Below are 70,486 nucleotides of genomic sequence, written 5' to 3' on the forward strand. Positions count from 1 at the left end.
GGACAGAGAGAGACAGAGCATGAATGGGCGAGGGGCAGAGAGAGAGGGAGACACAGAATCGGAAGCAGGCTCCAGGCTCCGAGCCATCAGCCCAGAGCCCGACGCGGGGCTCGAACTCACGGACCGCGAGATCGTGACCTGGCTGAAGTCGGACGCTTAACCGACTGCGCCACCCAGGCGCCCCTGACTTCGTTTTTGAAAGATTGTTTTGCTTTGCTTCTTTTTTAAAGTTTATTTATTTATTTTGAGAGAGGACGAGAGATTGTGAGCTGGGGAGCGGCAGAGAGAGAGGGAGAGGGAGAGAGAGAATCCCAAGCAGGGCATTCAGGGCTTGATCCCACGACCGTGAGATCATGACCTGAGCTGGTATCGAGAGTCGGACCTTTAACTGATTGAACCACCCAGGCACCCCTCTCTTTCTGTTTAAAGGTGTTATGATATGTGTGTGTGTGTGTGTGTGTGTATATATATTAGTATTTTAAAGATGTCTTTCTGTTGTGTTTTGGCCTGCATGATTTCTTCTTTTTTAGAAATAATGTCAAACTTACACAAATTTACAAACACAGTAGTGTTTTCATATGCCCTTCACCCAGCTTCCATGTGTTGCATAACCAGAGCACAATGATCAAAGCCAGGAAAGTACAGCGGCACAATGTTTCATTACGGTCAATCCCAGTTTGTCACCTGCCCCACTACAGAAGAGCCTGGAGAAGACTGGGGGGCCCTCCCCCTGCCCAGAGCGTGTCTGTGGGGTCCCTGAGCGCAGAGTCAGCCGGTGCTGGGACTCCCCGGGGGACGCCCCGTTAGGTCGGATTCATAACCCTGCCCAGGAAAAGGCTGCTCCACGTGAAGTGGTCGAAGATCATGACAATGAAGGGCCGGTTGATGTGGACGGCAAGGGGCTTGGTCGCCGCGTTGGGCATGAGCCCGGAGGGGGCAGCTGCCTCCAGGCCGCTCTCACTCAGCTGCAGCATAGCCTTGTGGACCACCTGTCGGGGAGGGGGGGCGGAAGTGGGGGTTGAGCACCTGCTGTGTGTTGGGGGCTTTCCATACCTCGCTTTGAGCGCTCCCACCCTCGGTTTGTGGTGGCAAAGCTGAGGCTCAGAGAGGGTCGCTTGCTGGCTCCCTAAGTGGCGGCTCCAGGATTAGGGCCAACGTCTGTCCACCTCCGGAACCCAGGTGGCACCTAGGCTTCTTTCCTAGAGAGTGGGCAGGTGGAGCCGGCCGCGGGGAGTTTAGGGGGCTCATGGTACTAACTGGACTTCGGTGTCCACATCAGGCACTCCTTCCGGGGTCCTGGGCGAAGGGGGACCTCCCTCCTCCACCCCACTAGTCACATACTAGGGTCCAATTTATGCAAAGTGCTTGGGCCTGCCCAGGGTGGAAAAGGGACCGTTGAACGGTCTCTCGTTGTGATCAAAATTAGGGAGAATTTCTGAAATCAGCAAAATGCCGGAGTGGCTCGCGTCAGGAGCCTTGGGTGGGTCAGAACTGGCTAATAAACAACATCCGAGGGGACGGTGCCTCTCAGCGGCTGGACAGCGAGGAACCGGAGGCTCTGAGAAGCTCCGTAAATAGGCACACGTAGCTAGGAGGAAGCCGAGCGGGGCCAGGGAAGCCCTGGGGTTTGTCCTGGGAAATGAGGTTTCGAGTGGAAGAGACCCAGGGCCAAATGTCACGCCGTTATCCACGAGCTCTGTGGCCGTAGGGGGGGGGCAGGGGTCATCTACCTTTCTCAAGACAGAGAGGCTCCTCCCCTGAGAGATTGGCTCAGGTCAGGGCTGGCTGACTCAATCCTTCACGGGATGCGTTTTATCCAGCACATACTGCGTGCTGGAGGGAGGGGCTGCTGCCTCTGGAACTCTGTCCTGTCCCCTGTCTGGTTTTGTCACCCACAGGACTGTGAGGTCCCGTGGGGGAAGGGCCCCATCAGAATAGCGCAGGCATACCCAGTATCTAGAAGTTTGGGGCACAGAGTGGGTGTTCGATACTTATTAGGTTCTGGAGTGACCAGCAGAACACAGAGCTGACGGATGAAGGGTCATGAGTGTGACGGGTAGACGGGCCGATGTGATTTCACTCAGACGTTTCCCATTTCCCTGGTCCCTTCTTGGTACCGGCCGCCCCCAGTCCTGCCATGATGGCTTGGTTTCCCACCCTGTCCCCCTCTGTGTGGCCCGGCGGAAGGGGCACGTGCCTGGGCTGCGACCCTCCCTTGTCACTAGCTTCCGCGTAACCTTAGAGACATAGCATTTCCCTGCGGAGCCTCCGTTTGCCCTGTTGTAAATAAACGTAGGGGCGTGGACAAGACCCGGGGCTCTCAACCTGGGGCTCAGAGACCCGCTCGTGAATGGGCTCCGTGTTGCTTATTATTATTTGTACCGTGAATTTGGGGGGCTCTAGGGAGACCGGCTCTAGGGACATTTACCTTCGATGCCTTCAGCTGGGCCTCTCGGGTGATGCCGGAGAAATCCGCCCCGTTGTTGACCCAGTCTGCAATGCCCATGCCCCTCAGGATGGCCCTGAGGTCGTAGTCTCCAGAGATGGACACCTTTGGGACGTGTAGGTCCACCTGGCTGCTCGGGGGGCAGGGGGTAAGCAGATGGGGTTAGACTTCCCCTGCCAGGCGACTTCCGTTTCCTCTGTGACCCCTCCGGACCCTGCCTCCCAGCCGGACCCACTTTTGGGAAAAAAGAGAAGGGACAGAACAAGAGGCAGGCTTTGTCTCTTTCGCCATCACACGCGTGAGCTTCCTCTCTGGGCCTCTGAATCGCTCGATCTTTTCTTCTCGGCTCTTTCTCTGAGCGGATTCTACCTGTGGTACAGCTGGGCATTGAAGAAGAGGGTCCCTGAAGAAGTCCTTGTGGTCCCCCAGGCACCCCCTGCAGAAAGGGAGGGGTGGGGGGGAGCACCCTGGGAGCACGGTCCTGGCCCCAGCATTGCCACTAATGCTGTGCAGCTTTAGCCAAGTCCTTGCTTGTCCTCATTTAAAGAGCGAGACAGCGCAGGGACAGGGCCGTGAGGGCACTTCTCTCCGAGAGGGGAATCAACCTGGTGGATGTCTCCTAGCTTCTGTATTCGCATCCAATGCCTGTGTGTGTGTGTGTGTGTGTGTGTGTGTGTGTATGTGCACACACACACACACACACTCACTCATGCAACCTCAAGGAGTTGGAGCCAACATCTTCAGTTTCCAGATGGAGAGAACTGAACTCAAGAGAAGCTGAAGAATTTCCCCAAAGTCACACCACTGGGAAGCAGCAGAATTGTGAAGAGGTCAGGACTAGTTGCCTCAAAGCCCCATTGCCTCATGGGAAGAGAGAGAGGGAAGGAGGGGGAGAGAGAGAGAGAGAGAGGAGGAGGGCAGAGGAAGGGGGAAGGGGGGTGGGAGGAAGGAGGGGCAGGGAGGGAGGGAGAGAAAGAGACAGGGAGGGAGGAGGGCAGAGGACAGAGGGAGGGGGGAGGGAGGAAGGGGAGGGAGGAGGGAGAGGGAAGGAGGGACAAGGAAGAGAGATGGAGAGAGGGCTCTCACGGGCTGTGTGTGGGGGCAATGAGCCTTCCCTAGGAGGTAGGAGACAGCGGGACCCTGAGGGGTGCTGCTCCAGGGAGGGGGGAGGTGATCATGGGAGGGGTGAGGTGGGAGAGTGGGTGACACAAGCCTGGAGGTGAGGACCCCTAGGGTCTGACTTCTAGGACTAGCAGAGCGTCATGTGGATGGAGTAGAGAATTCCTGCCCAATCAAAATTCTGCCTTGGATGTTTGTTTAAAAAAGAAAAATCTAGAAGAAAATCGTATGTGTTTTTGATGAATGTTTTTTAAGCTGAAGTGTTTTAGTGAAGAGCTTATTTTTGGCGTAAAGAGAAAGATTATCCTTCTCATTTTCAACAGAAAAGGAGCCAGAATTTGCTTGATCCACGGTGCACAACCACCCCCTGGGGCCGCGGTTCCTGAATTCCGGGCTCCCTTGGAAGGGTGGGGGTGGGGCAAGAGAAAGGGCGAGGAGGCAGCGAGGGATCCCTCACGTTGCCCAAGCACAGGCTCACGGTCGCACATACCCACCCCACTCCCCCCCCCCCCCCCCCCGTGGCCATGCGAAAGGTCAGGTGCGAGGGGTCCAGGACTAAGGACACCTCTGGGGCCCCGCGTAGCGCCAGGGCATCTCCGGGAACCACGGAGCTGACCACACGGCTCTTCCCGGCTGGAGTGAGGTCAGACCCCAGGCGTCCGCGTCCACTCGCAGAATAGGACTAAACTCTCCAGAAGCCCCGGCCCTGAGCAGCTCTCTGAGGCTACGACTCGAAATAAAAATAACTTGAAACCACAAAACCCAAACCCCGCGCATGTATTAACGTAGCAGACCTTCCTTCTGGATTTTCTGCCGGCGAAGCTCTTGGATTACAAATTTCATTCAACTAGAATTTGTCTCAGTTTTTGCTGCTGTTGCTGCCTGGCCCTGTGGGTGCCCCGGGACACGGCCTCCTGGCCGGGGTTTGTGCCACTTCCTGTCCCACGCACGCTCTGGGTGGCCCTTCCGCTGGCTGAACTTGCCCTCGGGCTTAACACACAGTTCAAGTGGAAACCAATTCCCTCCGCAGCCCTTTCTGTGGTCGGTCCCCTGGGGCAGCCAAGCAATCCTCCCTTCCCTCAGCGTCGAACATTTACCTAGCTCCTTTCTGGTCCCGCGAGGGCAGAACTGACGTCATTGTACCATATTAATTCCAGCAGAATCTGTGTTTCTGCTCTCAAATGCATGTCTTTGAAGTCCATCTTTTGTCCTATCCACCTTCTCTCCTTTCTGCTTAGCCTAGTACATGGTCTAAGCTGCTGCTTCCATTCGTGTGGATTGATAGAGGGGCGCCTGGGTGGCTCAGTGGGTTAAGCGAGCGACTTCGGCTCAGGTCATGATCCCACGGTTCAGTTCGTGAGTTCGAGCCCCGCATCGGGCTCTGTGCTGACCGCTCAGAGCCTGGAGCCTGCTTCAAATTCTGTCTTCCGCTCTCGGCCCCTCCCCTGCGCACATTCTGTCTGTCTCTCTCTCTCAAAAAAATAAACATTAAAAAAATTTTTTAAAAAGGTATGTGTATTGAAAGAGAGAAAGAAAAGAAAGAAATGGCAAGAAGGAAGAAAGAGAAAGAAAGAAAAAATGGAAGGAAAGAAAGGAGAAAGAAAGGAAGGAAGGAAACAAGAAAGAAAGAAGAAAGAAATAAAGAAAGAAGAAAGAAAGGAGAAACGAAGGAAGGAAGAGAAAGAAAGAAAGAAAAGGAAAGGAAAGGAAAGAAATGGCATCTGTTCTGGAAGCCTTCCTGACTACTCCAGACCCCAGTGTTCCCTTCCTCCCCGCGTCCCCTTTGCCCTTACGGTCTGCACCGCCCCACGCACCGCCAGGGCCCACGCTGATGGTGCTGCTCGGATTGCTTGCACACAGACACAACTGAAATCTCACGAGAGTGAGGATCACGTTCAAGAACATCTATCCCCTCCTCCAAGGTAACCGTAATTTTGATTGCCGTCTAACTCAGAGGTGCCTGGGGGACGGGGGGGGGGAATGTGTTTGCTCGTTCATTCATCATGCATCACTCATTCCCAGCTCCCATGCTCAGTCAACCCCCCCTGAGTGTGCACCCCTTGCGTGGGCCTCGGGTTGGGCACGCGTTGGCTGGTTGTCCCTCCCCCCTCCCCACTGGCCCGTGGGCATATACCCCCCTCACCCCTTTTCCCTTACTCCTTTATTACCTACCTAGGTCCTTACTTTCTTTTTTTTAAAATCTTTTAAATATTTGTTGATTTTTTGAGAGAGATTGAGAGAGAGAGAGAGAGAGAGAGCCAGAGAGCTGGGGAGGGGCAGAGAGAGAGAGAGGGAGACACGGAATCCGAAGCAGGTTCCAGGCCCCAAGCTGTCAGCACAGAGCCCGATGTGGGGCTCGAACTCACGAACTGAGATCATGACCTGAGCTGAAGTCGGACACTTCACCGACTGAGCCACGTGTTGGCTCCGGGATGAAGGAAACGGTCATTTTGGTGTATTTTTTTTTTACCATTTTTTTTTTCAACGTTTTTTTTATTTATTTTTGGGACAGAGAGAGACAGAGCATGAACGGGGGAGGGGCAGAGAGAGGGGGAGACACAGAATCGGAAACAGGCTCCAGGCTCTGAGCCATCAGCCCAGAGCCCGACGCGGGGCTCGAACTCACGGACCGCGAGATCGTGACCTGGCTGAAGTCGGACGCTTAACCGACTGCGCCACCCAGGCGCCCCATTTTGGTGTATTTTTTATGGGGTCTCTCAGGAGTGGTAACCGTGCTTGATTTCAGGGAAGCAAGATAATAATAATGGGTAAGCGAGCGCCCGGGGGCAGTTGGTGAACACAGTTTAAGCCAACAAATCAAAAACGTGATCACGCAGAAGGTAGCTGTTAGCCTCCCGGGGACGGGGCACCTCGCTCTGTGGACCGCCCCAACGTATCTCAGTGTCAACCGACAGGTGGACGAACAGGTGTGACCTCTCGGTCAGAGAACCTCAGGCCGTTGGGGACCCAGCGGACCGGAAAGCGATGAGCCCCGGGGGGCGGGTCCAGGGGGAGGGCAAGGGCTCACCTGATGGTCAGCGACTCAGACCACCTCTGAATGGTGTCCCTGCTCAGCGCGGCGATGACTGTGTCCATCTTCCCCTCGTCTGGGAGGATGAAGAAGACGGTCCCGTTGCCCGTGTAGTCCAGCTGTACCAGCTGGCAGGGGAGCACCCGGTCTTTCAGGTACTTGATGGGGCTCGACTGGAACATCGTGGGCATGGTCACCACGGTGCTCTCGTTCACATAGAAGTTCTCCTCCCTGGTGCTTTCCGGGTCGAAGGGCTGTGCCCACGTGCCTGGGAGAGGAGGGAGGGGGAGGGCAGGAGACAGGCCCGTGAGAGTGGGTGGCAGGAGAGCTCTAGGCCGGGTGGCGGCCCCCACCAGGGAGGCGGGAGGTTCCCGGTAAGGTACGAAATCCCCGGCACTTTTGAGCCCGTTGTATTCTCCACCTCTTGGCACAGACTGAGGGTTCACTCTGTTCCTGAGCTGCTAAAAACAGGAGGAGGGAGACAGAGGAGAATGCTGGCCCTTGGATTTGGGGGTCGGATTCAGGAAACCAGATTTTGCCTCCCACCCGAGCCCGGAGTGGATCCCGGATTGGAGGGCTCTGAGATCGTGTCGAAGGGAACTCGGGCTGTGAATTCGAGGTCAGGAGTGGGGGAGGTTTGGAGCAACGGACCGCCCGTCCCGTCCCCGCGCCTTGACGTCAGCCACAGAAGCCTGGTAGGCACCCTGGCCCCCCGTGGACCGTGCCCACTCCCCCGAGGGCCACACCCCATTTCCTGCGGGCAAAGTCAGGATAAGATGCCCTTGAGGTCACAGGCTCACACCAGCGGCTGGACTCGAAGCCCTCCGACATGTTCCGCGATGGCATCCCGTAGCCTCTCTGCCTGCCTCGTGATGGGGAGCTCACTACCTTCACGGACCAGACTCTCCACCACTGGTCAGCTCTTAACGGGAAGAAAATTGCCCCGAGAGCCAAAGCCCGCCCGATCGTGAGGCCTTCCTGCTGAGCCCCTTCGACCCTTCTGGGCTCATTCCAGGCAACCGTGAGTCCTCTTGCAGGTGACAGAACTCTGGGTATTTAAAGACGTGGGCAGATCTCGCCAGGGCCTCTGGTGACTTAGGTTAAGACTCTCCAGGCCTAGAGATGACTGGGGACCCTGCATCCTGGGGGTCCCCAGTGTCTTGGATGCCTTCGGCCTGAAAGCCCCGGCGCCCTTGTGAGGTCTCTGTGTCCCAACTGAGGCTGCCTGGAGGTGGTGGCCAGAGCAGAGGTCCAGGCAGGCCTCTCTCCATCCCGCCACCTGCAGGATCTGCGGACCACAAGGCCAGAACTCTTGTTCTGTTCAGCCTCAATCTCCGTGAAGGGCTCCTAAGGGAGGCAGTAGGGAGAGGTGGGCGGAGGCGGGGAAAGGGCCGGGTGGATGCGGGGCCTGGATGCCCCGCCCCCTCCCTGGTGCCTGAGTGTGACGTCACAGCCTGGCTGTCTCACCGCAAGCGGGATCATTTGAGGGCTTTCAAACCATCCTCCAGAGGAGGCCTGGGATCCTCTGGACTGAAGGCAGTGGTTCACTTACTAAGTGGTGGTTTACCTGTCCGATTTCCAGAAAAAAAAAAAAAAGTGAATTTTTTCAGGGTTAGGTTTTTCCTTGGGCACAAAACAAAATACAGAATGGGGCCCGACGTCTACTTTAGGGGATTTTTTTTTTCCTTGAAAATTCTCGGGCCGTGAGCACTCGGGGTCGGGAAACTTAAGAATTTATGGGGGCGAACTGGGGAGAGCAAGGATGATTCCTGCGGAAAACCTTCTAACGATATTTTTAATGTTCTCACAAAAAAGAAAAAAAGCTGTCGAGAGAGTCCACCAAGTAAGGAACATGCCAGGGACACTTTGCCTGCCCTAAGTTTAGTGACGATAGCTGTGCCATTGCTCATTGCCACTTATTATGCCGGCCTTCTGGAAACATATTAGGGTAGCCCCAGCTTAAACAGGGGCTTGCCACTTAGTTTGGCTGTGTTCCGGAAAATCTGTGTACAACAAAGCAGCACACGCCCCTGTCGGCTCTCGCACTCAGATTTCTATTTCCAAAGCCGTTCGGATTTTATCACCAGGAACTACTCTTTTCCATCAGCTCAGTCCCACTGTGGTCGTGAGAACATTGAGAAACTGCCAGATGACGTCACCAAATGACGTCACCAAATGACGGCTGTCCCACAAGCCCCCTCGCGGGCCCCGGAGCACCCCTTTCCCCGTACCTGGGTTTACTACACTCTGCTTCCAAGGAAGTGCTGCCAGAATCTCTATGCGACCACTGTTGAGCTCCTGCCATGTGCCAAGCACTGTGCAAAGGCACTGGGGCCTCCAAAGAGACAAGGATACCAGGCAGGAGCACACAGTCTGTGGGAGAGATGGCCTGTGGAGTTTGGGGGAGCACTCGGAAACCTTTCTGGGCAAACATTCCCAGAGTCCTTGACCCTCCCGCGATTGAGTGCAAAGAACACGAATGGAAACACCAAAGACCCTGAAGGGCCAACTAATATTTGACAAGGGAGCCAAGATAACTCAATGGAAAAAGATAGTCTCTTCAATACCTGGTGCCAGGAAAACTGGGTATTCATGCAAAAGAATGAAGCTGGACCCACATCCTACACCACATGCAAAAGTTAACTCAAAGTGAATTAAAGATCGGAAACCATAGGGCGCCTGGATGGCTCAGTCAGTTAAGCATCCGACTCTTGACTTCGGCTCAGGTTATGATCGCACAGTTCGTGAGTTTGAGCCCCGCATCAGGCTCCGTGCTGCCGGTGCAGAGCCTGCTTGGGATTCTCTCTCTCTCCTCTCTCTGCCCCCTCCGTCTCTAAATACATAAATAAACGTTAAAAAAAAAAAATCTGAAACCATAAGGCTAGAAAACGTAGGGAAAAAGAAGCTCCCTGACATTGATTTGGGTGCTGACTTTTTGGATATGACTCCAGAATCGCAAACAACAAAAGGAGAAATAAACAAGCAGGACAAACTAAAAAGCTTCTGCACAGCCAAAGATACAATCAACACTACGAGAGGCGGCCTACAGAATGGAAGAAAACATTTGCAGACTGCATATTGGATAAGGGGCTACTATCCCCAATATATAAGGAGCTCATATACTTTGATAGCAGAAAGCAAATAATTCAACTCAAAAATGAGCGGAGGCCTTGAATAGGTATTTTCCCACAGGAGACGTACGAATGGCCAACAGGTACGTGGAAAGGGGCCCAACGTCCCTCATCGCCAGGGAAATCCAATCAAAGCCACATGAGCTATCACCTCCCACCTGTGCGTGTGGCCAGTGGCAGAAAGACAAGAGAGAACCAGGGTTGGTGAGGATGGGGAGAAGAAGGAGCCCTCGTGCCCTGCGGGCGGGAACGCAGATCGGTGCAGCCGATTTTACGTGGAAAACGGTAGGGAGGTTCCTCAAAAAGTTAAAAACGGAAATTCCGTATGAGCCAACAATCCCACCCCTGGGAATACATCAGAAGGAAATTCACTCACCGTCTCAAAGAGATAAAGACATTATCTGTACTCCTATGTCCGTTGCAGCATTATTGACAATAACCAAGATGCGGAAGCAACTTAGGTGTCCACTGATGGATGGATGGATGGGTAAAGAAAACGCGTGCGCGCACACACACACACACACACAGGGATATTATTCAGCTACAGAAAAAAGGAGGAAAACCTGCCATTTGTGATCCTATGGATGAATCTCGAAGGCATTCTCCTAAGTGAAATGAGTCGGACACAGGAAGACAAATACTGTGTGATCTCACATGTGTGTAGAGTCTAAAAACCTAGAACCCTACCACGTGAGGGGATGTGGGTGTCAGCTCGCCTTATCTTGGGGGTCACTTTGCGGTTTGCGTGTATATCAAGTCATCACGCTGTAGGTCTTGAACGCAGGCAATGTTATAAACTAATTATGTCTCAGTAAAAGTGGAGGGAAAAAATTGCTGTCTTGGCCGGGTCAGCCTCACACCCTCCCGGGAGGGACACCGCTGCCAGGTGGGCCTCCAGGCCGGTGCAGAGGACGGAAGACGGAAGGAGGGGGGCTTGACATGACGGTAAGTCTGTCCAGGTAGCATAGAGCTGGGGGGGGGGTGCGGTTGGCTAACGGGGGGCACTGAGTAGGAGTTGGAGAGAAGAGAAAAAGGCAAGTGAGGATTCTTTCTGGAGACTATGATCTGGATGAGCTTTGAGGTTGTTGAGAGATACATATTAAATGTGGTTATTACCTTTTCCCCCCCGTTTCACTTGCATTTCTTCAAACATGACTGGTTAACTGAGACCGAACCACCTGAGCGCAGGCTTATAAGGTCTAACAAGATGTTTGTTAAAAATGAGGTGTGGAGGGGCGCCTGGGTGGCGCAGTCGGTTAAGCGTCCGACTTCAGCCAGGTCACGATCTCGCGGTCCGTGAGTTCGAGCCCCGCGTCGGGCTCTGGGCTGATGGCTCAGAGCCTGGAGCCTGTTTCCGATTCTGTGTCTCCCTCTCTCTCTGCCCCTCCCCCGTTCATGCTCTGTCTCTCTCTGTCCCAAAAATAAATAAACGTTGAAAAAAAATTTTTTTTAAAAAATAAAAATGAGGTGTGGGAAGACTGTAGGGGGTGCTCACGAGAAGCAAGGATTTGCCTGAGGGAATCAGGGAAGGCTTCATGGAGGAGGTAACTTTTGAGCCAAGATTTGATGAGTGGGAAGAAGTTTCTGGCGCAGGCAGGTTGGGGGGCGGCTCAGGGGACAGAAAGAGTATGGGTTTTGCGGCAGGCAGAATGGCCACCCAAATATGCCCACATCCTAATTCATGGAACCCGTGAATCTGTTATGTTACATGGCAAGAGGACATTAAGGTTGCCAATCCGGCGATCTAGAGAGGAGGAGATCATTCTGGATTATCCAGGTGGGCCCAGTATCGTCACAAGGGTTTGCTTAAGAGTGGAAGAGGATGGTGGGAGGGGCAGGGGCAGAGGAGAGGTCATGGTCATGTGCTAACGGGCTTTAAGAGCAAACGAAGGGCCCAGCAGCCAAGGAACGCAGGTGGCTTCTAGAAGCTGGAAGGGCAAGGAACCGATTCTTCCTTGGAGCCTCCGGAAGGAACGTAGCCTTTCCAACACTTTTACTTTAACCGCCGCGTGACCCATTTTGGACTGCTGACCTCCAGCATTGTTTAGATAATAAATCCACGTTGTTTTATGCCACCGTGTTTGTGGTGGTTTGTTAGAGCAGCCATAGGGAACTAATTCAGGCTTCCATGAGGACAGGCGTGCTCCCGGACCGGAAGGAACTCGGTGTGGTTGGACACCGTGCACGTGTGCATGTGGGCGTGGGCGTGCTGTGTGCTGTGTGTGTTAAGGTGTGCCTGCACGTGTAATTGCTCTGTGTGCATACGTGTGTGCGTACAGGTGTGTGCGCGTGCGCTCACGTGCACGCTGTGTGTGTGTGTGTGTGTGTGTGTGTGTGTGAGCGTGCTGTGTGTTGGGAAGTCGGAAGAGGGAAAACGTTGAGATGTGAGGCTGGAGAGGACAGAGAAGCAGAGGTCTCTAGGCCAGGGTCCTCAGCCTTGGGATGATAGCCACTCTGGGGCAGATATCATTGTGGGGGCTGTCCTGTGCATTGTAGGAGGCTTAGCGGCCTCTCTGGCCTCTACTTACTAGATGCCAGGAGCACACCCCACTGTACCCGCAGTTGTGACAACCCAAAATGTCTCCAGACACTGCCAAGCGTCCCTGAGGGTGGAAGGAGGAGGCGGAGATTACCCTGGGTTAAGAACCACTGCCGTAGACTAAGGATTGTAGATTTTATTCTCAAGGATAAGGTATCCCCTGGGGCGCCTGGGCGGCTCAGTCGGTTAAGGGTCTGACTTCGGCTCAGGTCATGATCTCGCAGTTCACGAGTTCGAGCCCCGCGTCAGGCTCTGTGCTGACGGCTCAGAGACGGGAGCCTGCTTCAGGTTCTGTGTCTCCCTCTCTCTCTGCCCTTCCCCCACTCACACACACTCTCTCTGTCTCTCTCCCTCTCTCCCTCTCTCTCTCTCTCAAAAATAAATAAACATTAAAAAAAATTAAAAAAGAATAATGTATCCCCAAATTATCTGATCATAAATACGATTGGGGGAGGGGGCCTTGTTAAAAATGCAAACTTCTGGGACTTTCTTCCAGCAGTTTTGCTTCAGTACGTCTAGCATGGGCTCTGGAATCTATAATTTTAACAAGTCCCCATGGTGACTTCTATGAACAAGAACTTTGGAACACTCTGCTCCAAACTGGGGAGGAAGGGCTGGAGTTTGGTGGAGATGGCACTTGGTCAGAGCTGGTTGTGAATTCTGGGGGTGTGTGTAGCCTGGGGGCCATCTGGGGGGAGTTTCTGGGGGTCAAGGGCTGTGTCTGGCTGGGCTTCCAGCCCCTGGCCCGGTGCCCGACTCCCGGCCAGCACTCAGACAACATACGTAGACCACGGGGGGTCGGACTGTTCACCATTACCTGTTTGGGCCTTGAATGAACCTACCAGAGCTTGGGTGAGTGGCTCAATTCTTCTAGGTGTCATTTTGAACATTTGTAAGATGGTATCATTCTACTTGCCTAAGAGGACTGTGGTGAAGACAGAGATTCACAGGTGAAAATGTGCTTTGTAAAATCCAAGATTTTGCCCAAGAATGCACCCTGGGTTTTGATGGCTCTTACTGTTCTTGGCAATGGGATGGGTGGGGCCGGGGGAGGGGGTACCTTTGAAGAAGATGTAGTTGACCAGGACGAGCGTGGCTGAACTATCCAGCTTCGATAACAAGTTCACAATTTTCCCATGGGTCTTATTTTCGATGTACTCATTGATTTGTCTGCTGGCTCCAGCCCAGTCCTCGAAATCTGTAGCCAAGATCTCCAACCCATAGTAGTGCTTGCTGTCTGCCGAGAACGACTCCAGCAGCTCCAGGCTGCGGTCAAGGAACAAGGCGTTACCCATAGCCATCTCCAGTGTGGCATCTGACTCCTTGTGGATGTGGTTCAGGTGCTGAAAACCCTGGTGGATCTCAGCTTCGGATGTCTTGGTGAGGTTGAAGCCCAGGCCCTGGAGAAGCTGGGCCCGTGTGTAGCCACGGGCGCCCAGGGACAACATAGCTAAGGCCATGGAGATGCTCAAGGGAGAGATGAAGACGTTCTCGCCAGGAGCTGAAGCCACTAGATGCCTATATAGGGTAAAGGCAAAGTCAACATTGTTTGGAGCCAAGTCCCGGTGAGGGCTCCTTGTGCTCACATCGGTGTCGGGGTCCTGAGCCTGGACGGTCCAGAGGTCACTGGTGGATAGCCAGAGGAAACAGGTGCACAGGGAAAGCAGCATTGTCCAGGATGGTCCAGCCCTGCCAAATCAGGAACGCTCATTAGACAATGTGGGGCCTCCAAGGCAGTGGGGCATGGCGAAAAGGTGGGCAGAAGACCCCGTGGAAGGCCCCATTCAAGCCTCAGTTCCTTCCTCCCCATTGGCTGTGTGACCTGGGGCAAGTCAGGACTCTGGGCCTCAACTTCCTCATCTGAAAGTATGATTATACCTGCTGTGATTTATCAAGTACCTACCAGGCGCCCAACGCTGACCTATGTGTTTTGCCTCTATTTCTCATTTAATCCTCACTGACAAACAAATCAAGTAGGTATTATTATTATGATTTGACGTAGGCAGAAAGGGAGGCCCAGGAAGGTTAAATATCTGACCAAGTGATACATTCAAAGAACTGAAAGAAGAAAACTATCAACTAAGAATCCTGTACCTGGCAAAACAATCCTTTCAAAAAAATTTTTTAAATGTTTATTTATTTTTGAGAGATGGAGCATGAGTGGGGCAGGGGCAGAGACAGAGAGAATCTGAAACAGGCTCCAGGCTCTAAGCTATCAGCGCAGAGCCCGATGCGGGGCTCGAACTTGGGAGCGGTGAGATCATGACCTGAGCCGAAGTCGAATGCTTAACCGACTGAGCCACCCAGGTGCCTGGGTAAAACCGTCCCTTAACAACGAGGGAGAAATCTAGACAGTCCCAGATGAACAAAAGCTGGGGGAGTTCATCGCCACTAGACCTCACCTGTAAGAAAGGCTGAAGGGAGCCCTTCTGGTTGAAATGAAAGGATAAATAAATACCATCTATAGGAAGAAATAAAATCTCTCGTGAAGGTAAATATATGACCAATTAGAAAAACTTGTATTATTGTAATTTTGCTTTCTAACTCCACTTTTTATTTTTGATATGCTTTAAAAGACAAATCCATGAAAAGCAATTATTAGTCTATGTTTTTGGATACACAACGAATGAAGATGTGGTTTGTGACTTAAGTACCTGAAAGGATGGGGGGTATGGAGCTGCATAGGAACAAGGTTTTTGTATGCTGTTGAAATTAAGCTGGCATAAATTCAAGTGAGAGTGTTATAACTTTAGGGGGTTAAACGTAATTTCCGTGGTAACCATACCAAATCCAGACAGAGAACCTATAAAGAAAGAAAACTATGGATAAATATTGCTTATGAGCATTGACATAAAAATCATCAGCAAAATCCTAGCAACTAGAATTCAGCAGTACATTAACAGGATTACACACTATGACCAAGTGGGATTTATTTCTGAAATGCAGGGATGGTTCCACATGTAAAAATCAACCAATGTGCTATAGCACATTAACAGGACGAAGAAAAAAAAAAGACCACGATCATCTCAGTTGATGCAGAAAAAGCATCAACTTTGGCATTATTCCACACAGCCTTTCAAGATAAAAGCATTTAACAAACTAGGACTAAAAGGAAAGCACTTCAATAAAATTAAAAAAAAAACATATATGAAAGGCCCACAGCTAATGTCATGGTGAAAGATTGAAAACTTTTCATCTAAGATCTGGAACAAGGCGTGATGCCTGCTTTTGCCTTTTCTACTTAACACAGTCCTGGAAGCTCTAGCCAGAGAAATGAGGCAAGAAAAAGAAATGAAAGGCATCCAAATTGGAAAGGAAGAAGTGAAATTATCTCTGCTCATAGGCAACCTGATCAACATCACAGAAACATGTGGAAACCACGAAAGATTCTACAAAAGCTCTGCTAGAACCAATAAATAAATTCAGCAACGTGACAGGCTACAAAATCAACACACACACACACACACACACACACTAATCAGTTCTGTTTCCATATACTAACAATGAACAAGCTGGAAAGGAAATTAACAAAACAATTCCATTTACAATAGTATCAAAAAGAATAAAATGCTTAGGAGTTAACTAAGGAGGTATAAGACTTGTGCACTGAAAACTGCAAAACGTGGCTGAAAGAAACTACAGAAGAGATAAATAAATGAACAGACATGCTGTGTTCATGGATTGGAGGACTTAATATTCTTAAAGTTGTCAATATTACCCTAAGACGTCTACTGACTAGACGCAATCCTTATCAAAATCCCAATGAGGCAATCTGCAGAAATAGGAAAATCCATTCTAGATTTACAAGAATTCGTAGAGAATCTCCAGGGAACTTGAATAGCCAAAAATAGTCTTGAGGAAGAGATCTCATACTTCCTGATTTTTACATTTCATAGAAGACTGCGAAATCAGGGGCACCTGGATGGTTCACTCGAGTGTCTGACTCTCAATTTCGGCTCTGGTCAGGATCCCAGAGTCATGGGATCAAGCTCCACGTCGGGCTCTGTGCCGAATGTGGAGTCTGCTTGGGATTCTCTCTCTCTCCCTCTGCCCCTCTCCCTCGCTCGTGCTCTCTCTCAAATAACAAAACAAAACAAAACAAAAAAACACAAAGCAAAATAAAAAGACAACAGTCAAAACAGGGTTGTACTGGCATGAAGGCAGACCTAGGGACCAAATGGAATAGAATGGAGAACCCAGAAATAAACCCGTGCATATACAGTCAAATAATTTTTGATGAGGGTGCCAAGACCATTCAATGGAGAAAGGACGGTCTTTCCAACAAATCATGCTGGGGGAACTGGATTATCCACATGCAAAAGAATGAAGCTGGACCCTTATCTTATATCATATACAAAAATGGACCAAAGACCTCAACGTAAGGGAGAGATAAAACTCAGAAGAAAACATAGAGAAAATACTTCGTGACACTGGATTTAGTGATGATTTCTTGGACATGACACTAAAGGTACAAGCAACAAAAGACAAAATTAGACGTACTGGATTCTTTAAAAATTCTTGTTCACTCAATAGAGTAGAAAGGCAACCCACAAAATGGGGGAAAATATTTGCAAATACCATATCTGATAAACGACGAACGTCCAGAGGAGAGAAAAACTCAAGTACAAAAAAATAATAAAACAATCCAATTCAAAAAGTGGGCCAAGATGTTGAGCACACATCTCTTCAAAGAAGGCATACGGATGGCCAACAGGCACGTGAAGAGATGCTCACATTGACGTCATTGGAGAAATGCAAATCAAAACCGCAATGAGATACAACTCAGACCCATTAGCATGGCTATTTCAAAAATCAAACCGAACGCAACAGCCAAACAGAAAACAGGTGTTGGATATGGAGGACTTGGAGACCCTGTACCTTGCTGGTGGGGATGGTAAATGGTGTAGCCAGGTGGAAAAGACAACAGCAGTGCCTCAAAAAACTAAACAGAGTTACCATATGACCTAGCGATTCTTCTGAGCATATACACAAAAGAATTGGAAGCAGAGATTTGAGCAGATATTTGTACACCCCGATGTTCACAACGGCATTATTCACAATAACGACAACAAAAAATGGATACAATCCAAATGTCCATCAATGGGTGAAAGGATAAATAAAAGGTGGTTGTATAAAGAAGACACTCCTGTGTTTCTCCTTTCCTCTCGCCCGACGGCCACGCTTCCCTCTGACGCCAAGTATGAGGGTTTTCCACACCCCGGGGCAATTCTCCACCACCAGCTGGATGCCCTACAGTGTAACTCAATTCTGACACTATCCACCCCTGCAGGTTAAGGGCTCTCAGTTCCCACAAGACTGCCCACCCCTGACTTCAGGTGCCAATCACAAGTCCCAGCTTGTCACCCTGTACTTCTGACTGGCTGTAAATCAAGGTTCCCATGACCATCTCACCGGGTTTGCTAATTTGCTAGACCGGGCTCACAGAACTCAGGGAAACACTTCCTTCCAGTGTATTATAAAGGACAGAATAAGGAGTATGAATCAACAGCCAGACAAAGAGATTTATAGGGCGAGGTCCAGAAGGGTCCCAAGCACAGGAGCTCCTGTCTCTGGGGAGCTGGCGTGGTCAGCACGCAGATGTCTTCACCGATCCAGAAGCTCTTTGACCCCCAAACTATGGGATTTTTATGGAAGCGTCATCGCAGAGGCAGGATGGATGATTAACTCCATCTTCAACCCCTCGCCTCTTCCCAGAGAAAGGGTGGGGGGGCGGTGAGACTGAAAATTCCAAGCTCCTGATCATGGCTTGCTCTTTCCTGGACCAGCCCCATCCTGAAGCTATCCAGGCACCTATCAAAAGTCACCTCATTAGAACAACAGACACTGCTACCGCCCAGGAAGTTCCAAGGGATTTAGGAACTCTGCATCAGGAACCAGGGGCAGAGACCAAATATTAGAACGTGAGTTGCTCCCGATGCTCTCATCACTTAGGAAATTACAAGGATTTTAGGAGCTCGGTGTCAGCAACCAGGGGGCAGGGACCGATATATATTCTTTCTTTTATTTCACAGTGTTATATGGATACTGGGAACGGCTGCACAACAGTTTGGAGGTACATAATGCCACTGAACTGTACATTTAAAAATAATTTAAAAGATCAGTCTTTTGTATATTTTATCACTATAAGAAACTTAAGGAAGGGGCTCCTGGGTGGCTCAGTCGGTTAAGCGTCTGACTTCGGCTCCGGTCATGATCTCACGGCTCGTGAGTTTGAGCCCCATGTCGGGCTCCGTGCTGACAGTTCAGAGCCTGGAACCTGCTGGGGATCCTGCGTCTCCCTCTCTCCCTCTCCCCCTCCCCCGTTCACACTCTGTTTCTCTGTCTCTCAAAAAATAATAAATAAATGCTAAAAAAAAAAAAAAGAAAATTAAGGAGAAAAAGACATACAGACCATTCAAAGATGTTTGGTAAGAGCAATTAAAAAAAAAAATGCAGCCAAGGTCAAAACCAGTAAGTGAACGTTCTACCTGCAGGGCTGCTGGTCCCCAGCTCCCCTGTGCTTTAGGGAGCTACCTGTATCCCAGTAAAGAAGAAGGAGCAGGACCCCCTGCACTGCCCCGCCTAGGGGACCCACCGTTCTGGAAGGGGGCCGGGAGCCCACAGTGAAGACAGTACCCCCAGGAGAACGTGGTGCACTCTGATTTGGGGACCACTGGTCTGTTCTGGAACACCCCGAGGCCCTGGCATGCTCCAAAACCAGCACCTCGTGAGCGACAGATGCAACTCCCCCCCCCACCCCTCTTCCAGGCCCCTCCGCACTCCTGCGTGTCCCCCTCCGTGTGGTGGGACAAGTCCTGCTGAAGTTCCCTGCCCTGTGCTCCCTGCTTCTTTCCTTTCCTGCTTTGACAACAGCCCTGTTGCCCTCCCCTCCCTTCTCGGCTGCCTGGCTTTCATTTTCCTGGTCTTGTGGGAGGCCACGCTGCATTCGGAGCCCAGCATTGCTATTTATGAACCAGGTGACATGCGTGGACTGTTTACACTCTGCCTCAGTTTCCTCAGTATAATTATAGAGTTGGTAATAATACCCACCACTGGCCTTTCCGCCTTTGACCTTCTGATTTTCTGGTATTTGCTTCCTTGTTCTAGTCTCAGAGCACAGTCCACGTCTGGGGCCTGTCACCTCTTCCAGGATTAGCAGCCGCCCCTCCCTGGTGTCCTTGCCCCTGTTCCGCGGAGCCCTCCCTCCCCTCTGCAGACAGAGGCAACTTTTCAAAATTCAAGCCATTGGCCATTCTCCTGCTGAGTGGCTCCCGGCTGTTTCCAGGAGGGGCTGGTCCTCCATAACGTGGCCCAAGGGGGTGGTCATGACTCTGTGCCTGGTGACAGCCCTGCCTCAGCCTCAGATCTGGTCCCTTGAAGTCTGAGCCACAGCACTGCTGGGTATCTCGGCGGCCATCTTTCCAGCACATACCAGACCTTCAGCCCTCTGCCAGGGGACAGTTCCATTGTTTGTGGAGCATGGCTCTGGCCTGGGATCTAGGGACAAAGACGGACCCGCCCCAGTCCTGCCCCGCGTGGCTCCACTCTGCAGGCCTATCCTTCCCCTGCCTTGCCTGGCTCACCTCCTTTTGTCCCTGGGCACGTAGAGCCCAGCCCTCCTCCAGGAGACCTGCTCTCTATGCTTCCCTGTTGTGGCCCCATCACACTGCAGCGAAGTCTCTGCCTTAGCCCCGTCCCCTCCACACCCGCTTGGAGCCCTCCGGGGCAAGGACCTGGTGCAGGGCACAGCCGGGAGCGGGGCTGGCTTAGCCCAGTTACGGGTTCTTGCTTCCCTCCTCTTCCTGTTGTTTCTGGGACTTCAGGCCTCATCCCCTCCTGGGTTAATCCTCCAAGGTAAGGATTAAAACTGTACCCACCTCGTGGGATTGTGAGATTGTCGTCAGCTGTTATTAGTCACAGCTGTTATTAGTGCCTTCGTATGTGGCCTCACTCAATGGGTCGTCCTGGGCCCACTTTACAGATGAGAGAATTGAGGCCCAGGGAGGTAGAGTAACCTGTTCAGAGCTGAGATTCTAAGCCCTGCAGCCTGGCCTCAGAGCCTGGGCCGAGCCCTTCTGCCCTTCTCTACAGGAAGCTAAGTGATGAGGGTAAAATAGCTCTCCAAAAAGTGCCTGGCCGCGTCACAATGCAGTGTCCACAATCGTGGTGACTTTCATTATTTCATGTCTGTCCCCCTCGTCGCTCATGTTTGCAGTGATGCTCCAAGCACACACCCACCGCGTTCTTTATTTTCACAAACGCCCCTGTGGGCCAGGTGCCGTCTCGGGGCCCTCTGCATTTAACCCTCAGCACACGTGGTGTCGCGCACAGTCCTGTTCCATCTGCAGTGTCCCTGCCCCGGGTGAACCAGGGGTGGCAGGCGTGTGCGACCCTGCGGCACGCCCGGTGTCCCTGCCCCCATCCCCCGGCAGGGGGCGCTGCCTCGCACCCGTCCAGCCCAACTGTCACAGCCTTGTGCTATTCGGCCGGGCTTAGGAGCCTCGGCCAAGGGACCGATGGGAATGACTCTTAGCTCGGCGTCAACCCCTGCGAGCCTGGAGGCCAGGGGAAATCACATCCGCATGGGTGACCCACAGACTCCGCCAAAGCCTCCCAGCGTCACTGCTCCTATAGCCTCGTATCACTGCTGGCTGCCCTAATGCTCAGTGCCCAGTTAAAAAAAATCACAGAAGCAAGATGCAGTCCTGGCTTCGCTCTGGTGGCGGCGGGGCAGGAGCGGGAGGGAAGGACGGTGTTCGGTGTTACTCACGGTCTGCAAAGGGCTGAGGCTGCAACCGCCGGCCTAGTCCCGGGCCCCAGGAGGCGTACAGTAAGCCGGCGGGGCGCCACCGCTAAATCTTGTTTGCCAGCTTCCCCGCTGGTTAATGGTTAGAGGGGGGCCAGTGGCCTTCACCATTTGGTGGTCCCCTCCCCTCCTACATTAACCAATGGGAGGCTTTTCCAGGAAATTTGAGCAAACACAGCAACGCCGCAAGTTAACTTTCCTCTGCGGGCAGTTCCCTGAATTTTATTTTTAATATCAAAATGTGGCCGCGGTTGCGTCAGTGCCTGTGGTTGCCTGGCGGCAGCTGGCGCGGAAGCCGCAGGTGTCCTTAATTAGCACAATGGCACCCGACACCTGTGGAGAACCGGGTGCCAAGCTTGGGCTGGGGATGAGTCCTGCAAGGGTTCTGGCTTCCAGGGGACCTCCGTCCGGTGGGAGAGAGGCATGGAATAAAAGCAGCCGCGTGCTTCCCGCAGATTATGTCACTTGCTCTGCACAACGACATTATGAAGTGGAGACAGTTCTTACCACTTTTGTTTAGATGAGGCGACTGAGAGAGCTTCCCTTGGGATTCTGATCCAAGACCACTCAACTCGAAAGTCTAGCGCCTTCCCTCTTTCCCACATTTTTATTTGTTCTCTTTTGATTGGAGGTGACAGACCACAAACATTTTAAAGCAAAAAATAAAAATAAAAAACACCCCCCAAACCAATATATATTGGGTCTCATGAATGAGAGTTCTGAGGGGGTGGGGAGGGCTTCAGGCTTGGCTGGATCCAGCGCTTCCAGGTTGGGTATCATTTCTTGGTCTCTCTTTTTAAAAAAATTCTTTCTTGGCTCTTCTTCCAGCTTTCCTGCTTTAGCCTGTACAGCGTGGGGGCACCGGTAGCCACTGCGGCTGCAGGTTATTTGGTTATCACTGGGTTATTTGATATCAGAAGGAGAGAGACACTTTTTTCTCACTGTTTATATCGGTTCCCCAAAGGACTCCGGAGTTGATGGCTCATCCTTGGCCTTATCACAGCGCACAGAACAGGGCCTTGCGAAAGCCCAGCAGGTTCCTGCGCCCTCTGCTGGTTGATAACATTATTACTTCCCTTCAGGAATAAGAGGAGCCGTTTCCATGAGTGAAGAGGAAAAAATGCACCCAGGCCGGGTTCTAGAGTTTTGGGGGTGCTTCAATTTTAGTAATACTTTTTGGTCTTTTAAACTTTTTTTTAATTTATTAAGTCAATTTTGGAACTTATATCTAGGGATTTATTATTTTAAAATGCCTGTCATACCAGTGGTTTTTTGTTTCTGTATTTTATTTACATATTTCCTTTCTTCTTATTTTGTTTCCCCCTTGATGAGTCTTGTTAGGGAGCTCTGTCTAGTTAATTCATCTTTCAAAGGACCGGCTTTTAGTTTTGTTAATTCTTCATTTTTTTTTTTTGAAATCTATTTTTTATTGATTTCTGCCTTTTGTTTTACTTTTTACCATCTTTTCAAATTCCTTGGCTTTTTCCCCCTGTTGTTCTTTTTCTGATTTCTTGAATGAAATGCCTAGCCAGCTTTCTTACTTTTTAACATTTCCAGTCTCCATATAAATGTATTTAAAGTTAAAAGTTTTCATCTAAATTCTGACTTAGGGATGTCCAACATATTTACTATTATCATTGTCATTTTTTGATGTGTTTCTTAATTCCCTTAATGGTTTCATTTTTAGCCCCAGGGGAACTTAGTAATATGCCATTTAGCGTATTTAGAATCTCAGACTACTCCTTTGTTATTTGCTTTTATTTCACCATGGTCAAAAAATATCATCGGTAGGCATACCTAATAAATATTGTGGGTTTGGTTGCAGACCACCACATTAAAGTACATATCATGATAAAGTGAGTCAAATGAATTTTTTGGCTTCCCAGTGCGTATAAAAGTTATGTTTCTGTTACACCGTATGTCTAAAAAATGTATATACCTTAATTAAAAAATACTTTATTGCTGGGGCGCCTGGGTGGCTCAGTTGGTTAAGCGTCCAGCTTTGGCTCAGGTTCATGAGTTTGAGCCCTGCATCGGGCTCTCTGCTCTCAGCATGGAGCCCGTTTTGGATCCTCTGTCTCTCTCTGTCTCTACCCCTTCCCTGCTCATGCTCCCACCCCCCAGATAAATAAACACTAAAAAAATGATGAAAAAATAAAATTATCAAAAAATACTTTATTGCTAAAGATGCTAAACATCACCCAAGCTTTCTGCAGGTCATAATCACAGACCACAGATGACCATAGCAAATATAGTAGTAATGAAAAAGTTTGAAATACTGTGAGAATTACCAAAAGGTGACAGCGAGACATGAAATGAGCAGATTCTGTTGGAAAAATGGTGCCAACAGACTTGCTTAATGCACAGTTGCCGGAAACCTTGCATTTGAAGAAACACAATTATCTGTGAAGCTCAGTAAAGCGAAGCCCAAGGAAACGAGGTATGCCCGCACGTGATACCGAACGTGCGGAACTTAGGATTTTTTTTGCAATTGTATGTGCTCTATTTTTATAAACGCTCCACGTTTTCTTAAAAGATAATGGGTAATAGGGGCGCCTGGGCGGCTCGGTCAGTTAAGCGTCCGACTTTGGCTTAGGTCATGATCTCATAGCTTGTGAGTTCGAGCCCCACGTCGGGCTCTGTGCCGACAGCTCAGAGCCTGGAGCCTGCTTCCGATTCTGTGACCTCCCCTCCTCTGCGCATGCTCTCTCTCTGTCTCTCAAGATAAGGAAGGAAGGAAGGAAATAAATAAATAAACGCTGAACAAATTGAAAAGTGTCAGCGTCATAAACGACTGAATGTACTACCTCTCGGAGGAGATCAAAGAAGCATGGCATTGTAATGGTGTGATTTCAGACGAGGAGGTGGTGATTCTGGGAGGGCGTCAGCAAGAAAGCTTCTCCCGGGGCTTGGGGTGACCCCTCAAAGACCGGAAAATCATGCCTTACGGCTTCCTCAATGCATCCTCCTTAACTGCGGAAATGTGTGCTACGAAGGACATCGTGGAGACAGTTGACAAAACTGGGGCGTGAACGGTACGTTAGAAGACACTGTTGCACCAGGGCCGACTTTCTCGAAGCTGAGCGCTGTACTGAAAAATAAGATCCCCAGTTCTTAGAAAATATACATGAAGGTATTTAAGAGGAAAGGGTCATGATGTGTAAAACGGAGTCTCAAAGGTTTCTGTAAATACGTACACGTTTATACACACACAGGCTGAAGACTGCAACCGTGGACTGAGCAGAGCATCGAGCCTGTGGTAAGGTCTCCATCGAGAGAACCAGAGCTAAAGCCGGTATTTTATCTCTTTAGCCACTAAGTACTACTTTGTACTAAGTACTGGCTACTTTAGTGCCTGACAAGAAGACTTCGTCTTTTTTTTTTTTTAAGTTTATTTTTATTTATTTTGAGAACGACACAGAGAGCGAGCCGGGGTCGGGGCAGAGAGAGAAGGAGACAGAATCCCAAGCAGGTGCCATGCTCTCGGCACGGGGCCCGATGCGGGGGCTTGAACCCATGAACCGTGAGATCATGACCTGAACTGAAATCAAGAGTCTGACGCTTAACGGACTGAGCTGCCCAGACGCCCCGGAAGACCTTGTCTTTAACCATTAACCTTAGCCCCTTAACGTGGAAAACTAATTTTCTAAAATAAACACTTCCCTTAAGCGCTTTTGAGTCAGATGGCGATTTATTAGCCACGTGTTCCCTGAACACTTGGTCTGTGCACACTGCGGACCCTGGCTCGTGGCCTCCTGGGGAGTGAGACCCGTTCCCTGCTTACTAGGAGGCCCAGTTCAGCATCGATGCATCTGGGTCTCATTCGGGAATGATCTACTGGTCTTTTAGGGCTCACCCGAAATCCTGGGAGGAGCTCCTGGCCTGAAGCCCACTAAGAATGACCACCACCTCCCCCTAACGAAATCACTCCAGCCCAGATGTGGGTTCCTCTGCCCCAACTCCGCCAACCACAGAAATGGGGACTGGCAGGGTTGCTCAGAACCTTCTGACTTCTGTAGCTCTGTGGAGAAGACAGCGCCGTCTGGAATCCCATCTCTGGGTAAACAGGGCCCGGGCCTCACCTGGTGTGGGGACAGGACACGTCAAGCCAGGGACCTGCAGCGATAATCCGAATCGCCAGGCAGGAGCCTTGGCTGGCCTTTGCCGAGCCCTGGCCGGCTGTTTACCCTAGGAATCATGAGCTGTGCTGGCAAAGCAGGATGCCAGCCAGTGCTTATGGCCAGCGTGGGGGTGGCAGGGGCTAAAGCTTGGACTTTGCGGGCTAACCTGAGATGGCCCTTGCTGATCCCAGGGCCTGCCTTCTGGCTGTTGTGGGCCAGGGGAGCTGACTCCCCCGCATTGCTGGGGCTACCTATTCCCCCTGTGTGCTCATCCTTTGTGCAGTTCCTGGACTGAGTTCCTGCAGTTGAGCAGGACTCTAACCCTGTCTTGGGCCTCCCGCTCCTGGACAGGCAGGAAATCAGCCCAGGGGGGCCTTTAAATCACTGGTAAGGTTCTGCATCGGTTGGCCCCCTTTTATTTTTTTTTGTATACTTCCTACCTGCCAATTCGTGCTCTGTTCTGGTTTCACAGCCATGCGGAAAGCACCGAGCATGGGGGCGGGGGCTGGCACCCAGTGAGGACTGCAGCGGGCATTTATCGAGCCCTCGCCGGGTGCCATCTCTGGTGTTTTATGTATTTTGATCTATTTGATCCTCACAAGAATCCACAGGGTAGGTATTCTTATCGCGCAGGATTAGTGGAGCAGGTCAAGAGTGGGGACCTGGGTTCGAATCCGGCCCCTAGCCGTGCGATGTTGGGCACCTTCCGTAAGCTCTCTGCACCTCAGCCGAGGAACGGAGACCCTGGTGTCTGGAGTCTGTTAGGTTGTTGTAAAGAATGCCTCAGGTTATGTGTGGAGAGAGCACAGAGCCGTGCCTGATGTATTCCCAGGCATACGAAAGTTGCTGATGATGGAGATTCCCATTTGGCAGATGGGGTGACTGGCGGAGGGAGGTTGGAGGGCTGAAGTCACACAGGCACGTAGACGAGCCAGAATTTGAACCCAGGTGCCTTAGCCAGAGCCCTCACCGCAGAGGTCAGGGGCTTCCAGCTTCGTGCGTTCCTTCCCTGCCCGCTCCCACGGCAGACCGGGGCTGTGGGCCCTCCAGTCTCTAGCATAGGAATTCCGCAGGGCAGATTCCTGGGCCCAGGAGGTTGGTGGGGTGTGGGAGGTGATGTGAATGCCCCCTGGTGGTCCTCGTGTGGCCTGGTTCGCAGTCCCAGGAGCAGAGGATGGGGCAGGCCAATTCTGCAGGTCCCTCGCAGGGGCCTGGGGCACAGTCCCCGCCTGCCTCTTGCTCTCTCACTGACTTGTTCTGGGACCTTGGACAAGTTGCCTGACTTCTCTGAGGCTCGGTTTCCTAACCTCCCACCTTCCCCGAGGTCAGCGGAGGCAGGAGATTAGAATGGAGACAGTAAGAGAGGGGGCGCCCGGGTGTCTCCGTTGGTTAAGCGTCCAACTTCAGCTCGGGTCATGACCCTGTGGCTCCGTGAGTTCCAGCAGGCTTCAAGCTCCGTGCTGACGGCTTGGAGCCTGGGGCTTGCTTTGGATTCCGTGTCCCGCGCTCTCTCTGCCCCTCCCCTGCTTGAGCTCTCTCTGTCTCCCTCTCTGTCTCTCAAACACAAAACATTAAAAAAAAAGTAAGAAGACTGCCAGACCTTGGGAATTTGTCAGACTTGTCTCCGGTGTCACTACAGCAACTACTCGTTGTGTGACTTTGGCCAATCCCTTGCTCTCGGAAGACCTCAACTTTTGTATCCATCCAGCGTGGTGCAGAATCGTGCCTGCCTGGGAGGGTTCTGGTGTTGATGAATGGCAGTTATGTAACGCGTAACACACAGTGGTTGTAAGGGGCCCTCGGACTACTGCTCTGGCCACGTTTGGGTGTCACTGTCACGTTGGCCTCATGGAGCAATTTGGGAAGGGTTCTCTGTTATTCTAAAATCTGGGAAACTGTGCAGACTTGGCATTATTTTTTCCTTAAATGTTTGGCAGAACTTGCCAGAGAAATCATTTGGGCTTAGAGTTTTCTTGGCGAGAAATTGTTTCATATACGGATTTAACTCTTTCCTAGAGAACTATTCAGATTTTCTATTTCTTCAAGTAGGAGTCAAAAAATTGTCCATTTAATCTAACTTTCAAAACTTATGTGTATACAGTTTTTTAAGTTTATTTATTTATTTTGAGGGAGAGAGACAGAGGAGGAGGGGCGCAGAGAGAGAGAGAGAGAGAGAGAGAATCCCAAGCAGACTCCATGCTGTCAGCGCAGAACCCCAAGCAGGGCTCAGTCCCATGAACTGTGAGATCATGATCTGAGCCAAAACCAAGAGTCAGACGCTTAACCGACGGAGCCACCCAGGAGCCCTTGTACAGAAGTTTTTATAACATACCCATACTATTTTTAAGCATGTTCCAGATGCATAGGCATGGCTCATTTTTCCTCCCTGACCTTGGTCATTTGTGCTTCTTTTGTGTTTTTCTTGATCAGTCTCACCAAGGGGTCATTAATGTTTTTGTGTTAAGAAGTGACTTTAGGGGCGCCTGGGTGGCGCAGTCGGTTAAGCGTCCGACTTCAGCCAGGTCACGATCTCGCGGTCCGTGAGTTTGAGCCCCGCGTCGGGCTCTGGGCTGATGGCTCGGAGCCTGGAGCCTGTTTCCGATTCTGTGTCTCCCTCTCTCTCTGCCCCTCCCCCGTTCATGCTCTGTCTCTCTCTGTCCCAAAAATAAATCAACGTTGAAAAAAAAAAAAAAAAAAAGAAGCGACTTTAGAGTTTCTTAATCTTATTTTACCCTGCTTTCTATTTCATTAACTTCTGTTGTGTTTATTATTATTTCCTTTCTTCTATATCATTTTATTTGATCTGTGGTTTCTTTTCTAATGTCTTCAGATGATGACCTTGTTGTTTTTTTTTGTTTTGTTTTGTTTTTTACTGTATATGCGAACATAGGCATTTGAAGCAGCAAAGTTTCCTCCTCAGCAGATAAGATGTATCTGGAAAGGTTTTTTTTTTCGAACAGCTTTATTGAGATATAATTTGTATACCATAAAACTCACCCACTGACAGTGTAGGATTCAATGATTTTTAGCAAATTTAGAGTTGTACCAATGCCATCGGTTTTGGAGCAATTCCATTGCTAGAAAAAAAATCCAATGAAGCCTTTCGCTATCAATGCCTACTCCTTTTTTTTAAACCTTAGACTGACATATAGGTATGTGTATATACAAATATATGTATATTTTTTATGAGAGATTGAGAGAGAGAGAGAGAGAGAGAGAGAAAATGTGAGTGAGGGAGGGGCAGAGAGACAGGGAGACACAGAATCTGAAGCGGGTGCCGGTACAGAACTCAATGCAGGGCTTGAACCCACGAACCATGAAATCATGACCTGAGCCGAAGTCAGATGCTCAACCAACTGAGCCACCCGGGTGCCCCACTATCAGTTCCTACTCTTAAATCCAGCTGTAGGCAACCATTGATCTGCTTTATGGCTCCACATTTTTGCCTTTTCTGAGTAATTTGTATAAGTGGAATCACATAATATTTAGTTTTTTTGCTCCGGTTTCTTTCACCTAACATATTGTTTTTGAGACTTAGCCACATTGTAGTATGTTGTCAGATTATTCTTTTTTTGTTGCTGAATAATATACCACTATGTTGATAAACCCCTGTGGTGTGTCAGCTGGAGGAGGGAATGATTGTATTGATCTCTATTTCTATCTCTATCTGTGTTCATTCATGTCCATATCTATCATCATATGTGTATGTTTATATACCTATACCTAATCCATCCATCCATCCATCCACCCATCCATCCATCCGTCCAACCATCCATCCATCCATCCCCATCCATCCATCCATCCATCCATTCATCCAACCATCCAACCATCCATCCATCCATCCATCCATTCCTCCATCCATCCAACTATCCATCCATCCGTCCAACCATCCATCCATCTGTCCGACCATCCATCCATCCATCCATCCATCCGTCTGTCCATCCATCCACCCATCCACCCATCTGTCCATCCATCCATCCATCCATCCATCCATTCATTCCTCCATCCATCCAACTATCCATCCATCCGTCCAGCCATCCATCCATCCATCCGACCATCCATCCATCCATCCATCTGTCCATCCATCCACCCATCCACCCATCTGTCCATCCATCCATCCATCCATTCCTCCATCCATCCAACTATCCATCCATTCATCCAACCATCCATCCATCCATCTGACCATCCATCCATCCATCCATCCACCCATCTGTCCATCCATCCATCCACCCATCCATCCATCCATCCATCCATCCACCCATCCATCCATCCTTCCATCCATCCATCTATCCAACCATCCGTCCAACCATCCATACATCCACCCATCTGTCCATCCATCCATCCATCCATCCATCCATCCATCCAACCATCTGTCCATCCATCCATCCATCCATCCATCCATTCATCCAACCATCTGTCCATCCATCCATCCATCCATCCATCCAACCATCTATCTATCCACCCGTCCGTCCATCCATCCATCCATCCATCCGTCCATCCATCCGTCCATCCATCTGTCCATCCATCCTTCCATCCATCCATCCATCTATCCAACCATCTGTCCAACCATCCATACATCCACCTATCTGTCCATCCATTCGTCCATCCATTCAACCATCCATCCATCCATCCGTCCATCCATCCATGCAACCATCCGTCCATCCACCCATCTGTCCATCCATCCATCCAACCATCCATCCATCCATCCATCCATCCATCCGTCCGTCTGTCCACCCATCCATCCAACCATCCATCCAACCATCCATCCACCCATCCATCCATCCACCCATCCGTCCATCCATCCATCCATCCAACCATCCATCCGTCCATCCATCCATCCATCCATCCACCCATCTGTCCATCCATCCATCTATCCAACCATCCATCCATCCATCCATCCATCCAACCATCTGTCCATCCACCCATCCGTCCATCCATCCATCCATCCATCCATCCATCCAACCATCTGTCCATCCACCCATCCATCCATCCATTCGTCCATCCATCCAACCATCCAACCATCCATCCATCCATCCACCCATTCATCCACCCACCCACCCATCTGTCCATCCATCCATCTGTCCATCCATCCATCCAACCATCCATCCTTCCAACCATCCATCCATCCATCCATCCGTCCACCCATTCATCCATTCATCCACCCATCCATCCGTCCAACCATCCATCCGTCCATCCATCCATCCGTCCATCCATCCACCCACCCACCCATCTGTCCATCCATCCATTCGTCCATCTGTCCATCCCACCATCCATCCGTCCAACCATCCATCCATCCATCGGTCCAACCATCCATCCAACCATCCATCCATCCACCCATCCGTCCACCCATTCATCCATCCACCCATCTGTCCATCCATTCATCCACCCATCCATCCGTCCATCCATCCATCCGTCCAACTATCCATCCAACCATCCATCCATCCATCCACCCATCCGTCCATCCATCCGTCCATCCATCCGTCCAACCATCCGTCCAACCATCCATCCATCCACCCATCCGTCCATCCATCCGTCCATCCATCTGTCCATCCATCCGTCCATCCATCCGTCCATCCATCCATCCATCCAACCACCTGTCCAACCATCTGTCCATCCACCCATCCATCCATCTTATAGAAGAAATAGGAGCAGGTTTGCATCCTGATAGAAAAAGTCTAGTAGATAGGGAGGGTTTGTCATTGAGGAAGTAAGGGACAGGGTTGTTGGTGTGGCGTCCTTGAGTGGGTGAGATAAAATACCACCAATGACATGCCGGGTGGGGGAGGGGTGGCCCCAGCTAGGAGCGTGACCAGATGTTCCATTGTGACAGGAGGGAAGGTGGAGGTATGAGCAGAACTGCAGGTGGGTGGGCAGATGATTATCGCCTATATTTTGCTAGTGAATAGGAAGTAACGTCATCAGCCAAGAGTGACTTGGGGCAGGAGGTCTCAGAGTTAGATAAGAGGTGAAGGTATGAAAGCCAAGTTATGGAGTATGTACTTAAGGCAGTGAGAGCATAAAAGTGCTCGCGTAGAGGGAGACTGCTCCCAGAATCAAGTCCTCTTTTATGGTTTAGTGATCATGAATTAAAAATGAGCCCCATCAGTGCGTTATGTATTTTCTTCTAGCTGTATTCAGCAGGTGGAGTGCAGGCTTGGAACGGGGGTGGGGCGGGGAGGATCGGAGGGTTTTGCCAAGCAGGCATGATAAGGGCAGACAAGACAGAGGAGCTGAGGGTACAGCTGGTCGTGGAATTTAAGCAGGGCAAGGAGGAAACGAGGGCCCGGGGAAGAGAGGGAGGTGGAAACTGGCAGGATCAGGGGATTGCACATCCCAGTGGGTGCAAGGATGGTTGGGGTTGGATGCCTAAAGGAAGGAGCTGGAAAGAAAGGAGGGGGTGGTCAGAGAGGACACTTGAGCTTGTGGCAGGGTCGCTGGGCCGTGACGGGGTCTGTGCAATGACTAGGGAGCGAAGTCCCCAGGGATTCCCACCAGCGTGGAGCGGTTCTTTGACCCCAGTTTGCCGTCAGGCGACACCTTCAGCACCTGTCGCAGTGACTCACATTCCATCAGTACTGGGCTCCTTGACCGTTCGGCTTAAAATTCCACCTGACACGCCTCCCAGTTAGGACAGGTACCCACTTGGTAGCAAAAGAGAGTATATTACACCGCTTACAGTTTGTCCCCAGACCAGGAGTGGTGCAGTGGACTGTGGGCCGTGGGCACCTCCATGACGAGCCCTTCGAGGTTGGGACCCGCCTCCTCTGTCTCTTGCAGCCTCAGGACCGTGCCTCGCACACATCAGGTACCCGATGGAGGCTTGCTCAGAGGATTTGCATTGGACTGACCGTCCGATGGAAACTTCTGTGAAGAGCTCAGTGCCTGCTCTGTGAGCCGCTTTCAGAGAAGGAGTCCCTCACGCAGAGTTTCGTGGACAGGGTTTGAAAGGCAGCGCTGTGCTGGGTCAGGCTTTGCAGGAGCAAGGCTGGGGCAGGCCAGTGCTCCCAAACACAAAGTCATATTAAGTAGCTTTTCTGAGCAAAGAGAACTCGAGAAGTTCCCTGCACGCTTTCCTTCTCAGCCACTTGTGGAGAGACCGGAAACCCAGCTGGCCCCTGGTTCGCCTCCGGGCCTGTCGGACGCCCGCAGGTAGTGACGATAAGGCAGTCCTGCCCTCTGTGTCACACAAATGCACCTAGACCGCTCTCGGTGGGTTCCCCAAGTCATGCAGGGGGGCCGCTGGCCCAGTGGCACCAAAGCGATTTCACACAAGGTTGTCACTTGCTGCTTTATTGAGTTGATTGCTCAAAGGAACACAGGTCTGCCACGGTCCAGGTAGCAAGGGCATGAGAGAACTAAAAGCAGAGAGAAAAGTCCAGAAACCAGCAGGGGGTGTGAAGCTGCCAGGAGGTCACGAGAGTGACACGGGTCCGCAGATCCTCCCGGGAATGTTGGTGTCGGGGCAGTGGGCTTGGCTTGTGAACGTTCCACTGTTCTGGACGTTGGTGTGCTCATCTGGGCCACGGGGATAATGACTCAGAGGGGTTTTGTGCAAAGACCAGAAGACAGACCCACGAGCTGTGGGCTCAGCGCGCTCCCGCTTCATTTTCCTTTTTCTTCAGGAGCCCAGGACGGCGGAGGTGGAGGCCAGCGCGTCCTCTGGCCACCTGACTATGCTTTTGCTATGCGATTCGTCACTCTCCCCATGGAGAGAAGGCTGTGACCGCCTTCCTTAAACATTAACAGCAGGAAAGGTCTGTTGAAATGAAAGGGGGGACAGATGGGACCTGGGGAGGAACCGGAGGCTTGAGGCATCCTCCCTTCTTCTCCTCTCTCATCCATGGTCAGCTCTGCTCGGTGCACCGCCTGCGGGGACCGACGTTCCGGGTGCTGATCTCAGCAGGCGCTGCCCCTCCTGCCTGGGTGGTCACCCTGCCCCTGGGTCTGGGCGCAGAGCCTCTGATTGCCTTCCTGGGGCCTGTAATCCCGCCCAGCTCTGTGGAGGCTAGATGCGTGAGCCGGCCTCCCCCGGGGGGGACAGTTTCCTCATCCAAAGGGATGGAGGATGCGTCTCTCGCCCTCAGGCTTGGCTCTCGCGGTTGGCCGGTTCGCTGTCCTGCTCTACCCATCCCTCCTCGACGGCACAGTCCCCTCTGGCCCTCCATCGTCTGTGCTCCTGAGATGCTCCCGGCTGGCATCGCTTTCCCCTCGCCTCTCAGAGAGGCACTGGCCTTTCTATTGACTCCTACCCATATTCCAGCCCCGAGAGTCCTGGCGTTTCCACCTCCAGACGCCTCTCCTGCCCCACCCTTCTCACTGTCCATACCGCCTCTCTCGGAGGCCTGCCTGCGTCGTCACTGGCTGTCTCATCCCCCCCGCCACCCTCAGACCCCTCTGCTGACCGTCCCCTTCCCTGGGACATCGGCTTGAGCTCCCTCAAGCTCAGATGCAATCCCGCCCTTGTTTACAGCCCCGCTCCCCCCACCCCCAGGTGGTCTTCCTCCCCCAGTTCACAGGGTGACGGTCCCGGCGCCTTCGCCTGTCAGACAAGGCCCCTGTGGAGTCAGATCCCACTCACCACTCACCGCAGACCATCCCCTCTTGCCTGCTCCCATTCACACCCCCTCCACCACCTGCCTTCTCCCAAAGTTGGCTAATATTTCCGGGTATTTCCCCTTCCTACTCCCCAGAGATCCCACGGTGGTGTTAGGACTTCAGGACTCAGTCTAGCGGGAGGCTCACCTCTGATTCTTCCGGAACCACGAGGGGATGTCCCCGCCCTTCCGGAGGGGTCAGTGTTGCAGAAACGCACCTGGCCTCACGCTGTCCCCAGAGCAGGGGCGCTTGGCTTGGCGGGGAGCCTGGGAAAGGGGGCATTACCCCTCACCCCCAAGTGAGGCTCAGCCCTCTCCTTGGGAGCAGCTGTCCCCAGGACGCCACTGGGGTGTTGCAATTCACCATTTCCACGCGTGACGTCTCCCCCCACCCCCAGATGAGGAACGCTTGGTGGCCGGGCCCTGGGTACCCCAGGGCAAGGCATGGGCATGGGCATCGCCGGTGCCCCTCGGTGCATGTTGAATGAAGGAGGAAGGGAGCCACGTTATAAATGGCCCAGACACCCGGATGTTTACTTACCCTGGAGATGGTTTGCAGAGAAATGCCCATGATTCCTGCACGGTCATTGAACACATCCAACAGGCCCGCTGAGGGCAGGAGCCGCTCCAGGTGACTGTTCCCAGATAGAGAGAATTTTGGAAAGCACAGCCTCCTCCTGTTACTTAGGGGGGATGAAGGGGGATGACAGAGCTGAGGTCATGTCACCTAGTAAGTGGCCCCGGCCAGCGATCTCACCGCACGTAACTTAATAGAATAAAATCTGTGTCAGCCGTGTTTACTGGGCGCCTTCAATGAACAGACCTGTGCCAGGTACTTTATAAGGTAATTTCGTTTTGTCCTCACGGTGGCTCTGGGAGCTGGGTGCCACGAATGCCCACCTCCCATCAGTGAGAAAATGGGGAGTCCAAAAGGTTGAGTGATTTCCCCGAAGTCACACAGTTTCTGAAGGGCAAGGATCGGACCCAAGTCTGATGCCGTTGCTGCTTGGACTGGCCTGCCACCGGGCCCTGCGGAATAGGAGGCTGTCCGTCTGTGTAGACTTGCCCTGTTGCTTTGGCTGAGTGTGGCCCCGGGGCAGGGCTGGGAGCCCGTGTTTCCTACTTCTCCTGGTTCACCTTACGGTGTCCGCCCCGGAAAAGCACACTGGGGTTCACAGCCGCAGGGAGACCGTCTGCCCTGGGCTTGCTTCCCTGTCTCCACCGCGAGCTGAGCCGACAGTCTCCTAACAGCTGCAGGTGCGTTGCAGGCGGGCCAAGCAATCCACGGGGAGGAGAGCTGAGTCCCTCAGTCTTCTCTGGGGGCACGGCGCTGGGGGCCGAGAAAGTTCCGCCTGGGCGGAAACCTCAACCGTTAGCTCAGTGCGGTTTGCTCCCTGTCTAGTCAGCCAGGTCTGGGGAGGGGATGAGAACACTGGGCGGGCAGGGTGCAGGAGCCCACAGTCCACGCCCGGGGTCATCCTGCAGAACAGAGGAGACTTTGTCTCGCAGGGGACATCTGGCAAAGTTTGGAGACGTTCTTGGTGGTCACGAGTGGTGTGTGTGTGTGTGTGTGTGTGCATGCCGGGTGTGCCGCTGGCATCCAGTAGGTAGAGCATCTGGGCATGCGGCCAAACATCGCATAACATGCAGGATGGCCCCCCGCGGGTGAGGAGCGGTGTGGCCCCTGATGTGCTGAGACCGAATGATGGCTGTAGAGACCGTATGAGGGAGATAGCCCTGGCTGATGTGTAATGAATTCCCTGGGATCTTGTTAAAATCAAGGTTCTAGGGGCGCTTGGGTGGCTCAGTCGGTTGGGCGTCCGACTTCGGCTCAGGTCATGATCTCGCGGTCCGTGAGTTCGAGCCCCGCGTCGGGCTCTGGGCTGACAGCTCGGAGCCTGGAGCCTGTTTCGGATTCTGTGTCTTCCTCTCTCTCTGCCCCTCCCCTGCTCATGCTCTGTCTCTCTCTGTCTCAAAAATAAATAAATCTTAAAAAAAAATTTAAAATAAAATAAAGGTTCTAAGTCAGTCGGTGTGCGAGGGGGCCTGAGGTCCTACATTCCCGACGAGCTCCCGGATGAATCCAGTGACGCTGGTCCCTACGCTACACTTTGAGTAGCCGAGGCCTCACGTACCTCGGGGAGCCCGCGAGCTAATCAAGAGCATGGCGAAGAGGAGGGAAGTGCAGGTGGCTGGAACACCACGACCTGGTGTGAAGGGGCCTGGTCCTGGCTCCCACTGGGTCACTCACGGGGCGCGGCGAATGGATCGGTTACAAGCTGGACGACAGCTGGCCAACCACGGCTTCCGCAGCATTGTAGTTTGTTCATAGGTCTTCTGTGAAAACGCATGGTGTGTTCAAATCCCGTTCGGGACAGGCGGGGGGAAAGCTGAGTGAGACATCGCTCAGTCCTTTACAGCGTCTCAGGGCTGGGAAATCCTAGCACGCACCGTCAGTCTCTCCGAGGAAGACTGGATGTTTTGTTGCGACATGAGGGCACCCCATCTCCCATCTCTTTTGCAGGAGTGTTTGGCTGAGTCCTGCCTAATAATCGGGGCGTGAACTGTCCCCCGCTCTCTCACATCGTGGGCCCTAAGACCGGAGGGGTCACAGCCCTGCCACCCCCAGTTGCAGAGGCTGAGAGGGGGGCTGTTGAGAAGGGCTCGCTGCCTGCGGGAGCAGAAATCGTTGGGCTTTTACCTTAGCGGGAGGGGCTGAGTCCACGTGTCAAAGGTCTCTTCCACGAGAGCCTCTTGGGCCTCCCCGGCCTGGCCCGGGTCGGGCAGAACGGAGACCGCTGTGGTGTTGCAGCTGGAGGGCAGCCGCAGGACGTAGCTGTGCAGGGGGCTGGTGGTGTCGGAGCTGGAACCCGCCCAGCCGCTGCATCACGGGCACCAGGACGGTGACCCCCCCTCGCTCACCGAGAAGGGTCTGAGCTCAGTGGGCTTTGGGCCACAGAGGACTTTCCATTTTCCTGACAAGAGAAGGGACAGTGCCAGCATTCGTGGCAGGGGGCACTGGATGCCAGACATTTCACTCGTTTGGAAGATAGTTCAGGAGGGGCTACTGCATCGTTCTCGGTGCGGGCAGTCGGGTTGTGCACCGGAGACCGTTGTTGGAGGGGAGCTTACACGGGGCGGGGGGTGCTGAGGAGAGAAATAAAGGGAGAGGGAGATAAGAAATGTCAGGGGAGGGGAGTTATCGGTTCACATAAGGTCTCCCTGAGAAGGAGACGTGGAGGAAAAAACCTGACAGGGGGAGGGTGTGATGACACGACAGGGAGAATAGCCCCGAGAGAGGGCATGGTACGTGCAAAGGCCCAGGGGCAGGAATGGGTCTGGTGTGTTTAAGGGGCATGGGGAAGCCTATGGAGCCGGAGCAAAAGGAGTCAAGGAGAGGGTGGTAGGAAGGGAGGCCAGGGACGGAAGGGGGACCATCAGTTTCTTCATGTATAAACTGGAGATATAACAGCTACCCCACTGGAGATCTGCGAGCATTCAGTGAGATGCTCTAAGTGAAGCCTGAGCCCAATGCCTAGAAAATAGTAGCTGCCCGGTAATTGTTGGCTATTAATTCTACTATTACAGTGCTCACTGCGACTCTACCAAATACGACGCTGTACTCTCCCCCGTGTCAGGTGGAGAAGCCCGAATGCAGTCTATAAGGAAACCGTAGGCTACAGGGCCCAAGGAGCTTTGTCAGGGTTGGGCTGAGCCCACCCCCTCCTCCTTTGGAGCTGACTTTCTGTCTTCTCTTCTGGCAGCTGAGGTTCCTGGCCAGAAGCTGAGGGGTCCAGCTCCGAGGGGCCACACGGCCAACCCTGCAGGGCAGGAAGCGCTGAGAACCAGGAAGCTGAATTTCTGAGCGCTGTCATCTTGACAGTGTCTGGATTCCAGTGAGGCAGGTGTTATACGGTGCAATAACCTCTGGCACATGCAGAAGCCCCCGGTCTTGCGGGGACAGAGAGGAGTAATCAGAAAACGACAACGTCGCGCGTTAAGTCTTGAGATTAAAGAGAGGAAGTGGTACCACCCCAGACCACAGAGGAGAGATGGGTTTGTCCCCTCCAGTGGCTCTAACCCTCCTGTTGACCGAAGACCCCCAACTCTCTGTGCACAGCCCACCCATGCCTCTTATGAGCTCCAGACCCACATCCCCCGCCGGCCATCTGGTCACCTCCATCCACATGTTCTAGAGGCACCTCACACCCAGCAGGTGGAAAACAAAAAATATTTCTCCCTGGGTAGGGTTGCCAGACAAAATATAGGATGCTCACTTACATCTGAATTTCAGAGAAATAAGAAACACTTTTTAGTAGAGGTATAACTATGTTTTGTTTCTAAATTTGGAAACCCTAGCGGTTGTTAAAGAAAGCTTCTTGGGGGGCACCTGGGTGGCGCAGTCGGTTAAGCGTCCAACTTCAGCCAGGTCACGATCTCACGGTCCATGAGTTCGAGCCCCGCGTCAGGCTCTGGGCCGATGGCTCGGAGCCTGGAGCCTGTTTCCGATTCTGTGTCTCCCTCTCTCTCTGCCCCTCCCCCGTTCATGCTCTGTCTCTCTCTGTCCCCAAAATAAATAAACGTTGAAAAAAAAAAAATTAAAAAAAAAAAAAAAGAAAGCTTCTTGGGGGGCGGTGGCTTTGGAGCCGAGCCCTGAAGGGGGGTGGTTACCCGATGGCGGGGGACATGGAGGGGAGATGGGGAGTAAAGGGGTGAGCGACCTCTGTAGAGACCCACAGGCAAGAGGGGTCACACAGTTCAGGAAAGGGGTGTTGTTTCATGTGACTAGCCTAGGGGGCTCTTGGATGGAGGAAGGGTGGCGAGGGTGACAACAGATGTGGTTGAAGATGTCAGCTGAGAGCAGGTCACTGAAGTGGTCCAACCCAAAGACATGGAGCATGACCCTAAGTGCCACAGTTGGGTTGGCGTGACTTACAGGTTTTCAGCAGTGGAATTACAAGGTCAAATTTGACTGATAGCATGGTTACCCCAACCGCAGGGTGGAAAATGGATTAAGGGAGGCAAACTGCAGACAGGAAAGCCAGTTAAGAAGCAACTGTAATACTTTTGGTAAGAGATAATGTAGCCTGAATGAAGCCAGTGGCAGTGGAGAGGGACAATGGGACAGACTGGAGAACGATTAGGGAGCAAACATCCACAGGTCACGGTTCCGGTTTATAAGTGTGGTGTGGGAGGGAAAGGAGACAGGTGATCGGCCCAGCTAGTGGTTTGACCTGGTTTGGGCAGGTGCATTCGGACTTAGAGGGAAGGAAATGGAAGAGAGGATTTGGAGGGGGGAGAAACAGTGGGAAGAAATTCTTCTGGCTCGGACCATGCTCAACTTAGGACACTTCTTGGACATTTGGGTGGAGGTGACCAGGCAATCGGTGCGGGGTATGGGTCTGGAGCTCATGAGAGGTTGGCGCTGGGCATAGAAGAGTTGAGGGTCCAGAGTGCAGGAGAGGTAGGGGCCACTGGAGGGCCAAGCTTGCCCAAAGAAGATGACTGAAGGAGAACTCTATGAAATACCGTCATTTAACGGGGCTCTTCGTGAGAGGGAGATATGCAAAAATGGCGGAGGTAGGGGAAACAGGAAAGGCATGCTGAGCCCACGAGGGGAAAGTGCCAGGGAGGAGAGTCCACAAAACAGAGTTAAATGTAGCCAAGCTGGGTGGAGGCAGAAGGACAGGGCTCCCGGCTTAACAAGGAGGTTTGTTCTTTGAGGGCGGATGGGAGACAGCTTGCAAAACCATTTGAGATGCGCCCTGGGCCCAGAAGCAGGGCTCGTGTTTGGTAGCATGGAAGGCAGCCTGGGACAGCCGCGTGGGCAGGGCTGGCTTCAAGGAGGTGCAACCCAGCTGTCATCAGGGCCCCAAATGTAGCTTAATGCTCTGCGGTCGCCACCTTGAAAAGTGAGTTTTGAGCAAGGGCCCCGACATATTCATTCACTGTGAAATGCACAAATTACGTAGCGGGTCTGTGTGGGGGCACCCCTACCTGACACTTTGGTTGCGATGGGGCTATAGCCTGAGAGGGAACTAGAATGTTCAGGAGAAGGTATCGGAAGACGGGCTGCAGGTACGGGAGAGACAGGAGTTAAGGGGTAGCATTCTCGGAGAGGTAGGGGAGAGTGGGGCAAGAGACAAGCTGCAAAGGGTCCGAATAACCCCTAGAGAATGTCTTCCCTTTAAAGAAAAGATAATTGGCCAGAATCAAGACAGTGTCTGGGGTCCATTCCTGGGCCAGCTTCCCGATCTTGCCGCTGGCAAAATGGTGCATCTACTCCCTGGCTACTTGGTTGTTCCCGAAGGGGATGAGGAAGACCTCCGTGTGGGACAGATTCTGGGCGATGTCGACAAACCTGTGTGACAGGTACTGCCTCTGGTCCACAGACAGCATGCTGCCCGTGTGTGGCTGGCAAGGACCGCAGCGGGGCAAGGAGTTGCCGACTGAAGTGCTTGTGACCATGATGTCTGGGACCTGGACGAGGGGCAGGCCCAGACCCATCGGGACCTGGGTGCGTGCTGCTGGCCTGGCCTGGAGAGCCAGCAAGGCGAGGGGGGGTGGAGAAGCTCAGTGGGGAGGAGATGATGTTCTTGCCTGGGTTTGCGGCCACCGTCCGCCTGTACGGGCTGAAGACCGAGTGGGAGTTGTTCGGGAAGGTTGAGGGGGCCGACGGGGTCACTGGGGTTGGATGATTTCCTCGGTCTAGAGCCCCTTGGCCACAGGCATGGGGACCCAGCCTGGCCACCAGTGGCCAGAAGAACAGAGTCGGGGGCACCATCCTGGACAAACGGGGACACTGAGCACCGTCACCCAGTCCAGTAGGGCTTGGGACCCCAGAATGCTTCCCGTTGCTCTCTCCTCCATGGAGCGCCCTGGGGTCAGCTTTAACAGGAAGTTCAAGGGGAACAGTGAGCACTTGGGTGAGACACAGGCTTCGGGATCGGGTAGACCTGGGTTTGAATCCTGACTTTGGAACTGTGGTTAGCTCGATGCGAGAACGTGGCGGGTGAAACACAGTAGGTGTTCGGTAAAACCACAGGCGTTCGACAAAAAGTCCTAGCTGTACCCTGCAGGCTTCTTTAGATTTTAGTTATAATAATAAATTCTATTTAAAATGTAATAGTCACACTATCAAGATTCAGCTCCTGCCTGCTCACTCAATCCTGCTCCCCAAAGGTAATCAGTTTTAAGAATTTGTCGTACGTTGGCCTCGAATTTTTTGTTTGTTTGCTTAGGTCTGTGTATGAATTGAATATGTGATATTGACACACAGAATGTAGCTATATGTATGAATAATCGTATGGGCACACTTCAAAATGAAGTGGAATTACATCTTGCATAGTGTTCCATCACTTGCTTTTTAATTTGATATACGCTCGATGTATTTTGCTAATCTGTCAGTAGGTGCCCATCATTCCATTATTTTGATGGTTCTATATATTGCGTAGAAAGGATACACTTGCCATGTTATTAAATCATCTTTACTGATGGGTGTTGATTTTTTTCAAGCTTTTAAAAATTTACTTCCTTTGAAAGAGAGAGAGAGTGAGCTGGGGAGGGGCAGAGAGAGAGAGAGAGAGAGAATCCCAAGCAGGCTCCATACTGCCAGGGCAGAGCCCGAGGAAGGGCTCAAACTCAGGAACCCTGAGATCATGACCTGAGCTGAAATCTAGAGCCGGATGCTTAGCTGACTTAGCCACCCAGGTGCCCCTGTTGATTTTTTTTCCTGCTGTTTCAAAAATGCTGCGTGAACAATGTGAATGATTTTGTAGCGTTCACATATGACTTTGGCACGCATTTAAATTTCCTAGGTAATACCAATTTGCCATCCACAAAGTCTGAACCCGTTCTGTTCCTACAAACTCTAGGTGAAGCTGTCTACTACGCCATGTTCTTTCTGATTGGATATTGGCATCATTTTATTGTTGACTACGTAATAGATGGAAATAGCCTTTTGTTGTACCTTTTTATTGTTGTTCAGTTGTCTTTTTCCCCCCTGACTGGGTTGCAGGAAATTCTTAAGTACGTAACAAATACTGAGACTTTGCTGGTCATAGATGCTGCGAATGTTTTCTTTGGGTAGTCTGTCTTTGCCTTTCATCGTAAAGAAGTTTTAGTGTTTTATGCACTCTGATCTGCCAACAGTCACGCTAATGAAAGACTCTCCTGTCCCAAGATTATAAAAAAAACACACACACCCATTCCTTCTTCAAGTACTTTTTTTTTTCTATTTTATAATTCTGTGCTTGTCTCTTTAATCTATTTGGAATTAAATTTGCATTTGGTGTGATGTGAGGCTCCAAGTATCCCATTCCTCAAATGGGCAATGGATTGAACTGATAGCATTTATGGACTAAACCACAGTTTCCTCGTGGATTTGAAAAGCCATCACTGGGGCGCCTGGGTGGCGCAGTCGGTTGGGCATCCGACTTCAGCCAGGTCACGATCTCGCGGTCCGTGAGTTCGAGCCCCGCGTCGGGCTCTGGGCTGATGGCTCAGAGCCTGGAGCCTGTTTCCGATTCTGTGTCTCCCTCTCTCTCTGCCCCTCCCCCGTTCATGCTCTGTCTCTCTGTGTCCCAAAAATAAATAAACGTTGAAAAATTTCATCATGCTCTTTAAAAAAAAAAAAAAAAAAAAAAAAAAGAAAGAAAAGCCATCACTGCTCTGTAAAAAGTCCACTTACCACAGATTTTTCTGGACATTTTATATTGTTCCTTGTACCCACTTGCCTGTTTTTTCTGCTGGTACCATCCTGTTTTGATTATTGTCATTTTTAAAATACATCAGATATTTTGCAAGGCAAATCACTTTTGCCTTCTTTTTCAAAAATTCTCAGTCGTTTATGTGGGTTCATTCCACCGGATGGACTTCAGAAACGATCTGCAAATTGGAAAAATTCCAGATGGGATTTCCACAAGAACTATTTACTTGAGAGAAGACATGTCTCTTTCTAAAAGTGAGTCTTTTAAACCAGGATGCAATATAGCTCTCTAACAATTTAGGCCTTTAAAAGAAGTTTTTTTTTTTTCCTATACAGGTCGTTCCCCTTTCCTGTCTGTTACACTTATATTTCCATATTGTAGTATATTTATGCCCACTTTTTGTTACCATTACAGATTAGCTCCTAGGCCTCAGCTTCCCACCTCCCGCCGTGCCGATCGATCTGGAGTTGGGGACCTGATGCAGGACGGCCAGACTCTTCCTTCAGAATTTGTACTTGCGACTGAGCTGGCCTGCCCCTGTCCTGTGGCTGACTTTCCTGTCCTGTGAGCATGGGAACGGTGGTGTTTGTCATGGTGGAATGGGAGAAGCTGATGGCCTGGTCTAGAGAGAAAGGGATGACAGGGGGAGGGTTAGGTAGGCTCCCCGAGAGAGGGAGACAGAGAACTCCTGGGTTCCCCACGCATTCCAGGCCCTACACCAGGAATCAGGGTGCTCTGCCTCTCTGTCCGACTGGGCAGGGGTGAACACCAGCCCATCCCCCCATCGCCCTCTGCCGTGGTCACATCTCCCCATCTTTGGAGCCCCCCCCCCCCCACTCCACGCACAATGCTTTATGATTTGGTAAAATACGCACCCTCGTTCTAGAGAGTTGCTGAGGAAGACTTGGGTTTGGGGGTTGGGGTGAGGGGGTCGCTGATTCTCCCCATATCCCTTAAAAATGTCCAGAATCTGAATTCTAGATCAGTGGGAAACTCCATTAAACCAACATGGAGTATTCTACTGTAGGGAGTGATTGTACGCTCAGGGCTAAACTCTTTGTTGAGCCGAAGTTACATGAAATAGTGTGTGTGCTGATGGCACACAGTAAGTGCTTGGCCAAAGTTGGCCGTTCCTCTTTCTGTTAGTGGCTATCTTTTTTTGCACGTTATTCTTTGATCTACCGTCTGTCCTTTTCTGTCGCGTCCCGGGAGGCTGACCCCTCTGCCCTGTACTGCCAGGCGCTCCTGTCCGCTGACTTGTTCTTGGGTGTCAGAGTGGGTGGGTGTGGGTGGGTGTGCTGGGCAGGAGGAGAGAGGGGTTGGAGGATTGGTCCCCATTCCTCCCTACTTCAGCTCCAAGCCTCTGGAGCAGCTGTATCCTTCTATCATCTTGGATGCTTCCAGACAGTGCCTCCTTCATGGCCCCTGCTCTCACCATTTCTTCCCTTTACAGCGTCAGCTCTGGGCAGGCAAGAGCCCCCTCGCTTTGCTAACTTCTGGGGTCCTCACCAGAGACCCTCCTGTTTTCCCCTCCAACTTTTCCATGCAGTCTCTTCATAAAAGTCTCATCCTTTGAACCAATACTCTGAGCAATACTCTACTTAATTCTCACAACCAACCCTTGCAACATTTGGAGTCCAGGGGAAGTGAAGTGGCTTATTCAATAAGTGGCTTATTCAGCCAGTGACTGAACCAGCATTCGAGTTCAGGTCTGCTGCCCCCAAAGGCTTGATTTTTATCATTCACCGCCTCCCTATTTCTGAACGAGGTGACTCTACAATAAGACCCACCTGCAGGTAAGCCCCAGATCCTATGGTTGCTGCTGTGTTCTCTTCCCATACCCTACCCCATATCCCAGCCCATAGCCATGCAGAGAGGACTATTCCTCAAGTACTAACTGGGAGCCATGGGGGCCAGGAATGAGGCTCAGGGAAGGTAAGTTTTACTTACAGGCCAGGTACTAGGAGTCTGATGCATCCACAGCACCCTCAAGGCTGGCCTCTGTGGGCAGCTGTCCTTGGTTGAGGAGAAGAGAGGGTAGTCAACATTAGTAGCCAATTCTGGTGGTCAGGGAGGCAGAAACGCACAGGAAGGTCAGGGTGTACCCTCGTTAGGCAAATGTTCCAGCCCTTAGCCCGTGGCACCTACATCTTTGGGGTACGTAATGTGCAGTGCTCACTAGAGGGACAGGAGATGCTGAACTGACTTGGCCATGGAAGGTGGCTTTGTTACATTGTCAGAGAGGCTAAGGAGGAAGGACAGATGCCACATTCTGTTGGCAAAGTGTTTTTCCATCTTCCCATCCATTCATTTATGCACGCACCCATCCATGCACCCATCCATCTGCTTCTGAAGCACTATGCTTAACCCTAGGTGGGCATTGAGGGGGGATTCAGAGTGATCTTATTTCTGCCGTCAAGAGGATTGTCTCACTTGAGACCATGGATATCTGTTGTCTCCATACTCAGATACCTCAGGGATGGGTATTGGGGTGTATGCAACTCTGGGCTGGGGAAACCCTGAAGTGACTGACAGAACACTGGGTTGACAAAAGTCACGTTAAACTGACGGAATGTAACTAGAGTTGACTAAGATGAAGCTTCCTCCACCAGACAGAGTCTTGAGTACTCAGTGGACGCTCCTGGAAGAAGGTACACCTGAGCTGGACCCTGAAGGATGGACAGAATCTGGGCAACCACACCAGAGGAAGAAGAGATGTGGACTAAGCAAACTGTGAGTTGTGCCCCAGCTGGGCTCAGATTCCACCGTCGTCACACTGTATTCCTCCAATTTGTTCATGTGCCTTTTCTCCCTTTTGCACTTCTCCAGAGTGTGAGCAGTACTTTATTTCCCAAGCAGAAGCCCAAGGACCAGCAGATCAATATAGGTATAGTACTAATAATGATAGCAACACATGCAGGGATGGCTGCCAATCTTAGTTATTTGTGTAACGTGTTCCAGGTGGTAGACTAGGTGCTGACCCTATGAGGAGGTGTTAGTATTTTTTTTTTTTGCAAGTGAACCCTGGAAAGGTTGAGTAACTTCTTCAAAGCCAGCTGCTTGTTGAGACTGAGGTAGGCTTGGCATGCAAAAGTATGTGACACCCTGATCTGCCTTCTACTGTAATAGATGGCTTCCTGAGCACAGGCACATTCTGAGGTGGCTGCAGTGGTAAGAAGAGAATTGGAAAGGTGGTTTGAAGGCTTAATTAGAGTGGAAAAGAAAGCTATTCATATGGTATTGGTTCGGAGCTGGTATCTGGTATCCATCAACACACACACACACACACACACACACACACACAGAGCTAATCTTGGTTTAATAATTTCTTCTGAAGTATCTTCTAGAGTATCTAGAGTATCTTTGGACGGATTTTCTTGCAATGAAGTGGCCAATAGTTTTTACCTGACACATCAATGTGAAGCCATTGGTAAGGGCTGCCAAAAAGACTGAGTTGAGAAGGCATTAGAGGCTTCATCTTTCTGATGAGAGTGCCTTAATCCATTCACCAGGTCTGTCTTGGCATGGGCAGAGGAAGTCAGTTACTTAAAATGATGGAGTTACCACAATCTAGGACCCTGGATCTCGGGTCCCACAAATCTAGGGGAGAGTTGGACATTTGGTCCGGGAGAAGGGGAGCTGAAGGAGGAGGACGACTCAAAAGGGAAGAGCCCAGACAGTGAAGTGTCCCAAATAATTTCCACATGGAAGTCTTGAAAGATGCAAAACAAAGTCATCTCTCGCTTAGAAGGGAATCAAGCTCAGAAAACAGAGGAACCAGAGAAGGCATTTTAGAGATCATCTGGGACAAGAAAATAACTGGTGTCCATTCATGCTGCCATCTTGGATCTCTTATAGTGATTCCCAGAATCTTATCTTGAGAAGGATTCTGGAGGCTCTGTCTGAATGAAGATGAAAATAGGGCCGTGGTTGATTGGTGAAGCCTGTGTGGATGTGAGGGCTGAAGAAGTTGCCCATGACTATGTGTTTGTCATTTTTAGTCTAGGCCATTTTATAGACAAGGAAGTAGAGGTTGGGGGAGGTAACGGGAACTTACCAGGGGTTACATAGTCGGGAGCAAAGTGAGAATTAGAATCCCTTCTCTTGCCTCATGAGCAAGCATTCTTTCTATGCCAGTGGACATTCTGTCAGGACTGACAATAAACCATAGTCAGTTCTCACAGTGTCTAATATGGAAAAACAGCTGATATCAGCCGAGTATTGATTTTGACATCCACAGTCTTGCCGACCTTCGCCTGCACCCATTTGTTTATTGTACAAACAAGCCTTTGAGCCTGTTTGTTAGCCCTCATGGGGCTTATCTCAATCTTATCTCTGAAGTTTTGCCCCCATTTCTTAAGCACTTACTGTGTGCTTAAAGCTTTCCATGTAATCCCTTATTTAATCTTAGCTACAACCTGTGTCTTTGTGAATGAGAAAATTGAATTTGAATGGCTTATCCAAGATGATGTAAGTTTGTGGGTGGTTAGTGCCAGGAACAGAACCAGGCTCCAACAACTCTTTTGCCTGGTTGCCACGGCTGGTTGCTTGGGTTCCTGTGGTTTGTTTGTTTGGTTGGTTTTTAAACAGCCCTGTCTTGCGTCTTTATTTGTGGAATAGTGTTGGATGTCAAAAGTCAATAGTGGCAAAACGCTTTGCTTGTAGCCCCATTATTGGGCATTACTGTTCTTTAGATGCCAGTGGGCAGTGACTTCCCTTCATCATCATCTCCTTTGAAGGCAAACATTAGCTCATGGTCCGTTCCCAGCAACCCAAACCCCACATTTGTATCTACTCGAGGAGTTCAAGATGGAGATCGGTCTCTGCTAGCCTTCAGGTTGCCTCCCTCAATGCAGACTAGAAAAGGCACCTGCATTAGTCAGCTATGGCTGTCAAAACTAAGTACCACAGATTGGCTTCCTTAAGTGGCTGAAATGTATTGTCTTACATTTCTGGAGGCCAGAGGTCTGAAGTCAAGCTGTTGGCAATGTTGGTTCCTTCTGAGGGCTATGAGGGAAGGATCTGTTCCAGGCTATTCTCCTTGGCTTGTAGACTGACCATCTTCTCGCTCACTTCTTGCCGTAGCTTCGTATTGTTTCCCCCTATGCTCACGTCTCCGGGACCAAATTTCCCTTTTTTATAAAGATACCCGTCATATTGGATTAGGGTCCACTCTAATGCCCTCCTTTTGAGTTGATGACCTCTGTGAAGACTCTATCTCCAAATGAAGTCACATTCTGGGGGTACTGAGAGTTAGACCTTCAACACAGGAATTTTTGACAGGGGACACAATTCAACCCATAACAGCGTCTCTCTGGCCCCTGCATAACGTGACAAGGAATGACATTCCACTTTTTCCAGCCTCAACGTGTTATTCGGTCAGTTTCAAAATGTAGAGTCAAGTAGAAAGACTTTCCCAGTGGACACGTTAAATCTACCACCGAGATTCAATCATTAACATTTTACTATACTCATTCGATCACGTACCCGCTGAAGTGATAACATCTTTATGTAAATTAAAAAGAACACCTGCTATACCAGATGGAAGCCACCTCATGCCAGGGCGCACCACTTGGCAAGTGTAGCGTGGCCTGGATTTCACGCCCCACGCTCCCTCTGTCAGGCATCCGTGGGCAGTGCACAACCTGTCCCCCTGTCCTTTTTGACCCCGAAGACAATCCTCCAAAGAAGCAGCAGTGTGATAGAACGTCTACAGAGCCCTTGCTTCTTTTTCGAGGAAGTTTGTAATGAAGTTATTCACCGAATTTACACAGAACTTACACACAGCACAATGTATAGTCCTGGGCTGGCGTGTGGTTGGCATTTAGCACAGACAGTTGGACCAATGAATGATTTACTTAGTGTAAGACGGTTGAGTGAGAGAATGATTCGTTGACTGAGTCTACTTCTGTATGAATTCAGTTTATATGAACAATAACTAGGAGTCGAAAAAGTGTCCAGACACCAAAGTCAGGGGGTGCCCACGAGGAAGAAATGTGTTCCTAGAAGTGGCTTTTGTGGCACAATTATTGAAATGCCTCGCGATGACAATTATCCTGAAGCCCTTTGGTTGACCACGCGCGTTGCTTCTACTGGGCTTCTGCTCACATTTAGTCCTTTACCAGGTACCACTTGGTCCCGTGGGGGGAATGTTCGCCAACACGCAACTGTAGGGGATTAGAGCTGCATGTTTATGGGGGACTCAGCAGGATCACAATCTAAGGCCAGGAGAGAATCATTGAAGGTCTAGCCAACAAGAAGAGCAAAACAATATTTGTCAGGGCAGTGACTTTGGAGATAGCTGGCATGCCCCCAGGCTGGAGACTGAGTTAATATTAACAGGCCCAAGGTGATGTGGGCTTGTGCAATCCTGAGCCTGGCCACCTCCTCCCCAGCTGACAATCCTGTTTGTCCACTCTGCCTCTTGCCCCTCAGCTGCCCTTCGGTTAATGCCCAGAGAGGAGGTTGTAGGCTGGGTCTCTGGGCAGCAGCTGATGATGCTGTCACTCTGAACCAAGAATGTCCAGTGCGACTCTGCCCCATCAGTATGCCTTCAGTGGGGGCCACGGAGTGTCTGGGGGCAGGAGCACTGGTATTCAAATCACTGTCTTTCAGCAGAAGGGCGTGTTAGCCCAGAAGGGGCAGCAGGTGTCTGTGACAGGGAGTACGCTCTCAGACCTCCTTACACCTCATCTTGCCTCGCCAACCAATCCTCCTCGCTTAACAGCCTCCTCACCCACGGCAACATTCAGCAAAGTGCATCCCACGGAAGCCTAGAGATGATTTGTAAAAAGAAAAACAGGGGCTTCAGGGTCAAATAAACTCGAGAAACGCCACATCTTCTCTTTCCCACGTGGATGGTAATACTTGGGAGAGGCTAAGGAATCACACTCGGTCTAGAGTTTTCCAAAGCCACTTCACCAAGGACCCATTCCCCCTCATAACACAAACTAACATGGGAAATGTCTTGGCATCTCTGGCCTCTTCTGCTTCTCTATCTTTCATACTCTCCCCTTCTCTAGGCACCCTGCCTTCTTGCCTCCCTTGACCATGCCAGACACTCCTGCCCCAGGGCCTTTGCATCACCACATTCCCTATGCCTTGGCTACTCTTCTTCCAGATAGCTTACTTTCTCATCTGCCTCTCAACAGACTCCCACTGTTGGTTTCTCAGTGAGGCCTTCCCTCACCACTCTGTCTGAGCATGTCTCTCATACCCCAACACTTCCCATCTCCTGTCCCTGCATTATTTTTTGCTGTAAGACTCATCACTTACCCCTATTCTATGCAGGGTATTGACTTACCAGGACTGTTGCTTATCCCCCATGGAGTTCCTGTGTGCAGGGATCTTGTCTGTTTTGTTCACAGCTGTGCATAGTAGATGCTTACTAAATAAGTGAATGCGTGTGTCCACACGAGAAATCACACTTTGTACACTGTTCTTTTGCTTTGTACCATATTTTGTTTAGAGATCTTGCCCTATCGGCCTATATAGAGTTAGCCTATGTATGACACTCAAAAGCCTGCATGACATTCTATTAGAGAGATGTCCCTAATTTTATGTAATCGATTCCCTGTCGAAGGACATTTAGGGTTTTTTTTTTTTGGTTTTTTTTTGCTCTTCCATGCTGCAATTAGAAAGAACTTTTTTCCTTACGTTTGTTGCTTGTAAATATTTCCATGGGGTAAATTCCTCGTGGTGAAATTCCTGCATCGAAAACTAGGGTATTTTTTTTCTACTTTGAACTTTAACAGATGTCACAAAACTATCTTTCCGCAAGATCGCACCCACTTCCATCCTCCCCCCGCCTCTATTATTGAGAAGATCTGTTTCTTCACGTGTAAACAGCAGTGAGTATCGTCAACCTGGCACATTTATGCCAATCTGACAGGTGGCATATGGGACTCTGGTTTGTGTTTTTAAAATTAGGAATGGGGTTGAGAAATCTCTTATATTCCCATTGGACGTTTGTATTTATTTACTTAATTTTTTAAAATCTATTTTGAGACAGAGAGCGAGCAGGGAAGGGGCAGAGGGAGGGAGAGAGAGAATCCCGAGCAGGATCCGCACCCTCGGCACAGACCCCGACGTGGGGCTCGAACTCACGAACCGAGAGATCACGACCTGAGCTGAAACCAAGAGTCGGGCGCTTACCCAGCGCCCCCGTATTTATTTCTCTGTACTCTGCCTGTTTAAGTCCTTTGCCCATTACTCTCCTGGGTTACTTACTGTCTCCTTATGGATTTGAGAGAGTTCTTTAAAATTAAAATGAGTCTCTGTCATATCAGCTACAAGATTTCCCAGCTTGTCCTTCGGCTTTGTTTATGGCACTTATGGCATGGCGTTTGCATACGTATTTTTTTTTTTAAACCACTTGATGTAAAATTATCATGAAAGCCATAGGATTAGGAGTAATAGCTTAAAATGTCAGGAATTTCACTGGCTTCTTTGGAGGCCATTGGTCATACAGTTATCGTTACTAGTACATTTAAAGCTGATTTGTATTATGTTGTCCTTCCATTGTGGTAAAACCCGCAACATTCACCATCTTACGACGTGTAAGTATACATCTGGGTAGTACCAAGACATTCCCACTGTTGGGCGACCATTACCACCTGCCAGCCCAGAGCCCTTTCCATCTTGCAAAACTGAAACCCCGTCCCTGCCAAACACTGCCTCCTCGTCTCCTCTGCCCCTCACCCCCGGCACCCTGCGCTCTGTCTCTGTGATTTCCATACTCTAAGTACCTTGCGGATTGCAGTCTCAAGGTATTTGCTCTTGCGCGACTGGCTAATTTCACTGCCTCAACTTCGTGAAGTAGAAGAGGCCAAAGCAGGCGTCCTGGGCTTGTTCCTGATCTTGGAAGAAGACTTGCAGTCTTTCCCCATTGAGGATGATGTTAGCTGTGGGCTTTCCATACGTGGCCTTGATGCTGTTGAGGGAGCTTCTTCCTATTCCTCTTTTCTTGGAGTGTTTTCGTCATGAAAGGGTGTGAAAAATGTTGTCAAATGTTTCCCCTGCGTCTACAGAGACAGTCACGTGTTTTGCTTTTTTCTCTTCATTCCGTGGATGCGATGTATTGTATTGATTGATTTCCATATGTGACCCATGTTTGCATTCCAGGACTAACTCCCGCTTGGTCGGGGCGTATGATCCTCACACTGTACTGCTGAATTCCCCTTGCTAGTGTTCGGTTGGGTGTCTCATCCATATTCATCAGAGATGTTGGTCTGTGCTTTTCTTTTCTTGTAGCGTCTTTGTTCTGGCTTTGGGATTGGAGTAATGCTGGCCTCATAAAACGAGTTAGGAAGTGGTCCCTCCTCTTCAATTTTTTTGGAAGAGTTTGAGGAAGGCCTCTGTGAATTCTTTTTTTTTTTTTTTTTTCCAATACGGTGATAATTCTATCCATTCTTTAGCAGGATGTTCTTTAACCTCCATGCATTTGGAGGCTTCCCAAATTTTTCCTTGCGGTTGATTTCAAGTTTCATAGCGCTGTGATCTGGAAATATGCCTGGTATGATCTCAATCCTTTTATATTTATTGAGGGTTGTTTTGTGACCAGTATGTGATCTATTTTGGATAATGTTCTGTGTGCACTTAAGAAGAGTGTGTATTCTGCTGCTTTTGGATGAAAAGTTCTGAGTGTATCTGTCAAGTCCATCTGGCCCATAGTATCATTCAGAGCCATTGTTTCTTTATCGATTTTCTGCCTAGATGATCTGTCCCTTGACAATTCTATCCATTACTCAATGTTCATCATGATAAATGTAGTCACCATGTGTCATTATACAACATTATTGATGAAGTCTTTGTGGTGATGGGGCATTCGTGGGGTCTGGAGCTGATGGCCAAGAAATAATTCTTTCTTTTGTTTTAAATTTAATTTATTTACATCCAAGTTAGTTAGCATCTAGTGCAACAATGATTTCAGGGGTAGATTCCTTAGTGCCTCTTCCCCATTTAGCCCATCCCCCCTCCCACAACTCTTCCAGCAGCCCTCAGTTTGTTCTCCATATTTATGAATCTCTTTTTTTTGTCCCCCCCCCCCTTGTTTCTTTAATAGTGTTGCTTCCCTTCCCTTATGTTCATGTGTTTTGTATCTTAAAGTCTTCATATGAGTGAAGTCATATGATTTTTGTCTTTCTCTGACTAATTTCACTCAGCATAATACCCTCCAGTTCCATCCATGTAGTTGCAAATGGCAAGATTTCATTCTTTTTGATTGCTGAGTAATACTGCATTGTGTATATATATATATATATATATATATATATATATATATCACATTTTCTTTATCCACTCATCCATTGAGGGACATTGGGCTCTTTCCATACTTTGGCTATTGTTGATAGTGCTGCTAGAAACATGGGCGTGCATGTGTCCTTTCAAAACAGCACACCTGTATCCCTTGGATAAATGCCTAGTATGCAATTGCTGAGTCGTACGGTAGTTCTATTTTTAATTTTTTGAAGAACCTCCATGCTGTTTTCCAGAGTGGCTGCACCAGCTTGCATTCCCACCAACAATGCAAAAGAGATCCTCTCTCTACGCATCCTCACCAACATCTGTTGTTGCCTGAGTTGTTATCGTTAGCCATTCTGACAGGGGTAAGGTGGTATCTCATTGTGGTTTTGATATTTCCCTGATGATGAGTGATGTTGAGCATTTCTTCATGTGTCGGTTGGCCATCTGGATGTCTTCCTTGGAGAAGTGTCTATTCATGTCTTTTGCCCATTTCTTCACTGAATTATTTGTTTTTTGGGTGTTGAGTTTGAGAAGTTCTTTATAGATTTTGGATACTAACCCTTTATCTGATATGTCGTTTGCAAATTTCTTCTCCCATTCTGTCGGTTGCCTTTTAGTTTTGCTGATTATTTCCTTCGCTGTGCAGAGGGATTTTTATTTTGATGAGGTCCCAGTAGTTCATTTTGGCTTTTGTTTCCCTTGCCTCCGGAGACGTGTTGAGTAAGAAGTTGCTGCGGGCAAGATCAGAGAGGTTTTCGCCTGCTTTCTCCTCGAGGATTTTGATGGCTTCCTGTCTTACATCGAAGTCTTTCATCCATTTTGAGTTTATTTTTGTGTACGGGGTAAGAAAGTGGTCCAGGTTCATTCTTCTGCATGCCGCTGTCCAGTTTTCCCAGCACCATTTGCTGAAGAGACTGTCTTTTTCTATTGGATATTCCTTCCTGCTTTGTCAAAGATGAGTTGGCCATACGTTTGTGGGTCAAGAAAGAATTCCTGAAGACATCTTTGGTGCAAAAAGGTGATTTTATTAAAGCACAGAAACAGGACCTGTGGGCAGAAGAGCTGCCAGGGGACCCTGAGGAGAGGCTGGTCATATACTTGGGAGTTGGGGGAGGTAAGTTAAAGGGAAGTTTTCAAGGAGATTTTCAAATGCTAAAGAAGACTCACAAGATCCTGGAGGCCTCGCTATTGTCAAGCTAAGGTTGTTTTCCCCTGTAGCAAAGCATTAGCATTAAGACAGTAGGGGGTTCCTGGAGAAATGTTACACTCTGTATTTGCCTCAAGTATTTGTCAATGGGCTATGGGTTAGGAGGAAATTTAATCTTACCTGCCATTTCTTTCTTGCCTTTGTTCCCCACACCACTATGGAGGGGTGATGTTGGGGCTCCAGGAAGCTGAGTCTATAGGTTTCTGGAGATTAGGCTATCGATAAGACTGCCTTTTTCTTGTAATTTACTAAGATATTTGTAAACGGAAGGTGACTCGGGTCCAGCAGGACTTGTGATCTCTATCAGTTACTCATTTGTTTTTCCCCTTTCCTTTGTTCTTGGGCAGCCAGGAGTGCCCGAGGGGTGTTTGTGGCCTGTCTGCTTGCCTTATGCTCCCTCATCAATCATTACAATATTACTGACTATATTCCTCCCTATGTTGTACTTTTCATCTCCTTGACCTGTTTTATAACCGGAACTTTGTGCCTTTAAATCTCCTTGATCTTTTTCATCATCCCCTTCTCCCCTTCCCCTCCGGCAACAACCAGTTTGTCTTCTGTGTTTAAGGCTCTGTTTGCTTTTGTTTGCTTGTGTGTTTTGTGTTTAGGTTCCACATATAAGTGAAATTGTATCTCTTAGTCTTTCTCTGGAAGACTTATTTCATTGAGCACAATACCCTCCAGGTTCGTCTATGTTGTTGCAAATGGTACAATCCCATTCTTTTTATGGCTGAGTAATATTCCATTATATATATATATATATATATATATACACACACACACATATATATACACACACACACATTATATATATATATATACATTATATAACATAATATATATACATACATATATATTATATATACATACATATATATTATATATACATACATATATATACACATATACATGTATATATATACATATACATAAACACCACATCTTCTTTATCTATTCAGCTATTGATGGACACATTTGGGTTGCTTCCATATTTTGGCGATTGTAAATAATGCTGCACTAAACGTAGGAGTGTATATATCTTCTCCAATCAGGGTTTTCATTTTCTTTGGGTAAATATCCAATAGTAGAATTACTGGATCATATGATATTTCTATTTTTAGTTTTCTGAGGAATCTCCATACTGTTTTGCCACAGTTGGCTGCACCAATTTACATTCTCACCAACGGTGCACGAGGGTTCCCTTTTCTCTGCATCCTCACCAACCTTTGTTTTTTTAAAAAAAATTTTTTTTTCAACGTTTTTTATTTATTTTTGGGACAGAGAGAGACAGAGCATGAACGGGGGAGGGGCAGAGAGAGAGGGAGACACAGAATCGGAAACAGGCTCCAGGCTCTGAGCCATCAGCCCAGAGCCTGACGCGGGGCTCGAACTCACGGAGCGCGAGATCGTGACCTGGCTGAAGTCGGACGCTTAACCGACTGCGCCACCCAGGCGCCCCTTTCCAACCTTTGTTATTACTTGTCTTTCTGACATTAGCCATTCTGACAGGTGTGAGGTGATATTTCATCGTGGTTTTGATTTGCATTTTCCTGATGAGTGATGTTGAGCATGGTTTCATGTGTCTGTTGGCCATCTGGATGTCTTTTTCGGAAACATGTCTGCTCAGGTCCACTGCCCATTTTAAAATTTAATACATTGGTTTTTTTTTTTTTTTTTTTTTTTTTTTTTTTTGGTGTTGAGTTGTGTGAGTTCTTTATACATTGTGGATATGAACCCCTTATTGGATACATCATTTGCAAATATCTTCTCCCACTAAGTAGGCTGCCTTTTTGTCTTGTCAATGGTTTCCTTGGTGGTGCAAAAGCTTTTTGTTTTGGTGTGGTCTCAATAGTTTATTTTTGCTTTTGTTTTTCTTGCCTGAGGGGAACTATGTTGCTAAAGGGGAAACTATGTCATATATCAACATACTGCATATGTCATATGTCAACATACTGCGTATGTTTTCTTTTAGGAGTTTTACGGTTTCAGGTCTCGCATTAGGTCTTTAATCCATTTTTTTGTGTGTGTATGGTGTAAGAAAGTGGTCCACTTTGTGTGAATTCATCTTTAAATGTCTGATAGAATTCAACAGTGAAGCCATGTGGTCCTGGGGGCTTTTTTGTTGGGAGTTAACTATTGATTCAATCACTTTACTAGTTATACATCAGATGTAACTAGTATCGTGTCAATCTTCTATTTCTTCAAGATTCATTCTTGGTAGGTTGTGTGTTTCTAGGAATTTTTCTACTGTATCTAGATTATCCAATTTGTGGGCATTCAAGCTTTTCATAGTATTTCCTTATTATGATCCTTTTTATTTGTGTAAAAGAATGTCCCCTCTTTCATTTCTGATTTTAATGATTTGATTCTTCTCTTTTTCTCTTAGCTAGTCTAGCTAAAGATTTGTCAACGTGGTTAATCTTTTCAAAGAACCAACTCTTGGTTTTGTTGATTTTCACTCTTGTTTTATTTTTTGAAATTCTCTATTTTGTTTCTCTCTCCTCCGATCTTTATCATTTTATTCCTGTGCTGGCTTTGGGTTAGTTTGTTCCTTTTTTTTTTTTTTTTTTTCTAGTTCCTTAAAATACGAAGTTGGTTGTTGATCTGAGATTTTTCTTCTTTGTAACGTAAATGCTTACAGCTACAAACTTCCCTCTTAGTACTGCTTTCTCTGCGTCTCATAAGTCTTGGCCTGATGTGTTTTTATTTTCACTTGTGTTAAGATATTTTCTAATTTCTCTTGTGACATCTCCTTTAACCCACTGGTTGTGTAAGAATTGTTAATTTCCATACATTTTTGGATTTTCCAGTTTTTCTTCTGCTACTGACTTCTACAGTTTTCTTCTGTTGTGGTTAGTAAAGGTACTTTGTAGGACTCCAGTCTTTAAAAATTTGTTACAGCTTGTTTTGTGGCCTAACACATGGTCGGTTCTGGAGAATGCTCCCCGTGCCCTGGAGAAAAAAATGTATTCTGCTGCTGTTGGTGGAGTGTTCTGTGTATGTGTGTTAGCCCAGCTGGTCTATAGTGTGGTTCAAGTCCTTCTTTTCCTTATTGATCTTCTGTGTGGTTTCCTGTCAGTTATTCAAAGTGGAGCATTGATTCTCCAGTTACTGTGTCGTTACCTCTCCCTTCAACTCGGTTAATGTTTGCTTCACGTATTTAGGGGCACTGAGGTTGGCTGCATAAATATGAGATGCATTAACCAATGCTTTCTTCAAGGACATTGCTTCTTTTACAAATTTTTTTTAATGTTTATTTATTTTTGAGACAGAGAGAGAGACAGAGCACAACCGGGGGAGGGGCAGAGAGAGAGGGAGACACAGAATCCGAAGCAGGCTCCGGGCTCTGAGGTGTCAGCACAGAGCCCGATGTGGGGGTTCGAACCCACAAACTGTGAGACCATGAGCTGAGCTACAGTCGGACGTTTAACTGACTGAGCCACCCAGGCGCCCCCAGGACAATTGATGATTTTTATGTTTTATTGTGTGATCTAACCAGAAGTCCAAACACCAGTATTTAAGGTGGGTGTGAGCCTTTAACACTCTGACTAATTTTGATCCCCACATGAGCGCAGACCCCTTAGCTTCCTCCCTGTTGAGTGATCTGCCTGGCTTGGCCTTGCCTCTTTCTTTCTTTGTCACTCTTCTACTGAAACCTAGGCTATTAATTAGGTGTCCTGTCCCACTCCTAGAGAAGCCCATCTCCTGTCATTTCTGGCTTTCCATCTCTGTTCTTAAATTGTGGGTTTCAAGGGCTCCTGGGTGGCTGAGTCAGTTAAGCGTCCGACTCTTGATTTCGGCTCAGGTCATGATCCCACGATCATGAGATCGAGCCCCATGTTGGGCTCCATGCTGAGTCTGGAGTCTACTTCGGATTCTCTCTCTCTCTCTCTCTCTCTCTCTCTCCCCTTCTGCCCCTCTTCCCTGTTCATGCTCTCTCTCTCTCAAATAAAAATAAAATAAGACAAAATAATAAATTGTGGGTTTCAGCCAACATTTCATCTTGCCTAGCACAGGGCCTGGACAGTGTGCATGCCCAGTGTATATGAATTAAGTGGATACATGAACACTTGTAGTGACCTGGATTCTACACATGGAAAGGGAGACCCCGAGACAAGAAGATTAGGAATGGGCTCATCACACTCACTCTTGGGCCAGGTCCACCATTCTTTAATGTCGTCTAGGGAGGGGGCCCGACCTGAAAGAGCGGGGTTGAACTCAGGCAGTTATTTTTGCATGGGGTTCACCATCTTTCCCACAAAGAGGGGAATGTTGGTACTCTCATCCCTGATGATGACTAAGAAGGACCTGTTGAACTTGACGGACAGATGCTTAGACCAGGTGCTCCCTTCCGAAGGCGTGGCTCCAGAATAGTCTGTCACATTCTCATCGATGCTCAGCACAGCTTTAGGCCTTATGGCATGGAGGGGAGAGACACAGGGGGCTGTTTGAGGCAGAGACGGGCTACACCTTCCCCCACCCAGAGTTGGGAACAGGGCCCTATGTGATGGGATGAGAGCTGTCTTGGGGGTTCCAGGAAGGGATGTTTCCGAAGGCCTATCAAGGACCTGGGTCTTTCTAGCATTTCCTTGAAATAAAAACGAAAACAATGGCAAATAGGCAGTATTGCTGGCTGGGTGTCTACCATTTGGGCACTTTTACTAAAGGACCACAGGACTCACAACTGATTTATCATGGTGTAGTGGAAAAGATATGAATTTCCGTCACAAGGATCTGGGTTCCATCCCATTTTCCCCACTAGCTAACTGTGTCACCTCAGAGAGATGACTGGTATTCTTGAAACCTTGGTTTTCTAAATGGGAAAATCAGAGCTATCCAATATGATGTCCCGGGGCCACAAAGGTGCTTCACGCTGGGAGTTTCATTCAGTGTAGGTGCTCATTAGAAGTGTGTGCATGTGTTTCCATGTGTGAATGGTGTGCATGTGTGGGTGTGGATGGGGACTAGTAAGTGAAAGTTCTTTATCTGGTAGTTATGGGCTCCATCAGCTGGTCATGTTACTTACCCAACCATCTTGAGAACACAACTCCTTAATCCTTTTCTCCCCAGGGGCTGGCCCCTTCTCTGTGCCTAATATACTCAGGCCTCAGCCTCTCCCATCACCTGGCCAGTCCATGACTGTCCATGACTGATGATTTGACTGTCCCGCCCGTCATCCCCTGACCTTAGTTGATGGTGGAAAGCATGTCACCTGTTGTGTTTGGGAAATTGAATAACACATGCTTAGTTGCACCTGCCCTATCCCGTCCCTGACCGTCAAGGAAAGTTTACTAACTAAATGTTTCAGAACATTTTTGCATGTTTCCTTTTGAACCAGCTCAAGCTGGGGGTAAAGCCTACCATGAAAGAAAATGTAATTCACCAGAACAAGAGCCGTGTCTTTGCCAAGATCTTTGATGAAATCCACAGTTTTCCCTTGGGTTTCCTTTTCTATATATTGGTTGATCCATTTCTTGGCCTCTTTGTTGTCTCTGAAGTGGACGGAGAAGGCTTCTGAGGGGTCCAGCTTCCTGACCTCCTCCGAAAACGTATGTACTTGCTTCCAATTCTTGTCGATGAATGGTATACTTCTGGCGGTCAGCTGGCATTGGCTGTCGAGACGCTGTAAGCCTTTGTAGATATTGGCCTCAGGTGTCTCCTTGAAGTTAAAATCTAGGCCCTGCAGGATCTGGGTGCGAGTGTCACCGTTGGTCCCCAGGGAGAGCATCGAAAAGGCTATTGCGACGCTCATGGGGGAGCAGGTGATGTTGTTGTTGGAGTGATGAGCCAGTTCATGGTGCCAGCCGAAGGCACACTTGGCCAGTTTGGGGGCTATGCTGGGGGAGGGTGCCTGCAGATGAGGCTTGGAAGCGTGTGCAGGGAGCCGGGAACCTGACAGCACAGACCTGCCGACAGGAGGAGGCCCCACGTGAAGGAGGATGGCATTGTCCTGCGAGACAGAGAAGGGGCACCACGCCCACGTCAGGCCACACGCTGAGTCCCTTGGCCACTGACTGACACCACGGGAAGCATCCAGAGGTTACAGAACCCCTACCGTGTGCCGGCCCAGTGCCGAGGACTTCCCTTCGCCCTCATCATGGAGGACAGAACAGCAGCAAAGACTCTACGGGGCTCCCCACCTGCCAGGCCCCCTTGTAAGCCCCTTGCCGCCTCATCTCTTGGCCCTCTTGTAATGGCCTGTGACCCAGGGCATATGACAATCGTTCATTTACAGATGAGGAGACCAAAGGTCAGAGAGGTTTAAGTCACCTGCCCGAGGCCACAGGGCAGGGAAGTAGCAGGCCCGGAATCACAGACCCAGCAGGCTGGGTCTTGGCAGTGGCACTAACACCCGCAATGGCCTGTGTGCAAATGACACGGCCCCTATGTTACATCAGAGGAAACTGAGGCACAGGAAACATATGTACGGGTGTGCAACCACCCAGGGAGCAGGTCAGATCCAGTGCAGGCATGCCTGGATCTGGAATAGTCCCCCACTGGTCCCCATTGACATGAGGCTGCTGCCCAGAGAGGGTAAGATCTTGCCCAATGACACACAGCCAGAACCACCCCCCGCTCCGACCGTGGTCCAGACTCTCCCTGACTCCATACTTCAACGTCCCTTTTCTCGTAGCTGCTACAGCCATCATGGAACAGGCCATCTGAGCCTGGAGTTGGTTATTAGCCGACCCTCCAACATTCCGGGCCTGGCGGATACGGCTCGCAAAAGCACCGAGGACCCTCACCCCTCAAGGCACTCACAGACGTTGACTTATTTCAGCGGCTTGAGGCTGGGAGAGCAGTTCAGGAACATGTTCAAGGCCACACAGCTGGTCAGGCAGAGCTGGCACCAGACAGGTCTCCATGCCCCTGGGCTGGTGCTCCGCACACAGGGGTGCTCACCTGGTAACTTTCTCCCTGAAGCGGGAACTTGGCTGCATCTGACGGCTGAGCCCACAGGGCGTCAGGGGTCTCAAGCTCGGTACCGTGGACCTTCTGGGCTGGACAACTCTATGCTGTGGGGGGCTGTCCCGTGCATTGTAGGACGTTTAGACGCATCCTAGACAAAACCTCCCAACTCCCAGGGGTGACGATCAAAAATTCTCCAGACGTTGCCCGGCATCCCCTGGGGTCAAAGTGCCCTTGCAAGGGGGAGGAGGGCTTCAGAGCACGTGGCCCACTTGGGAGGCCTCCCTTTCCCTAGTTGGACAGACTTCTCATTTCAGAGCAGGTTTGGGTCAAGGGAGTCCCAACTTGCTCACTGGGGCCAAAGTACTCACTGGATCCAGTTGGTTTGGGGTGTTCGTGCTTCTTGGGTAGGGGCCCTGTCTGGGGGTCCCAGGATTCTGCTCTGACATGTCATGTCGGGCCTTCAGGAGACCACAGCAAATCTCCTCACCTGTCACTTTGGGAACCCAGATGCTCCTGGGGTCCTTCTGCCATTGGGAGCTTAATGACAAGCTCCTCTGAGTGTGGGGGCTGTGCCCAACATACAGTCACACGCGGCGGCAGCCCCTAGAAGCTTTTCTCTCTCTCTTTCATTCCTTCCTTCAGTCCTCCTTACTTCCCTACCCCTTCCTCCCTTCTTTCTTTCTTTCTAGTTTATTTATATTGAGAGAGAACATAAACAGGTGAGGGACAGGGAAAGAGAGAGAGAGATACTCTCAAGTAGGCTCTGCATTGTGAGTGCAGAGCCCTACACAGGGCTCCATCCCACACACCGTGAGATCACGACTTAAACCAAAATCAAGAGTTGTGCACCTAACCGACAAAGTCACCCAGGCACCCCAAGAAGCCTTTCTTGAGCTGGGCCCATGGCGAGTCCCAGGTCCCAGCCCCCAAACTGTCTTTGGTCCCTGCAGTTAACTCCCCTGCCCCCCCCCCCCCCCCCCCCCCCCACCGGACACCGCCTGAGTCCCAGCCCGATGCCTGGATGGCAGGGGTCTCGGAGACGCTGTTCCCTCCAGTGACAGAGGGGTGATGGGGAAAGGAGGTAGTGAAAATCATACTTTTTAGCTTTAGGCAGACCTGGTTCTAACCTGCCTCGATCACTCACTAGCAATGGACCCAGCACAAACACTTTTAATCTCTCTGAGCCCCGTCTTTGAAATGAGATTGTTGGAGAAGCAAGCAAAGCCAGGCTAGCCATCAAAACTCATGGCCATCACTTACATACAGCACTGTCCCCTCTCCCCCACCCCCCTATCAACCCTCAGTTTGTTCTCTGTATTTAAGAGTCTCTTACGGTTTGCCTTCCTCCTGCTCTGTAAGTTTTTTTTTCCCCCTTCCCCTCCCCCATGGTCTTCTGCTAAGTTTCTCAGGATCCACATACGAGTGAAAACATATGGTATCTGTCTTTTTCTGCCTGACTTATTTCACTTAGCATAATACCCTCCAGTTCCATCCACGTTGTTATGAACGGCAAGATTTCGTTCTTTCTCATTGCCAAGTAGTATTCCATGGTATATATAAACCACATCTTCTTTATCCATTCATCAGTTGATGGACATTTGGGCTCTTTCTACAATTCGACTGTTGTTGATAACGCTGCTCTAAACATTGGGTTGAATCACAGGAATCTATCCCCAAAACCAAGAGCACATTGTGTATACTGTATGTTAGCTAACTTGACAATACATTCTATTAAAAGAAAAGATTAAAGGATTAATGAAAAGTTCGGAAATCAATAATGAAGTCACTTTAAAAAAATCTATCCTGAGAAAATAATCAAATATCAACTACATGCACAAAATCTCAGCATCCACATGTTTATCATGGCATTATTTATAATAGGCGAACCCTGGAAACATCCAAATGACCAGATATATAAAACTAGTTAAACGGATTACGGTACCATATGTGATGGACTAAGATGTAAGTTTTTTAAGCCATACGTTAAAAAAATAGTGAAATATATAGGAAATCATTGCAATATATTAATAAATGAAATAACAAGTACAAAATGGAAAAAACAAAATAAAACAAAGAAACTCATGGCCAGAGGAACCCGAGAGATAATTCTTAGAGGGGTGAGGGTGGTAGGTTTCGCAAACGAAAGCTTTTACAACCAGCGAGGGGCCAACGAGTGGGAGACGGGGCCGTGAACCCAGATAAGAAAGGGGACGAGGTGACGGACAAGATAGCAGGGTTATCTGAGGAGTTAATGAATACACCTCAGTCTTTCAGAGGAGGAGGTCCAAGGACAAGACCAAGGCCGGGGTCCACTGTGCAGGAGGGCGGGGCCAGGGAGCAGGGGTGGGGGACCATGGGCCATCCTTTGGAAATCTGGTTGAGCAGGCTACCATGGGGAAAAGCTGAAAGGGCATGCGCTTTCTCCAGTAAGATGATTAAGTGGGCGGCATGGAGTCTGCAGGGCAAGGCCAAGGACGCTGGCTCTGGCTGGGGTTTAGAAGGAACCAGGTAACAGAAGGAACCTGAAGCACGTTAGAGAAGCGTGTTAGAGAACACGGAAGGGGGCCCTCCAAGGGGACTTGTCCCTGCCACCTGTAGGTGGGAGAGACACAGGTGAAGACCATCAGGGCTACAGGGTCCTTTCCAAGCCTGGGAAGTGGGGGAGAGGGGAAAATAACCCCCGAGCAGCCCCACCCGCCCATGCATGATGCACCATGACGCATTATCAAAGCGGGCCTACGAGACGCTGAGAGCGTTTGAAGGGCGTGATTCTAGCCTCCCCACTGGCCGTGCCCGCCTGCAAATCCTGACCCTGGCAAGTCGGAGCTGAACCTGTCTGTGCCTCAGTTTTCCCTTCTGCCGAGGGGAGATAACAATCCTGGCCCAGTGGCCCAGCCTCTAACCAGTGTCAGCTCAGGAGGAGGCGCCGATTCCCCAGAGAGGCTAGATAGGCTGGACGCGCACCTGAGGGGCCTCGTCTACTCACAGGGCAGCCTCGGGGGCTGGGACACTCAGTCTTAGGGGCCCACAGCCACCCCCGCTGCAGGAAATAAGGCTGAGAGCCTCCGGAGCGCAGCCGGTGAGTGCCCGATACCATCAAAGGGCCTTGTTGTTCTTTGAAGTGGCCTCGTCCAGCGAACGGCAGGCACGAGGCCATCTGAAGGGTGGGTGATGGGGGCCCCCCGGTCACGCGAGACCAAGAGTTCATTTTGCCTTGATACTCTTCTCACAGAGCTGTCGAGAGAAAAAAGGGGATCACAACTCTTGCAGAGCCTAGAGCTGTGCCTGATACATGGTTGACCTCCAGAAACTTCAGCCACCCGACGTCACCGGGCTTATTACTGCCAAGGTCCCAGCCCTTGGAATCTTCACCTTGGGAGCTGGATCATGTCCTTGGAACCCCAAAGTCCATTTGTCTAGGCACAGAAAGAAGATAAAGAGGCACCTATCGAGCGCCCAGGCCCCGGGGAATCATGGGAAAGAACGAGATGGGGCTGCCCGGAGGTAGTTAGCGTCTTGTAGAGTATCAAGACCCAAGGGGCCTTAGTGCTCGCATTTTACTGATGAGAAAAGTGAGGCTCACAGAGAGGCGGTGACTTCCCCAGCTCCCAGGGAGCACATTCGTTCATAGTAGAGCTGCGGCAAGATCCCGGGCCACCTGAGTCCCAAGCCAGGGTCCTCCGTAACAAAATGTGCAGATATCTGTAATTCGTCCCTCTGACTTTCCTGCCAGCAAATGAAGAGACAGGGGAAGCCAGCCCCCACAGATCGCTATTTTCAGAATCGGCAGTCGGATGTTTGATATCAGGCAAGAGCCGTCGCCACGGCCGAAGACGCGGCACGCCATCAGCCGTAGGAGAAACTTTGAGCGAGTTAGGTCTCACTGTCCCCACTTTGCAGGGACGGGCACTGAGGCCCACTCAGATGGAGGTGCCATCGAAAGCCCTGTTCGTGGCTCCGTGCTACTTAGAAGGCTCCAGAATTCCGTGTGCTTTTCACCCTGCCTTGGACATTTTTATCCTAGCATTTTAATGCCGAAAGTCACCTCAGAGCTCTAGGACTCAGGACATATTTCAAGACTAGTGATGATGGTCCACCAAAGACATCACTGTTTACTTATACATATTCCTCGCTCCCGCCGGGGCCTGAGGGCGACACCTGATTTCTAGGCCTGTGCTGCACCTGATTTCTGAGTGAGGCACCTGATTTCTTTTTCTTTTTCTTTTTTTTTTAGTATTAGTTACTTTCTTTCCACCCCCCTTATTTATTTTTTATTATTTTATTGTTTTATTTTATTTTAACTAGTGAATATTAAAAAAAAATTTTTTTTAAATATGATTTACCATCAAGTTAGCTAACATATAATGTATACAGTGTGCTCTTGGTTTCGGGGGAAGATTCCAGTGATTCATTCAACAACCTAGTGCCCATCGCGACAAGTGCCTTCCTCAATGCCCATCACCCATTTTCACCTCTCCCTTGCCCCCCTATCAACCCTCAGTTTGTTCTCTGTATTTAAGAGTCTCTTTTGGGTTTGCCTCCCTCTCTGTTTGAAACTATGTTTTCTCCTCGTCCTCCCCCATGGTCTTCTGTTAAGTTTCTCGAGTTCCACATATGAGTGAAAACAGATGATATCTGTTTTTCTCTGCCTGCCTTATTTCACTCAGCATAATACCCTCCAGTTCCATCCGCATTGTTGCAAATGGCAGGATTTCATTCTTTCTCATTGCCAAGTAGTATTCCATGGTGTATATAAACCACAATTTCTTTATCCATTCATCAGTTGATGGACATTTAGGCTCTTTCCATAATTTGGCTATTGTTGAGAGTGCTGCTATAAACATTGGGGTACAAGTGCCCCTATGCATCAGTACTCCTGTATCCCTTGGATAAATTCCTAGCAGTGCTATTGCTGGGTCATAGGGTAGGTCTATTTTTAATTTTCTGAGGAACCTCCACACTGCTTTCCAGAGCGGCTGCACCAATTTGCATTCCCACCATCAGTGCAAGAGGGTTCCCGTTTCTCCACATCCTCTCCAGCATCTATAGTCTCCTGATTTGCTCATTTTAGCCACTCTGACAGGCACCTGATATCGAGGTCTTCTAACCTGCTGGACCTCCATTTCCTCCTCTATAAATTAAGGGTAATGATTCTTAGCCTGCGCCCTTCAGGGACTGGTTCCAGAGGTCAGACTAGAGAGCAAATACATTTATTTTATTTTATTTTGTTTTATTATTTTAAAAATGTTTTATTATTTTGGGGCGCCTGGGTGGCTCAGTTCGTTAAGTGTCCCACTCTTGAATTTGGCTCAGGTCATGATCCCACAGTTCATGGGCTCAAGCCCTGTGTCAGGCTGTGTGTTGACATTGGGAGCCTGCTTGGGATTCTCTCTCTCCCTCTCTCTCTGCCCCTCCTCTGCTTTCTCTCTCAAAAATAAATAAATATTTAAAAAAACGTCTATTATCAGGGGGCCTGGGTGGCTCAATTGGTTAAGAGTCCGACTTCAGGTCATGATCTCGCTGTTCGTGGGTTTGAACCCCGCGTCGGGCTCTGGGCTGACAGCTCGGAGCCTGGAGCCTGCTTTGAGTTCAGTGTCTCCCTCTCTCTGCCCCTCCTGCTTGTGTTTCTCTGTCTCTCAGAAATAAATAAACATAAAAAATTTTTTTTTTAATGTCTGTTATTTTGAGAGAGAGAGAGAGAGAGAGAGAGAGAGAGCATGAGTGCACAGGAGCAGAGGAGGGGCAGAGGGAGAGAGAGAGAGAGAGAGAGAGAGAGAATCCCGAGCAGGCTCCTCGCTCATCTCAGAGCCCGACTCGGGGCTCCTGCCGGAGCTCCGTCTGACAAGCGTGAGATCACGACCTGAGCAGAAATCGAGAGTCGACGCTTAACCGGCTGAGCCACCCAGGTGTCCCGACAGTGGATACGTCTTCAAGAACAGGCCAAGCGGAGGCTTATGTCTGATCCGCACGATTGGTGCCGCGCTCCCATCCTTAAGGACGAGGTTGCCTTGCTGTTTCTCCCACCCGCGAGCGGGCCCGTGGTTCTCACGGGCCGATGAATCCCCCGCCTGGGGACCCGCAGCTAATTCGAATCGGGTTTGGGCCACCAGAGCCCAGACGAATGTGACGACAGGCCATTCTGTGAAGTGGGAGGATGGTGTGTCTTAGGTGAGTGCCCTTAGCTCCCTCCCTTCCTGCTCTTTTCCTGGACTCCAGAGTTCCAACGGGCCTTTGCATCTGTCCCCTGACCTCCTCAATACTGGGGGGCGGGGGGGGGGGCACGCAGTGCCACGCAGGTGGCTTGCCGTCGGTTGTCAAGAGGGCTGGGAGAGCTCCAACCAATCCGCTGTTCTTCCTCTGGGCTGGACGGTGTCTTCTCACGCAGGCGTCTCAGGCGTGTGGCTGCAGGCCCCAGCATTTCCCATGCCTCAGGCAGCAGTTCAGCTTGTGGGTGTCTGGGAGAGGGAGTGTGGTGAGGTGCTGAGGTTTGCAAGAACAAGTAGAGTTCCTGAAGCCAGCTCTGCCACTGACTAGCTCCGTGACCCTGAGCAAGACAGCCAGCGTCTCTGAGCCTCAGTTTCCTCCTCTGGAGAATGGGCGTATGAGAGCAGAGCAGCTCCACCAGCGGCTGCCACGAGGATTATATAGGAAAATGCTTGACTGGCCCCTCAAGGGGTGCCGGGCTGATAGAAAGAGCTCATGTGGGGCCCCTGGGTGGCCCGGTCGCTTAAGCGTCCGACTCCGGCTCAGGTCATGATCTCACGGTCTGTGAGTTCGAGCCCCGCTTCGGGCTCTGTGCTGACAGCTCGGAGCCTGGAGCCTGCTTCACATTCTGTGTCTCCCTCTCTCTCCGCCCCTCCCTGTTCATGCTCTGTCTCTCTCTGTCTCAAAAATAAATAAACGTTAAAAAAAATTAAAACAAAATTAAAAAAAAAATAAAGAGAGAGCTCATGAATGTCACAAATGTAGTCCCTTACATCAGCACCCGGATCGGCTCTCCTGTATTTATTTATTTATTTATTTATTCATTTGAGAGAGAGAGAGTACGTGAGCAGAGGAGAGGGGCAGTGCAGAGCCCGAAATGGGGCTCAATCCCACGACCCTGGGATCATGACCTGAGTCGAAATCAACAATCGGATGCTCAACCAACTGAGCCACCCAGGCGCCCCCTCAGCTCTCCTTTCAAAGCCTGTGTCGAGTACCTGGTCTGAAGTGCACACCAACTCAGAAATCGGTGGTACAACCACGGTGAGGCTGCTGAGACCCAGAGAGGTTCGGTGACTTCTCTGACGTCACACAGCTGGGACGCTGCAGAGTTTGAGCTTAATCTCGCTCTGGCATCGCTCCGGGTGTTGGACAATGGTTGTGTCACGAATGGAATCTGGGGAGGTTGGAGGTCTCCGGGCTGAGAAAAATCAGAATGGTATCAGACTTGTCTGGGAGACAGGAGGATCGTGATTCTCTTGAGCCACGTGGGATTGCACCTACGTGGCCATTTTGACCTAAAAGAGGTGCATTTCCTATGACAACGTAGTTGTTTAGATACACGTGCGCCCCAGCGAGTGGCTCAGGGGGGGCATCACTAGATTTGTACGGGGTGGGGCAGACCGGCCACAGGACCAGCACGTTCCCGCGAGCCCAGGGCGCTGGCTCCCTCAGGCTGGGGGGCTGGCAGGACTTTCCGACTGCTGTAGCCCTCCAGTGAGGCTCAGCATGGCAAGAAAGAGCCACATGGCCCTTCGTGAAAAGGGCTGCTCCTGGCAAGGCCACAGCTGTGGTATAGGAGTTGTGGTTTCCCTCAGAACACTGCATGGAGGGCTGTGGGGCAGGCATAAGGCAAGATGGAAAGTGTCCCCTGTCACAGCTTAGCCGAGGAGGGCAGGTAAGGCTCGTGGGCTTGATGACCTACTTCCTTTGCCATGACCAAGGAACCACTGTGATGACTTTCCCGAGCCGTTCACAACTTGGCCACATGATTAGGTAGAAGAGGGCACAGGGTAAGTGTCTTGCGGGGGCGGGGGGGGGGGGTTGCTGGCAGCCCGGGACTAGTCTGAGCAGGTGACACAGACCAAGACCCAGAGGCCCATGTGGGGAGCAGAGCAGGTAGAAATCCCACCTGCTTCTAGGAGTAATGTTTTCTCCAGGAGCAGAGAAGGAAGAACGAGGGAGGAAGCACATGTTCCCAGTCCGGCCCCGCTGAAAAAGTTGCCAGGGAAGATCGGCCATAGATGTTTGCAGGAAAGAGCTCCGACTGGTAAGAGCCCAAGCCTGGCTCAGGTGGGAGGGCGGGATGAGGGAAAGGAACCAAGCATTCGCCCTCTGCAGCTGGAGATGCGGCAGCTCAGTGCCCCTGTGTGAGTGGAAGGTGCTGGAAGCAACAGGGAGGCAGCCTCGAGGTTGAGGGGCAGCAGGGGGAGGGGCTGTCGTGGGGGGCGCTGCGAGCACCAGCGGGGCAGGGGGAGCCCAGTGGGAGCTGGGGGGCTGGGGGCTGGAATCTGAGCCCTTGCGATGCCCCCTCGGGGACTCCCAGATAAGACTGAAAGCCTAGAGCTTTTCCAGAGTGACCGGGGCAAGCATTTCGCCCCGGCCCAGCACCGCTCCCAGACAGTGGGAAGGCCTGGTAGAGAGTAAACAGTGGACACTGTGGTCGCTGTGACCCACATTCCACACACTGCCGGGGGATGGAAGGGGAGACTCAGGTGAAGGATGAAGGATGTCACACACAAGCTTGGGCCGGATCATTCTTTAATGTCTGTCGTCTGGGGAGGGGGCTGAATTCAGAAAGCCAGGTATTGTGTGGGTGGGGTTCACCACCTTTCCCATGAAGAGGATGCTCTTGGTGTTTCTGTCGTAGAGGATGATCACAAAGGGCCTGTTGAACTGGATAGTTGGGGGCATCGACATGGGGATGGCTTCCATAAATGTGGCCCCAGCGGCTTCTGTCCCTTTCTCGTCGATGGTCAGCACGGCCTTATGCAGCGCCTACAGGGCGAGAGCACGGCGGCCTGTCCTGAGTGGGGATGGGCTGCCGTCCCCAACCCAGCCCTGGGAGCGAGGCCCAAGGAGGGGGGTGTTGCCCAGGGAGGGGCTTATGTGGGCCTTTCTCCACCTGGCCTGTCCTTCCCCATCCATGGCCTCCCTCCCTGATGTCAAGCACCCTGGGGCCCAGGACTCTGACGGGGACCTTCGTTGCATCTGGTCCACACCAGGCGCTCAGTTCCCAGCCAGCCTTCGAGCTGCGGTTGTGGCTTTAGTCACCTTTAATTTTCTGAATAAATGGTATCTTTAGGCAAAATCCCTCATTCACCTAGACTCAGTGATTGGCCAATGGCTCCCAGTGTCACAGACGCAGAGGCAAAAGTCCTCTGAAATCCCTGAGCTCCAGCCTGTCTTTGTAACTATGGGTCCATCGAGGCCCAAAGAAGGGAAGGCCCTGGCCAAAAATGACCCAGGGTGTCAGTGCCACAAGTGCGGAGGAGGTCCCTAAAGAGCCAGAAGCACGTGAGGCCACCTCCTCCATTGTCACCTGCCCACATTCCAGTCTCCGTGGATCCAGGGCGCTCGTCAGGAACCTCAGTCTGCAGAGGTGTTTGTGTCCCTTTGTCCCCCACACGCACCAGTGGCCAA

The 70,486-nt window shown here is 50.2% G+C and overlaps 3 protein-coding genes across 5 annotated transcripts in view; all 3 read right to left on the reverse strand.

Moving 5' to 3' along the window:
* Positions 1–566: 566 nt before the first annotated feature.
* LOC122469487 (corticosteroid-binding globulin-like) lies at positions 567–21,142 on the reverse strand. The gene is made up of 5 exons (XM_043556935.1): positions 21,038–21,142; positions 13,327–13,955; positions 6,594–6,864; positions 2,429–2,576; positions 567–989 (listed from the first exon to the last, which is right to left on the reverse strand). The coding sequence occupies exons 2-5, from the start codon at positions 13,934–13,936 to the stop codon at positions 804–806; spliced, it is 1,215 nt and encodes a 404-aa protein (XP_043412870.1). The 5' UTR covers positions 13,937–13,955; positions 21,038–21,142; the 3' UTR covers positions 567–803.
* A 37,031-nt stretch (positions 21,143–58,173) lies between these two features.
* LOC122468121 (alpha-1-antiproteinase 2-like) lies at positions 58,174–59,927 on the reverse strand. Its single transcript, XM_043554555.1, is given in 3 exon segments — positions 58,174–58,360; positions 59,206–59,824; positions 59,827–59,927. Coding segments are annotated over 3 exon segments (873 nt in total). The 5' UTR covers positions 59,894–59,927.
* Positions 59,928–69,587: 9,660 nt separating this feature from the next.
* Positions 69,588–70,486, reverse strand: part of LOC122469486 (alpha-1-antitrypsin-like) — an 11,331-nt gene continuing 10,432 nt past the window's right edge. For all 3 annotated transcript variants that reach the window (XM_043556933.1, XM_043556932.1, XM_043556934.1), the window contains one exon: positions 69,588–69,841. In XM_043556933.1, the coding sequence (XP_043412868.1) occupies positions 69,605–69,841 (237 nt within the window). In that variant the 3' untranslated portion in view covers positions 69,588–69,604. The remainder of the gene's footprint in view (positions 69,842–70,486) is intronic.

Source organism: Prionailurus bengalensis, chromosome B3 (assembly GCF_016509475.1).
Source record: "Prionailurus bengalensis isolate Pbe53 chromosome B3, Fcat_Pben_1.1_paternal_pri, whole genome shotgun sequence".
NCBI lineage: Eukaryota > Metazoa > Chordata > Mammalia > Carnivora > Felidae > Prionailurus > Prionailurus bengalensis.

Bases quoted from the DNA above. Each gene is read 5' to 3' on its own strand.
- LOC122469487 (XM_043556935.1), bottom strand. From the start codon at position 13,936: ATGCTGCTTTCCCTGTGCACCTGTTTCCTCTGGCTATCCACCAGTGAC. The intron at 6,865-13,326 runs GTACCCCCTCCC...CTCCTCTCCCAG, and splicing joins CAACTACATCTTCTTCAAAG to GCACGTGGGCACAGCCCTTC. The intron at 990-2,428 runs GTAAATGTCCCT...CCTCCCCGACAG, and splicing joins CCCAGCTGAAGGCATCGAAG to GTGGTCCACAAGGCTATGCT.